Below are 72,089 nucleotides of genomic sequence, written 5' to 3' on the forward strand. Positions count from 1 at the left end.
ATATCTAACCCATACTAACACCTCATGTCTCCAAGCAAGCAACTCTCCCAGTGCTAGCTATAGTAGCTAGCTAAGAGGCAAGCTAAAAAGCTAGCTAACAGTGCTAAGAGGCTACATGTATCCCAGAATTTTAAATACACACTGGACAGAGACTGAGGACAACTATTCAGCAAAATATAATGTGAAGAGAAAAGTCTAATGGACAGACTTAACTCAATGTAAACTATTGGGCCATATTCTGTCTTCTATAGGTATGAATCTGAGAGTAGTCCTTTGGATGAGATGTCTAACTGTGGTCCTGACTCTCTTTGATCCTTAAAGGTCCCATAGAACTTGAAAAGCACTTCAAGAGCAGAGGTGTTAACCCTTGTTATCTTTTTAACCACAGATCATAGAAACATGCCGTTTTCACATATGTAGACACTGGTTTGGTGCTCGAGATAATGGCGGAGTTGCCCTTTAAAAGATGATGATTAAAATGATTAAAAGACAAAAAAGCGATTGTGATTGTGTTGAATTGTGTTTGGGAAATAAAGATAGACATGATTTTAAAAAGGTAGTGGTAATATTTCATTCAGTACATAAATGTGCAGGCGGCTTAACTCACGCTATCCCGCAGCTCAGCTTACCAATACTCGGGGGAAGTTGTGCCAAGAGACCACTTTTTTTTGGAAAAGCTATGTTTTCAAAACATAAATGTTTACAGGAATTATGAGTATTTCCAGGGCTACACAACATCCTGAAATATATGTAGATATCTTTGTTATAAATAATACTATGTTTTCCTTGATGGAGTGATGCTGAATGTAAAAAATGGCTCAACTTACCCCACTCTCCCCTACAACCATCATTCCAGTAAAACTCTCCCCTAGGTTGTTGTTGTAAATGAGAACATTTTCTCGATCAACTCATCAACTTAAACAAATGTTACCTTTTCAAACAGAAATCTTCAATTTCGTATCATAACCAGGTCAACTCTTGTTAGTGTTTTTTTTGTAATTTGCCGCAAGGCTTTTTTGGCCATTGACTCTTTATCATCGACTGCACGGACAAAGATATTCAGAGTGAGAGAAGCATTCAAATTGATTATGCAGAGACAAATGCTGTGTGATGCCTATTAGGGAAAGTATGGCAACCCTGGATAAATATGGCCATTGGCTGGCTTGGGAAGCTTTGAGTGCAAAAACCCAGACACATTTCTACGCTCCCTTTTATTCCCAAATAATTTCACTGTTTAATAATTAATTTGAGGAACTTCACCGAGAAGAAAAATAAGTGCAAGGCATGGTTTGTTTTCGTTCGCCTCGGGGCACATTTTCATTGTCGTGTTGTGTTGTTATCATTCGGGCTCTTTCTCTTGGGGTACCACTATCTCATTGTTTTCATATTTTTTGGAGTGCATGTTTTGGGAGGAAGGTGGTGGTTGGAGGGGGGATAGGGTGCATATATATTGGAATGTTTTTTAATTGGACTGGGGTGAAACTTTTGCACGGGGAATACTAGTTTTGAAATGAAATATCACATAGGAATGCGCTAAAGACTGAGGGATATTTCTGTTCTTACAAATGCTATGGGAAGTTATAGCAGAACCACTTGTCTCAGAGCATTGATCATCTAGACGGGCAACACAATGCAAATTAAGAGATTGAAATGAATGGACTGTGAATTTGGCTAGATTTAGATCTACCTAAAATATATCTAACAATGCATCAACATTGGCACAAAATTCAATGAGAAACTGAAAGCTAACACCGTTGCACCCACCCTCCTCAAATTTCCTAGAGGTTTTGAATAAAATGTCAAGTTTTATTTGTCACATGCACAAGTACAGTGAAATGCGTAATTTGCGAGCCCTTCCCAACAATGCAGTATTCAATATCAAAATAGTATAACTAGAAAAAATAAATAAGAAAGGAAGAAAGAAAGAAAGAAAGAAAGAAAGAAAGAAAGAAAGAAAGAAAGAAAGAAAGAAAGAAAGAAAGAAAGAAAGAAAGAAAGAAAGAAAGAAAGAAAGAAAGAAAGAAAGAAAGAAAGAAAGAAAGAAAAAAAATACAGGAGAGTGTAAGCTATATACAGGGTCAGTGCCAGTACCAAATGTACAGTGTGCAGGGATACTAGAGAAGTTGAGGTAGATATGTACATGTAGGCAGGGATTAGGAGAAAGTGACTGGTAACAGAATAAATAATAATAATAATAATAATAATATTAATAATAATAATAATAATAATAATCAATATAGCAGGGCTGAAAAGTGACTGGTACCTGGAATATATAAACACTATGGTAAAATACTAATGGTTAATATCAACATGTAAACAGGAGTAATAATGACCAGTAGCAGGATAAATAGATAGATGCTAATGCGAAATAGGATAAATACATAGATACTAATGATAAATACAAATATACTAAATAGATAGATAGATACAAATAGTCCCATAGATTTTGAATGCGGTTTCTCCCGAGCATTCGGATCAGTCTATATGGGTTACACCACTATACTAGAATGATGGATGAGCTTGGGTAGCCACGTTTCGGGGAACGTGGTGGTGATTCCCTAAACGGTTTTCCGTCTTGGGCTTAGCCTCACTACGCCTCCCTAGGGGAGCCTGCCTGCGCAAGCTGCCACTACTGTAGACTCTGCATGTAAAAATAACATTATAGCCTTCAAGTTCTATCCACAGCTGTCGCACTTCAGAATGGCTATTTCTGTACATATTTGATCAGTGTCTTATAGTCCCACTTGGTATTAGATAGAATGTCACAGCTCCACACACCTGTGGGGAAAACAACCTGTGTTTACCTAGGTTACCCCATTGGCTCACAGCAAAAACTTGACCTTTTTCAAATGCAATTTTCTTGTTGTCTGCTTGTTTTAGTCAGTTAGCTACAAAACTAGATTTTAAGAAAAGTACAATATGTCTAAATATTACTTTTCAACATTGCCTGTGTTAATACGTGTTAAATAAAAAAGAGATAACAAAAAAATTCAAATTCAAAATAATTCAAGAGCAGCAGTAAAATAACAGGAGCGAGGCTATATACATTTACATTTACATTTTAGTCATTTAGCAGACGCTCTTATCCAGAGCGACTTACAGGAGCAATTAGGGTTAAGTGCCTTGCTCAAGGGCACATTAACGTCATTTAGCAGACGCTCTTAGCCAGAGCGACTCACAAATTGGTGCGTTCACCCTATAGCCAGTGGGATAACCACTTTACAATTGGGGGGGGGGGGGGGTAGAAGGATTCCTTTATCCTATCCCAGGTATTCCTTAAAGAGGTGGGGTTTCAAATGTCTCCGGAAGGTGGTGAGTGACTCCGCTGTCCTGGCGTCGTGAGGGAGCTTGTTCCACCATTGGGGTGCCAGAGCAGCGAACAGTTTTGACTGGGCTGAGCGGGAACTATGCTTCCGCAGAGGAAGGGGAGCCAGCAGGCCAGAGGTGGATGAGCGCAATGCCCTCGTTTGGGTGTAGGGACTGATCAGAGCCTGAAGGTACAGAGGTGCCGTTCCCCTCACTGCTACATAGGCAAGCACCATGGTCTTGTAGCGGATGCGAGCTTCAACTGGAAGCCAGTGGAGTGTGCGGAGGAGGGGGGTGACGTGAGAGAACTTGGGAAGGTTGAACACCAGACGGGCTGCGGCATTCTGGATGAGTTGTAGGGGTTTAATGGCACAGGCAGGGAGGCCAGCCAACAGCGAGTTGCAGTAGTCCAGACGGGAGATGACAAGTGCCTGGATTAGGACCTGTGCCGCTTCCTGTGTAAGGCAGGGTCGTACTCTCCGAATGTTGTAGAGCATGAACCTGCAGGAGCGGGTCACCGCCTTGATGATGGGTGTTGTCCAGGGTCACGCCTAGGCTCTTCGCACTCTGGGAGGAGGACACAGCGGAGTTGTCAACCGTGATGGCGAGATCATGGAACGGGCAGTCCTTCCCCGGGAGGAAGAGCAGCTCCGTCTTGCCAGGGTTCAGCTTGAGGTGGTGATCCGTCATCCATACTGATATGTCTGCCAGACATGCAGAGATGCGATTCGCCACCTGGTTATCAGAAGGGGGAAAGGAGAAGATTAGTTGTGTATCGTCAGCGTAGCAATGATAGGAGAGACCATGTGAGGATATGACAGAGCCAAGTGACTTGGTGTATAGGGAGAAAAGGAGAGGGCCTAGAACTGAGCCTTGGGGGACACCAGTGGTGAGAGCACGTGGTGCGGAGACAGCTTCTTGCCACGCCACTTGGTAGGAGCGACCGGTCAGGTAGGACGCAATCCAGTAGTGAGCCGCGCCGGAGATGCCCAGCTCGGAGAGGGTGGAGAGGAGGATCTGATGGTTCACAGTATCAAAGGCAGCAGACAGGTCTAGAAGGACAAGAGCAGAGGAGAGAGAGTTAGCTTTAGCAGTGCGGAGAGTCTCCGTGACACAGAGAAGAGCAGTCTCAGTTGAATGACCAGTCCTGAAACCTGATTGGTTTGGATCAAGAAGGTCATTCTGAGAGAGATAGCAAGAGAGTTGGCTAAAGACGGCACGCTCAATAGTTTTGGAAAGAAAAGAAAGAAGGGATACTGGTCTGTAGTTGTTGACATCAGTGGGGTCGAGTGTTGGTTTTTTGAGAAGGGGAGCAACTCTCGCTCTCTTGAAGACGGAAGGGACATGGCCAGCGGTCAAGGATGAGTTGATCAGCGAGGTGAGGTAGGGGAGAAGGTCACCGGAGATGGTCTGGAGAAGGGAGGAGGAGATGGGGTCAAGCGGGCAGGTTGTTGGGCGGCCTGCAGTCACAAGTCGCAGGATTTTATCTGGAGAGAGAGGGGAGAAAGAAGTCAAAGCATAGGGTAGGGCAGTGTGAGCAGGACCAGCAGTGTCATTAGACTTAACAAACGAGGATCGGATGTCGTCAACCTTCTTTTCAAAGTGGTTGACGAAGTCATCCACAGAGAGAGAGGAGGGGGGGGGGGGGGGGGGGGGGGGAGGATTCAGGAGGGAGGAAAATGTGGCAAAGAGCTTCCTAGGGTTAGAGGCAGATGCTTGGAATTTAGAGTGGTAGAAGGTGGCCTTAGCAGCAGAAACAGATGAAGAAAATGTAGAGAGGAGGGAGTGAAAAGATGCCAGGTCGGCAGGGAGTTTAGTTTTCTTCCATTTCCGCTCCGCTGCCCGGAGCTCTGTTCTGTGAGCTCGCAGTGAGTCATCAAGCCACGGAGCTGGAGGGGAGGACCGAGCCGGCCGGGAGGATAGGGGACACAGAGAGTCAAAGGATGCAGAAAGGGAGGAGAGGAGGGTTGAGGAGGCAGAATCAGGAGATTGGAGGGAGAAGGATTGAGCAGAGGGAAGAGATGATAGGATGGAAGAGGAGAGAGTAGTGGGAGAGAGAGAGCGAAGGTTGCGGCGGCGCATTACCATCTGTGTAGGGGCAGAGTGAGTAGTGTGGGAGGAGAGCGAGAGAGAAAAGGAAACAAAGTAGTGGTCGGAGACATGGAGGGGAGTTGCAGTGAGATTAGTAGAGGAGCAGCATCTAGTGAAGATGAGGTCAAGCGTATTGCCTGCCTTGTGAGTAGGGGGGGACGGTGAGAGGGTGAGGTCAAAAGAGGAGAGGAGTGGAAAGAAGGAGGCAGAGAGAAATGAGTCAAATGTGGACATAGGGAGGTCGAAATCCCCCAAAACTGTGAGGGGTGAGCCATCCTCAGGAAAGGAACTTATCAAGGCGTCAAGCTCATTGATGAACTCTCCAAGGGAACCTGGAGGGCGATAGATGACAAGGATATTAAGCTTAAATGGGCTAGTGACTGTGACAGCATGGAATTCAAATGAGGAGATAGACAGATGGGTTAGGGTAAAAATTGAGAATGTCCACTTGGGAGAGATGAGGATTCCTGTACCACCACCCCTCTGACCAGATGCTCTCGGGGTATGCGAGAACACATGGTCAGACGAGGAGAGAGCAGTAGGAGTAGCAGTGTTTTCAGTGGTGATCCATGTTTCCGTCAGCGCCAGGAAGTCGAGGGACTGGAGGTTGGCATAGGCTGGGATGAAGTCAGCTTTGTTGGCAGCAGAACGGCAGTTCCAGAGGCTGCCTGCGACCTGGAACTCCAGGTGAGGGGTGCGTGCAGGGACCACCAGGTTAGAGAGGCAGCAGCCGCGCGGTGTGGTGCGTTTGTGTAGCCTGTGCAGAGAGGAGAGAACAGGGATAGGCAGAGGCATAGTTGACAGGCTGTAGCAAATGGCTACAAAAATGCAGAGGAGATCGGAATGAAATGAGCTAAGCATCTGGGAGAGGAGAGAGCAGGGCCTCCCTCACCAAAAACTTCTACCTCAGAAACTAAAATTGTTTCACTGAACCACCCGAACAAAAACTCTCCCAACTTCCACCTTTAGAAATCAGAATTGTTGTGAACCACAGCGGTTCAATGTTTAAAGGAATAGACTCAACCCACTTTATTCAGCTAGCTAACTATGACACCATAGCTAACTAGCATGCTAGCATCCAATAACACACAGTTTAACACACAGTTTAGCACCAACACTTGGTCACAACAAACCACCAATAGTGTGTTAACTAGCTAACTAGCATGCTAGCATCCAGTAACACACAGTTTAGCACAAACACTTGGTCACAACAAACCACCAATAGTGTGATAACACACTAAACAGATCATTCGTGTCTGTGTCAAGTTCCTTTCATGACGCAGCAATGATTAAACGTTGGCTAGCTAGGACAAGTATATTGTATTTAGCTACTACAGTACAGTTAGCTGGACTGTTTAGTGTCAATGTGCGGGGGCACAGGTTAGTTGAGGTAATTGAGGTATGTACATGTAGGTAGAGTTAAAGTGACTGATAATAAACAGAGAGTAGCAGCAGCGTAAAAGAGGGGGTGGGTGAGTAGGGGTGGGTGGGGTGGAATGCAAATAGTCCGGGAAGCCATTTGATTAGCTGTTCAGGAGTCTTATGGCTTGGGGGTAGAAGCTGTTAAGAAGCCTTTTGGACCTAGACTTTGCGCTCCGGTACCGCTTGCCGTGCGGTAGCAGAGAGAACAGTATGACTAGGGTGGCTGGAGTCTTTGACAATTTTTTGGGCCTTCCTCTGACACTGCCTGGTATAGAGGTCCTGGATGGCAGGACTAGGAATGCCACCTCTGGATTAGCGTTTTCCTGTTTGCTTATGGCCTTATACAGCTCATTGAGTGCGGTCTTAGTGCCAGCATCGGTTTGTGGTGGTAAATAGACGGCTATGAAAAATATAGATGGAAACTCTTGTTAAATAGTGTGGTCTACAGCTTATCATGAGATACTCTACCTCAGGCGAGCAAAACCTCGAGACTTCCTTAATACTAGATTTCGTGCACCAGCTGTTGTTTACAAATATACACAGACCGCCAGCCCTTGTCTTACCGGAGGCAGCTGTTCTATCTTGCCGATGCAGCGTACATCCCGCCAGCTGTATGTTATCCATGTCGTCGTTCAGCCACGACTCGGTGAAACATAAGATATTACAGTTTTTAATATCCCGTTGGTAGGACATCCATGATCGTAGTTCTATTTTGTTATCCAATGATTGTACGTTGGCTAATAGGACTGATGGTAGAGGAAGATTACCCACTCGCCGTCAGATCTTTACAAGGCACCCCGACCTACGTCCCCGATATCTCTTCTGTTTCACATGCAAATGACAGGGATTTGGGCCTTGTCGGGTGTCTGAAGAAAATCCTTCGCGTCCGTCTCGTTAAAGAAAAATGATTTGTCAAGTACGTGGTGAGTAATCGCTGTCCTGATATCCAGAAGCTCTTTTTGGTCATAAAAGACGGTAGCAGAAACATTATGTACAAAATAAGTTACAAATAACGCGAAAAAACACACACAATAGCACAATTGGTTAGGAGCCCATAAAACGGCAGCCATCTCCTCCGGCACCATTCGTAATGAGTGGCGTTACAAATGGACTCTACTAAACAAGTTAAATGTCTTACTTGGGATTACATTTTTTCAACACACATATTTACACGTAGCCTAGTTGGACACCGGGTCCCCACATTTCTCACTCTCCCACGCGGAATAGCCTGGGCTAATAGCTACAAGGCTATTCTCGCAGGCTCTATTTCCATACGTGGGAGCATTGCGAACCATAGGTCAGGTTTTTTACCAGGTTCCATGTACATTGAACCACACAGCAGCTTTTCGGCATGTTTTGTTAATATTGTATAACAAAAAAATGTATGACTATGTTGGCACTTTTACAATGGGGGTCAATAGTAAAATGTTTTGTTTCCCCAATTTGCGGGTGTGGCCGAGGGGAGTTCCTTATTATTATGTGAATATCGACTCAGAGAATGTAATTTCTAAGCTCTGTGGATATGTATGTACTGTAAAATTTGAGTGAGTGGTTATGAGGTATAGGATGTATCCTATGGGGAGAAGACAGTGGTTGTTTGGTGCAATGGAGCCAATGGTATTTTCGCAAAAGTGCAACCAATCCCATCTGACATTCCAGACGAGCTCGATCAAATGCCCAGGTTTTTGAAAGAAAACAAATACTACTTGAAGCCGGGCAGACTCAATAAAACATTTCAAAGCATTTGAAAGAAAACAAATTCTATTTGAACCGATGTCTGCAGTGGACTGCACTCCTGTCTGCGCCCCTTAACACAGCCCAGATTTACAGTTTAGGTCTGACACTCAGGGTGAAGCTCAGTCTCTCGTCAGGGCGTTTGTATCACGGCTAGACCCAGATACTAGGTCTGTGTGTTGTAGTGAGCCACACGCTAGGCCTGTGTGTTGTAGTGAGCCTCACGCTAGGCCTGTGTGTTGTAGTGAGCCACACGCTAGGCCTGTGTGTTGTAGTGAGCCACACGCTAGGCCTGTGTGTTTTAGTGAGCCGCACTTCTAGTGCTCCTATACCTGCCAGCTGTCATTGAGCTGCCTGGGATTGAATAGGTCCCATGGGGCACTCTGGTGCGCTGCCTGTTCCATTTCAGATGGCGACTTGAATGCCTTTAGCTACTATACTGTCTGGGAATGTATTCAAACTTTAGCTACAATGAACACTGTGGGGAGGAACAGAAAGTGGCACAAAAGCCAGTCTAAAGCAGTTGTATTATTAGATTCTGAGAGCGCTGAACCACCTCTAACACACAGCAAATTGGCCAGTGTTACCTAGTGTTGATTTTTCAGTGTAACATTTCTAGTGTTGATTCAGGTGTTAAATTAACTCTGTACGTGTGAAATTAACACTCATTGGTGTAAAATAACCCCAGTGTTTGTGTTAATAACCACTGTTGAGTGTGAGAGTCTAATTGTTTCCGTTTAACTCTGTGGAGAGTAAAACATTCCCATCAAAACTACACCCATCATTATAATTTTTCCCAACATGCTCTACTGCAGGTAGATTTTTTTATTTTTTATTATATGTGGTTTTGCATGTACATTGATTAATTGAATAATGTTATGCTACACAAAGATAAATAACAATCATTTTCCCCCAAAATTATCCAATCAGTTAGATTTATTGCACCGTTACTGAAATGGTTATTCCAGTTGAAATGGTTTAGCTAGTCTCCTTTCTCAATGTTTTATGTAGCTGTTCTTGTTTATTAGCTGTTCTGTATTATGTGATTTTTAAAGTTTTGTGTGGACCCCAGGAAGAGCAGTGGCTGATATACCACATGTTTATAACCCTGACAATCATTCTGAATGCAGGTTGCGGGTGAATGAAAATTCCAATTGTTGGATATCTTAACTCTGGCTGGATTCCAATAGGACTTACACATTACTTTGCAAGCCAGCATAATGTGACTTGTGGCCTGTAAACAATGAGTTTCAGGCCACTGTATTATAGTAAAACTAGGCCTCGCAATAAGGCCTTATGAGATACAGTATGTAATGTATTGTCATAAAGAGTTTAATTTTAACAATATTATTTGCCTAGGAACTCAGTTGGTGAAGGCCTATGGTTATGTTAATTAAAGTTTGAGCATGTCTGCTGCCAGTTTGTAAATGCTTACATAAGAGCATGTGACAATAAATAGTTGTACATAATATCGTAACGTCCTTAACACAAAACTGTGTGACGTTGTCAAGAGATACGGACCTCTTGACGTAATGGTTAAAAATACTGTATGAGATGTTATTGCATAACACCATTGGCGCAAACTATATAGAAATACTATATGAGGTGCTATTGCATAACACTAAAAGTGTTAATTCCGTAACACTTACAAAGTGCAACAGCGTCAGCACTAAGCACAGTGTTGATTTAACACTGAAAAGTGTGGACCGATATACACACTGGCCCAGGGGTAAATTTAAGACAGTCAATGTTGTTTCAACACAGGAGAATTTGCTGTGCAGCCAAAATCTACAACCAGCTATTATAAGGAAAACATCACTCTACCAGCTTACTATCAAGGTAATTTTGACAATTCACTAATAGAAACCAGGGAAGGCCGACGTCAAGGGAAAATGCATTTATAAAAATGTTTAGTGAGGTATGTCACTCAAATTTGAAAACCAACTGATCTTTTACAATAACAACCTGGTTCAAGTGCAAATTATGTTCCCATATTCACATCTATGAGAAAGTGTGGTGGTGTTTTACCTTCACATAACTGTGTACAGAGTTACTAAAGAGCACCGTGGCTTAACATATGAACACTTACTGTAATATAAGATATTTCAGATTTCTAACTGTAGGGAGATTTCAGAATAGTTGCATATGACAAAGTGTGAGGTGCGTCTCCAATGGTACCCTATTCCCTATATATTGCACTACTTTTGACCAGGGCCCATAGGGAAAGTAATGCACTATATAGGGAATATGGTTCTATTTGGGACACACCTGAATCTTGTTTGTTCTACTGAGAACAACCCGTTGAGGCCTAACATGGAGTTGAAATAGGGGACTTTACTCAAGGCTTATCACTCCAGGTGAGGAGTTCCAGTGTTTTGGATTTCAAGGGGTATTTGTCCTCCTCTGTCTCAGAGAAAAGCCTTAGAGTAGTATCGGTAAGCTTCTCCATTCAGATAATCACTCTCTTTGGAGCAGGTTGTATATAGTTCAGCTATGCATGAAGTGTTTCCCCTATTGTTCCACAGCGAGAGCGAGGCTGACGGTGTGAAAAGCCATAGATACGCGTATCCAGGTATTTTTCACGTTTGGAGAGCAAAATGCTGGATCTAAAGCTGTATTCTGGTGCTGCTAGCAACCTTGACAAGAACCGAAAGGCTTCTCCCAAATCTTTGTCTATGAGAAGTTGTACAGGCTCTGCTCTGTCTTTGTTTTCATGGGGCTTTGGTGAGAAGAAGAACCTAAGCGTACGGCTCATTGTCTGTCTGGGTTGGTTATCCTACTTTGTACTTCACCCTCTTTTAAGTTACACATATAGTATATCAATATTTTACCTTTTCTTGCTTCTGAACTAAAGTAGTTCAGACCTTTACTTTTTTAATCCAGCTATGACTGCTATCAAAAGGTGTACGCCGTCTCTACATATCACATATTAAACAGATTATAAAGACAATAGCGGATTATGCAATTTTAATGCAGCTTTCGCTACAAGATCTGCATAGTTCGGTATCTAAGATAGTGTTGTTAGTAGTTTAAAGTAATTTATTTCAAGGTCAACTGAGTTCTTATATATTATGCATCATTATACACTTTATATAATTCACCTTAAAAAAAAAAGCCATACAGAATAAGAATAACCAACTATTCGAAATTACTGTAATGCTTGTTGTTTGTCATTACCAGTAGTGTTGCACGGTTCACCAGTACCACGGTAATATCACTGTACCAAAACTTCATGATACTTATGAGTCCAACATTTAAGAATACTGTAGTGCGTTTCACATGATACTACCACATTTTTCGGCCCTACCAATCTAAAGAACTACTGTAGCTGTCGCCTGTTATAACATGTTTATAAAGTCAGTTTTGTTTATAAATGATGCTTAATTTAAGCAACAGCAACTAGTCTCTTGTGTGCGCCAGTCCAATAATGTCCACTTCACTTTCACCGCATCTCACGTGTGGGAGTTGTGATCAGCCAGCTGCATCCCCTTCCAGCCATTACTCACCTGTTTCCATCCGTCCGCTCTTCCTGCGCATCCATTTTTCCATCAGTTTATAAAATATATTTAGCTGTGATAGTGAGCGGGGATGCAGACCCTGATGAGTCTTCTGTTGTTAGATGTGTAACCCTCTCACCAGGCTCGAATTTGACTCTAACGATATTACCTTACTTAGAATATCTGAACAGCATGGGATATTAAGTGAGAAGGACATCTCCAATAAGAATCCCTATTGTAAACTCGCTAGGGTGATGACAACTAGGGTATTAACTTCAGATAAAATGATTATAGATTTTGTTATTATTATAAGGATATGCTTTCCCATGCATTAAATGGAACTGAAACAGTAAATGACTCCACCAATGTGACAGATATAAGGTTCAAGATCTATATTATCACATTTTCAATGTACCATAATAAAAATAAATAAAAATAATAAACCCCAATGATTTTTCCACAACCCCATGTACATTTGTAGTTAATCACTACTCGTAGATATTTCCTCAGCAAAGTATAGCAGTTCCGAGCAGGTGTCCTCACAAGATCCACAGCAAACACAGCTATCAATGCAGCCAGTACTCCGTAGATGCAACAGACATCCCGTGGAAACCCGAACTCGTTGATCGTCCACAAGCAATTCTCTCCAGGTCTCGCACAATGCTAGGCTAACTTCAAGGATGTCGAAAGTCTCCACAATGCGAAGGCAGCTTCAGTCTCCACTAGGTCTTTCTTAACAAAATAATAATAATCTCTTGTAAAAATAAAATCAGGTTTCTCTGAAAAACTCTGTATGTACGTTTTTGTTCTCTCTTTATCGTCTCCTTTACTTGTTTTTCTTCACCAACACTGATAACGTCTCTCCTCTCTTTCCTTTTCACCCTCTCCCTCTACTTTTTCCCAGGCCTCCTTTTAACCAGTCAACTCTCCCAATTGCCACAACTTAACAAGCTGCATTAACAACATTACAAATCAGGAGCAATTCGATCACCTTTTAAATCTAATACCAATTAATGATAACAAATAAACTCTATACTTGGTTTTAGCAAGGGTTATACACATGTACATTTGATATATTGGAGCAGCACCTGTTATAACCAAGAGCACAGGCCAGTCTGAGTAGATTTTGCAATGGCATGTTTGCTGTCACGCAGCCTCTGACTGACAGAGAGGAAAAATGGAGCTCAGGCATGTTTACAGCATTACAGAAAAGAAAACGGTGTGTCTAGTCCAAACAGTACCAGAGCTACCTTTTTCTCTCCTGCACGATTTCGCACACATTTTATATAATTTCACAAACCTTGTCCCGGGTTGTTTTAAACTAATCCTAAATATTGCTTTGATAACAAACAACATTGTTCAGTCATGTTACCTAATTAGCTAACAACCTGCTCACTTCCGAGTGGCGCAGTGGTCTAAGGCACTGCATCTCAGTGCTAGAGGCGTCACTACAGACCCTGGTTCGATTCCAGGCTGTATCACAATCCGGCCGTGATTGGGCGGCGCACAATTGGCCCAGCGTTGTCTGGGTTTGGCCGGGGTAGGCCATCATTATAAATAAGAATTTGTTCTTATTTGCCTAGTTAAATAAAGGATAAATAAAAACAGTAGGTATAGGCAAATTTGATTGGCACAGGAAGAAAGCAAAAGGGTCTACTACTCATGAGATCTGCTTCAAAGGTGGGATTCATATAGGCCTAATGTAAGGCCAAACTACACTGAACAAAAATATAAATGCAACAATTTCAAAGATTTTAATGAGTTACAGTTCATATATGGAAATCAGTCAATTGATATAAATAAATTAGGCCCTAATCTATGGATTTCACATGAATGGGAAAACAGATATCCATCTGTTGGTCACAGATACCTTTACAAAAAAGGTAGGGGCGTGGATCACAAAACCAATCAGTATCTGGTATGACCAACATTTGCGTAATGGATCGCGACACATCTCATTCGCATAGGGTTGATCAGGCTTTTGATTGTGGCCTGTGGAATGTTGTCCCACTCCTCTTCAATGGCTGTGCGAAGTTGCTGGATATTGGCGGAAACTGGAACACGCTGTCTTACATGTCGATCCAGAGCATTCAAATTACCATTGATAAAATGCAATTGTGTTCGTTGTCCGTAGCTTTTGCCTGCCCACACCGTAACTCCACCGCCACCATGGGGCACTCTGTTCACAATGTTGACATCATCAAACCGCTCGCCCACACAATGCCATACTCGCTGCCATCTGCCTGGTACAGTTGAAACCTGGGATTCATCTGTGAAGAGCACACTTCTCCAGCGTGCCAGTGGCCTTCGAAGGTGAGCATTTGCCCACTGAAGTTGGTTATGATGCCAAACTGCATTCAGGTCAAGACCCTGGTGAGGACTATGAGCACGCAGATGAGCTTCCCTGAGACAGTTTCTGACTGTTTGTGCAGAAATTCTTCAATTGTGCAAACTCACAGTTTCATCAGCTGTCCGGGTGGCTGGTCTCAGACGATCCCGCAGGTGAAGAAGCTGGATGTGGAGGTCCTGGGCTGGCGTGGTTACATGTGGTCTGCGGTTGTGAGGCCGGTTGGACGTACTGCCAAATTCTCTAAAACGATGTTGGAGGCAGCTTATGGTAGAGAAATGAACATTCATTTATTTGGCAACAGCTCTGGTGGACATTCCTGCAGTCAGCATGCCAATTGCAGTCCTTGTATTGTCCTCAGTACAAGCTGCACCTGTGTAAGGATCATGCTGTTTAATCAGCTTCTTGATATAACACACCTGTCAGGTAGATGGATTATCTTGGCAAAGGAGAAATTCTCACTAACAGGGATGTAAACTAATTTGTGCACTGTTTGGTGCCTAACGTTTTAAAGTTGGGAGCATTGTGTGTGTGTGTTTGTGAGAGAGGGAGACAAAAAGAGTGTGTGTGGGAGGGAGAGTGTGTGTGTGTCTGTGTGTTAACTGATGAGTAACCAAGGTTTCATGCAGTGTTTTCTCTTGTTGCCACAATGACATGCAGATCATTATGCATCTATATTTCCTCCTCATGTTCCTCCAGCCAAATCACATGTAGGCCTTCGCAGATATGAGCAAATCAGCCATTCTATGCAGTATCCTATTAGGCCTATACTGTGAAAAGTGTGAAGTTAATTAAATATGTGTCATATTGAGTAGAAGTGTGAATATCAGTGACAGGATTTTTGTGTAGGGCATACTGTACTCATAGCATTTAGAAAATGAGATCCAGAGTTCGGGAGAGGGGACGTACAGGATGCTAGGCCACTGACATTTTCCCTCAAGGTATAGCCCATATGGTTAGTAATAACACTAATTACCAATATGCACAAGGGCCACTGTTATGGGTGGGCCTTAGGGGGAAAATATAGAAATATTGATAATTTATTTGACGGAGACGCAAGCTGACAGAAAGACGCATCAATCTCAGATAAAAGCGTGCGAGCGAGCGAAACAACGCCACTCTGTCTCAGTATTTGTAGACCATGTATCTGATGCTGTCTGGTCAAAAATACTATGTCATACTATTTATGGCCAGACAGCATCCGATGCATGGGCTGTTTCGCTCGCTCTGATGCTTTCTCCAGTGAGATAGGCCTAGTTTCAGCAGAGAGGACTAGGCGAAGCAAGAGGCATCACTCTCGCCAAAATCTGTCCAGAATAAGCCCAATGCGTTTCTATGGGCATAATATGCAGACCTAAGCTTGTCGCCTGCCTTCCCGCCTTTGGGACAATGACTCCCACTGTTAGGTCGGAGACATGAGCATCTAGTCATTATACACTGAAACATTATTAACACCTGCTCTTTCCATGACATACTGTATACTGACCAGGTGAATCCAGGTGAACGGTATGATCCCTTATGGATGTCAGTGTAGATGAAGGGGAGGAGACAGGTTAAAGAAGGATTTTTAAGCCTTGAGACAACTGAGACATGGTTGTTTATGTGTGAATGGGCAAGTCAAAAGATTTAAGTGCCTTTGAACGGGATTGGTAGTAGGTGCCAGGCGCACTGGTTTGTGTAAAGAACTGCAACACTGCTGGGTTTTTCACGCTTAACACTTTCCCGTGTGAATCAAGAATGGTCCACCACCCAAAGGACATCCGGCCAACTGGATACAACTGTGGGAAGCATTGGAGTCAACATGCCAGCATCCATGTGGAATGCTTTCGGCACCTTGTAGAGTCTATGCCCCAATGAATTGAGGCTGTACTGAAGGCAAAGTGTGTGTGTGGGGGGGGGGGGGGGGGGGGGGTGTTGTACAGATCTCTAGTTTCAGCCACAAGCGAATTAGAAAATAAAGTTGCCGAGTGCACAGTGCACTGTTCGGATGCTGGCTTCCCTAAAGTAAGATGATGTTTTGCCAAAATTATATAATTATTCCTGTCTAAAGAAAATAATTCAAAATACTTCACCACAAAGCATTACTTAGCCACAGAAGATCATTAGCTTCTTTCAATTATTTTGCTGTGGATTGTTTCAAATCACAAGTACATAGGCCTATGTCTATTTGGGAAGCCCACAAATTGGGCAGCACACGTGGCAATAGGCGTATCTGATTATTGAGTTGCGGCTGTCAGTGAAAAGCATCTAAAATATGTGTGAAGAGACTGAGTTTACATGCACACTAATAGTGCCATCAAGTAGCCTGATTTCAGGATTATTTGGGTAATCGTTCTTCTTGCAAAGCATGTAAAGGTTTTAACTGAACTATCACATTTTACATTTTCGTCATTTAGCAGACGCTCTTATCCAAAGCGACTTACAAATTGGTGCATTCACCTTATGATAGCCAGTGGGACAACCACTTTACAACAAACATTTTATTTTATTTTTTGGGGGGTGAAAGATAGAAGGATCACTTTATCCTATCCCAGGTATTCCTTAAAGAGGTGGGGTTTCAAGTGTCTCCGGAAGGTGGTGAGTGACTCCACTGTCCTGGCGTCGTGAGGGACCTTGTTCCACTATTGGGGTGCCAGAGCAGCGAACAGTTTTGACTGGGCTGAGCGGGAACTGTGCTTCCGCAGAGGTAGGGGGTCCAGCAGGCCAGAGGTGGATGAACGCAATGCCCTCGTTTGGGTGTAGGAACTGATCAGAGCCTGAAGGTACGGAGGTGCCGTTCCCCTCACAGCTCCGTAGGCAAACACCATGGTCTTGTAGCAGATGCGAGCTTCAACTGGAAGCCAGTGGAGTGTGCGGAGGAGCGGGATGACGTGAGAGAACTTGGGAAGGTTGAACACCAGACGGGCTGCGGCGTTCTGGATGAGTTGTAGTGGTTTAATTGCACAGGCAGGGAGCCCAGCCAACAGCGAGTTGCAGTAATCCAGACGGGAGATGACAAGTGCCTGGATTAGGACCTGTGCCGCTTCCTGTGTAAGGCAGGGTCGTACTCTGCGAATGTTGTAGAGCATGAACCTGCAGGATCGGGTCACCGCCTTGATGTTAGCGGAGAACGACAGGGTGTTGTCCAGGGTCACGCCAAGGCTCTTTGCACTCCGGGAGGAGGACACAACGAAGTTGTCAACCGTGATGGCGAGATCATGGAACGGGCAGTCCTTCCCCGGGAGGAAGGGCAGCTCCGTCTTGCCGAGGTTCAGCTTGAGGTGGTGATCCGTCATCCACACTGATATGTCTGCCAGACATGCAGAGATGCGATTCGCCACCTGGTTATCAGAAGGGGGAAAGGAGAAGATTAATTGTGTGTCGTCTGCATAGCAATGATAGGAGAGGCCATGTGAGGATATGACAGAGCCAAGTGACGTGGTGTATAGCGAGAATAGGAGAGGGCCTAGAACTGAGCCCCGGGGGACACCAGTGGTGAGAGCACGTGGTGCGGAGACAGATTCTCGCCATGCCACCTGGTAGGAGCGACCTGTCAGGTTGGACGCAATCCAAGAGTGAGTGGAAAGAAGGAGGAAGAGAGAAATGAGTCAAAGGTAGACGTAGGGAGGTTAAAGTCACCCAGAACTGTTATTGTGTGCATGTAACCGTGCTCACGGTGTCAAGTGTAATATAAAATGTTGAGACAAGAAGAAGCGGAGGGGTGTGTGGTGAAGATGTGGCACATCTCTCTGCAGAATGCATGCACTCAGCTCTCCAGAATGCACTCAGCTATCTCCCGCAAATTCTAACGCATTCATTGTGTGAATTGTTTGCCCTTTGATTGTTTATTTTGATCAATTCCCCATTACATATGTCACCAGTAGGCCTAGTAAATGTACCATTAATCCCTGTCATTTGGTTACATTAATTTCTGTTAATGCATGTATTAATAAGTTAATCAGCGCCGGAAGAAGATGGCTGCCGTTTTACAGCCCTCTAACCAATTGTACTATTATGTGTGTTTTTCCGCGTTATTTGTAATTTATTTTGTACATAATGTTTCTGCCATCGTCTCTTATAACCAAAGAGAGCTTCTGGATATCAGGACAGCGATTACTCACCTCGCGTTGGACGAAGACTTTTTCTTCAACGAGGCGTTCGCGAAGGATATTCTACAGACTCCCGACAAGGCCCAGATCCCCGTCATTCGCGTGAGGAAGAGACGGAGATATCGCGGACGCAGATCCGGGTGCCTTGTAAGGATCCGACGGCGAACGAGTAAACTGCCTCTCCCATCAATCCTATTAGCCAACGTTCAAGCTTTTGAGAATAAAATGGACGATTTAAGATTACGGTTATCCTACCAACGGGACATTAAAAACTGTAATATCTTATGTTTCACGGAGTCGTGGCTGAACGACAACAATGACAACATTCAGCTAGCAGGCTATACGCTACATCGGCAGGACAGAACGTCTAACTCGGGTAAGACGAGGGGTGGCGGTCTCTGTATATTTGTAAACAACAGCTGGTGCACAAAATCTAATACTAAGGAAGTCTCGAGGTTTTGCTCGCCTGAGGTAGAGTATCTTATGATAAGCTGTAGACCACACTATTTACCAAGAGAGTTTTCATCTATATTTTTCATAGCTGTCTATTTACCACCACAAACCAATGCTGGCATTAAGATTGCACTGAATGAGTTGTACAAGGCCATTAATCAACAGGAAAATGCTCATCCAGATGCAGCGCTCCTAGTAGCCGGGGACTTTAATGCAGGGAAACTTAAATCCGTTCTACCTCATTTCTACCAGCATGTTAAATGTGCAACCAGAGGGGAAAAAACTCTAGACCACCTTTACTCCACACACAGAGACGCATACAAAGCTCTCCCTCGCCCTCCATTTGGCAAATCTGACCATAACTCTATCCTCCTGATTCCTGCTTATAAGCAAAAACTGAAGCAGGAAGCACCAGTGATTCGGCTAATAAAAAAGTGGTCAGATGACGCAGATGCTAAGCTACAGGACTGTTTTGCTAGCACAGACTGGAACATGTTCCGGGATTCTTCAGACAGCATTGAGGAGTACACCACATCAGTCACTGGCTTCATCAATAAGTGCACCGATGATGTCGTCCCCACAGTGACCGTACGTACATACCCCAACCAGAAGCCATGGATTACAGGAAACATCCGCACTGAGCTAAAGGGTAGAGCTGCCGCTTTCAAGGAACGGGACGCTAACCCGGACGCTTATAAGAAATCCCGCTATGACCTCCGACGAACCATCAAACAGGCAAAGAGTCAATACAGGTCTAAGATTGAATCATACTACACTGGCTCTGACGCTCGTCGGATGTGGCAGGGCTTGAAAACTATTACAGACTACAAAGGGAAGCACAGCCGCGAGCTGCCCAGTGACACAAGCCTACCAGACGAGCTAAACCACTTCTATGCTCGCTTCGAGGCAAGCAACACTGAAGCATGCATGAGAGCACCAGCTGTTCCGGACGACTATGTGATCACGCTCTCCGTAGCCGATGTGAGTAAGACTTTTAAGCAGGTCAACATTCACAAGGCCGCAGGGCCAGACGGATTACCAGGACGTGTACTCCGAGCATGTGCTGACCAACTGGCAAGTGTCTTCACTGACATTTTCAACATGTCCCTGACTGAGTCTGTAATACCAACATGTTTCAAGCAGACCACCATAGTCCCCGTGCCCAAGAACTCTAAGATAACCTGCCTAAATGACTACCGACCCGTAGCACTGACGTCTGTAGCCATGAAGTGCTTTGAAAGACTGGTCATGGCTCACATCAACAGCATAATCCCAGAAACCCTAGACCCACTCCAATTTGCATACCGCCCCAACAGATCCACAGATGATGCAATCTCTATCGCACTCCACACTGCCCTTTCCCACCTGGACAAGAGGAACACCTACGTGAGAATGCTATTCATTGACTACAGCTCAGCATTCAACACCATAGTGCCCTCTAAGCTCATCACTAAGCTAAGGATCCTGGGACTAAACACCTCCCTCTGCAACTGGATCCTGGACTTCCTGACGGGCCGCCCCCAGGTGGTAAGGGTAGGTAACAACACATCTGCCACACTGATCCTCAACACGGGGGCCCCTCAGGGGTGCGTGCTCAGTCCCCTCCTGTACTCTCTGTTCACCCATGACTGCATGGCCAGGCACGACTCCAACACCATCATTAAGTTTGCCGACGACACAACAGTGGTAGGCCTGATCACCGACAACGATGAGACAGCCTATAGGGAGGAGGTCAGAGATCTGGCCGTGTGGTGCCAGGACAACAACCTCTCCCTCAACGTGACCAAGACAAAGGAGATGATTGTGGACTACAGGAAAAAAAAGAGGTCTGAGCACGCCCCCATTCTCATCGACGGGGCTGTAGTGGAACAGGTTGAGAGCTTCAAGTTCCTTGGTGTCCACATCACCAACGAACTATCATGGTCCAAACACACCAAGACAGTCGTGAAGAGGGCACGACAAAGCCTATTCCCCCTCAGGAGACTAAAAAGATTTGGCATGGGTCCTCAGATCCTCAAAAAATTCTACAGCTGCACCATCGAGAGCATCCTGACTGGTTGCATCACCGCCTGGTATGGCAACTGCTTGGCCTCTGACCGCAAGGCACTACAGAGGGTAGTGCGTACGGCCCAGTACATCACTGGAGCAAAGCTCCCTGCCATCCAGGACCTCTATACCAGGCGGTGTCAGAGGAAGGCCCTCAAAATTGTCAAAGACTCCAGCCACCCTAGTCATAGACTGTTCTCTCTGCTACCGCACGGCAAGCGGTACCGGAGTGCCAAGTCTAGGTCCAAAAGACTTCTCAACAGCTTCTACCCCCAAGCCATAAGACTCCTGAACAGCTAATCATGGCTACCCGGACTATTTGCACTGCCCCCCCACCCCACCCTTTTTACGCTGCTGCTACTCTGTTAAGTATTTATGGATAGTCACTTTAACTCTACCCACATGTACATATTACCTCAACTACCTCAACTAGCCGGTGCCCCCGCACATTGACTATGCAACGGTACCCCCCTGTATATATAGCCTCCCTACTGTCACTTTATTTTACTGTATATATAGCCTCCCTACTGTCACTTTATTTTACTGTATATATAGCCTCCCTACTGTCACTTTATTTTACTTCTGCTCTTTTTTTCTCAACACTTTTTTTGTTGTTGTTTTATTCTTACTTTTTTGTTTAAAATAAATGCACTGTTGGTTAAGGGCTGTAAGTAAGCATTTCACTGTAATGTCTGCACCTGTTGTATTCGGCGCATGTGACCAATAGAATTTGATTTGATTTGATTTGATTTAATTACAGTAATATATCGTTCTCATTCTAGGAGTTCACAACCTGCTACACTTGTGAGAAACAAGTTTTGGTTTATTTCATAACCATGATTTGACTATTTTTTCATTTTCTTTTGTTTGGAGTGCACCATGTGCGCAATATGCATGTGTCTGGTTTCTCTGTCCTGATAACGTTGAGGGAGCGTGCGCGCCTGAGCACGCATAGAAGTAGGCCTACCTGGCTTGCTGCATGGAAATGTAGGAAAATGCCCATTTGGGGATGACTGATTTCTGATTGTCTTAACTCACCAGCACTAATAAGCTTGACAGTAATTTTTTCTTCACCTCACACAGCAAGTCAACAATGTCAGTTTTTTTAAACATCCATTGCGAATAATAATAGTACTTGACAAATCTTTCCGCACTTGATAATCACCAAGCCTCAGTGTGAAAGAGCAAAATATCATGATCTGATGATCCCATATATCCAGTGGAAACGTCTTAAGAAAAAGTTGTCTGTCCCGAGCTCATTGGTGTGGGAAACTCTGAGCGCCCCGAATAGGCTAATTGATATAATGTTGCAAGTTCGCTAGCAACAGCTTCTGGCAGGAGCCTGTTCATTGATTTGATACAATGTTGCACTTCACTAGCGATAGCACAAGTCAAGACAGATAGCAAGGGAGGCAGACAGGCATAGTAGAGAGATGAATGTAATTGAAATAACCTGCATTTTCATCAGGATATTTTCTTCTGTTTTTATTTGTCTGCTTTAGGCCTATGTACTTTACTTAGTTGACGATGGAAGTTTTAAGCCTACTGCTGCATTGAGTTCCATACGCTAATTTTTTTAGCTGCCAATGGATCACGGTGTATCAATGTGTCCATATGACAGAGGCGGATGCTCTCTTTTGACTTTTAGATTTTTATCATTTTAATTCAGATTTGTATGATTAACCACGTGAAAATGATTTTGAGAAACGAAAACATTATTATTGAAATCAAACTGTTCCACGAAAATTTGCATATAAAAATTATCATAACTGTCAAGCAGATCGGTATAAATAATAGGATAAATTGTAAGCTTCCCTAAACTTGAAACCATGGGCGCAACTTTGGTTTTAGAATTTGGGGGGACATAATTGATTAGTTATTTTTTATATCCAGTTGGATAAACACTCCAAACAGCCTACCCGACTGCTCGGAGGCGTCCACATGGTCCAAAGGCACACCGTTACCTCGTTTTGCATCACATTCCAATGATAAAACTGGGGGGGACAAAAATGCAATTTCAGTGAAAGTTGCGCCCCTGCTTGAAACTAATGAGCCGCCTATGGTCTTTACTATAACACCCATTTCAAAAATGTGTGCATGCACATAGGTCCCATGTAAAGAATGGGTCCGCCTATGGATATCAAATGCCCGTCCAACTGATTCGTTCTGGCGCCAGCCCTGCTACAAGAGCTTCCAAGTGGCACAGCACAATACAATACTTTTTACACAGAGACACATAGACAAAGACACACACACAACAATACATAAAAAAACCCAGATGAAACAAAGATGGATAATAAGATCACATAAAATGTTTACACGTGCCTTATCACACTCACAGTTTCTTCCCACTCACTTCAAACAGCCCTACATTTTTCCCTTCAAAATTTTGACAAGCTGTTAGATTCACTAAGTGTCAAAACAAATCTGCAGCAGGCAACATATCCAGGAGATGCCACTTTGTATCTAAACAAGCTATTGATCTCAAGAGGAGCCTGCCAGTACCAATTGATTATCTCTATTAGGCGAGGGGGTCTAGGGCTGAGTCCCAATGGTCCCCTATTCCCTACATAGTGCACTACTTTTGACCAGGGCCCAAAAGTAGTGCACTATGTAGGTCATTGGGTGCCATTTGGGGCGCAAACCTAGCTGTAGCATGGTGAAAGGTTTAAGAATTAGCCCTATATATTATTAAGTGCACTGAAGTAGTGTTTTCTCCTCCCCTTCTCCTGCTCACTCCTCGCTTGATGGAGTAGGACACCTTAAAGGACACAGCAGTTGAACACATCCACTTGCCACCATCATTATGTGCTCTGTCTTGAATTTCAAGCACACTACGCTAGGTCTGATAACAGAATCATGTTGAATTATGTAAAGGATATATGCAGTTGTGTATTGGTTGTCTATATACTGTAGGTGACTAAAGCAGAAATTAGTCCTACTTTAAGTACTGACATTATAGTACAGTATGGTACAACTGTATTGTGAGCAGGGTCTGTATGTTTCGCATGAGACTGAATATTTGGATAACAAATTAGGACCATTCATCTTGCATCACATCTTTGGCTACTATACATTTCATTGTATGCTCTGCATATTCCAATTCCTTAACACAATTCACCTCCTCTCCTACGCTTTACAACCGTTCCACTCCTACTATCGGATGCTCAAAAATATATTTGCATAATTGTTAATATACCTTACAGCACTGAATTAAAATAAAAAATTCTAAATGCAAACAGTCGAGCTGAGAGGAGGACTGACTCGGTACTCTGAGGCCCCGGGAAACTCCAGCAATACAAAAGCCATGTGGATGAAAAATGGGAGACCATTTGCATAGCGCTGCAACTGACTTCAAGGACAGCCGCAAGGTATTGTGTGGGCTTATTGGCCTACAAAACTGCTACTCGTGAACCTAAAGTATTATTCCATTATGGGAGCCTGATAAGCGTCCTCTGTTTAGTCCAGTTTAGCGGCTTTTTAAAAGTTGCTCTATGTGCTAACATGTGCTAACAACACAGGGGTCAAATCATTAGCTAGCTGGCTTTGACTTTGTCAGCATAAAACAAAGTGGTTGGATGAATAGTCGAAAAGTGTGAGAGTAACAAACCCGGGGCCTTGTTTTGTATATCACAGCCGTCAGTGTTATTTCCTGACTTTTGTACTTCCATGTTGCTCTGTTGCCATGGAGCTACAGTGTCTTCAGAAAGTATTCACACCCCTTGACTTTTTCCATATTTGGTTATATTACAATGTGGGATTAAAATGGATTTGTCCTTTTTTGTCAACAATCTACACAAAATAATCTGTCAATTCTGACTTTCAATTCTAACAATTCTAACATTTGTAAAAAATATTAATGAAAATAAAACACTAATATATCTAGATTACATAAGTATTCAAACCCCTGAGACAATACATGTTAGAATCACCTTTGGCAGCAATTACAGCTGTGAGTCTTTCTGGATAAGTCTTTAAGAGCTTTCAACACCTGGATTGTGCAACATTTGCCGATAACTATTTTCAAAATTCTTCAAGCTCTGTCAAATTGGTTGTTGATCATTGTTAGACAACCATTTTCAGGTCTTGCCATAGATTTTCAAGTAGATTTAAGTAAAAACTGTAACTCGGCCACTCAGGAACATTCACTGTCTTCTTGGTAAGCAACTCCAGTGTAGATTTGGCCTTGTGTTTTAGGTTATTGTCCTGCTAAAAAGTGAATTCCTCTCCCAGTGTCTGGTGGAAAGCAGACTGAACCAGGTTTTCCTCTAGGAATTTGCCTGTGCTTAGCTCCTTCTTGTTCCTTTTTTATCCTGAACAACTCCCCAGTCTTTAACAATTACAAGAATACATACTTTGTAGTGTCTGGGTGTATTAATACACCATCCAAAGTGTAATTAATAACTTTACCATGCTCAAAGGGATATTTAGTGTATTTTTTATGTTTACCCATCTACCAATAGGTGCCCTTCTTTGCAAGGCACTGGAAAACCTCCATGGACTTTATGGTTTAATCGTTGTTTGAAATTCACTGCTCGATTGAGGGACCTTACAGATAATTGTATGTGTGGCGTACAGAGATAAGGTAGTTATAAAAAAATAATGTTAAACACTATTATTGCACACAGAGTGAGTCCGTGCAACTTATTAGGTGACTTGTTAAGCAAATGTACAGTGGGGAAAAAAAGTAGTTAGTCAGCCACCAATTGTGCAAGTTCTCCCACTTAAAAAGATGAGAGAGGCCTGTAGTTTTCATCATAGGTACACGTCAACAATGACAGACAAATTGAGAATTTTTTTTCTCCAGAAAATCACATTTTAGGATTTTTTATGAATTTATTTGCAAATTATGGTGGAAAATAAGTATTTGGTCAATAACAAACAAGCAAGATTTCTGGCTCTCACAGACCTGTAACTTCTTCTTTAAGAGGCTCCTCTGTCCTCCACTCGTTACCTGTATTAATGGCACCTGTTTGAACTTGTTATCAGTATAAAAGACACCTGTCCACAACCTCAAACAGTCACACTCCAAACTCCACTATGGCCAAGACCAAAGAGCTGTCAAAGGACACCAGAAACAAAATTGTAGACCTGCACCAGGCTGGGAAGACTGAATCTGCAACAGGTAAGCAGCTTGGTTTGAAGAAATCAACTGTGGGAGCAATTATTAGGAAATGGAAGACATACAAGACCACTGATAATCTCCCTCGACCTGGGGCTCCACGCAAGATCTCACCCCGTGGGGTCAAAATGATCACAAGAACGGTGAGCAAAAATCCCAGAACCACACGGGGGGACCTAGTGAATGACCTGCAGAGAGCTGGGACCAAAGTAACAAAGCCTACCATCAGTAACACACTACGCCGCCAGGGACTCAAATCCTGCAGTGCAAGACGTGTCCCCCTGCTTAAGCCAGTACATGTCCAGGCCCGTCTGAAGTTTGCTAGAGTGCATTTGGATGATCCAGAAGAGGATTGGGAGAATGTCATATGGTCAGATGAAACCAAAATAGAACTTTTTGGTAAAAACTCAACTCGTCGTGTTTGGAGGACAAAGAATGCTGAGTTGCATCCAAAGAACACCATACCTACTGTGAAGCATGGGGGTGGAAACATCATGCTTTGGGGCTGTTTTTCTGCAAAGGGACCAGGACGACTGATCCGTGTAAAGGAAAGAATGAATGGGGCCATGTATCGTGAGATTTTGAGTGAAAACCTCCTTCCATCAGCAAGGGCATTGAAGATGAAACGTGGCTGGGTCTTTCAGCATGACAATGATCCCAAACACACCGCCCGGGCAACGAAGGAGTGTCTTCGTAAGAAGCATTTCAAGGTCCTGGAGTGGCCTAGCCAGTCTCCAGATCTCAACCCCATAGAAAATCTTTGGAGGGAGTTGAAAGTCCGTGTTGCCCAGCGACAGCCCCAAAACATCACTGCTCTAGAGGAGATCTGCATGGAGGAATGGGCCAAAATACCAGCAACAGTGTGTGAAAACCTTGTGAAGACTTACAGAAAACATTTGACCTGTGTCATTGCCAACAAAGGGTATATAACAAAGTATTGAGAAACTTTTGTTATTGACCAAATACTTATTTTCCACCATAATTTGCAAATAAATTCATTAAAAATCCTACAATGTGATTTTCAGGATTTTTTTTCCTCATTTTGTCTGTCATAGTTGACGTGTACCTATGATGAAAATTACAGGCCTCTCTCATCTTTTTAAGTGGGAGAACTTGCACAATTGGTGGCTGACTAAATACTTTTTTCCCCCACTGTATACTCCTGAACTGATTTAGGCTTGCATAACAAAGGGGTTGAATACTTATTGACTCAAGACCTTCCACTTTGAAATAATGGGGTATTGTACATAGGCCAGTGACAAAAAATCTCAATTTAATCAATTTTAAATTCAGGCTGTAACACAACATAATGTGGAAAAAGTGAAGGGGTGTGACTACTTTCTGAAGGCACCATGTCCCATTAATTTTTTGTCTGTCTCCAAAAACAATATTTTTCCCACAATACTGACACCGAGGCATCATTTCTCTGAAGACGTTCCAAGGACATTAATTTGCTGGTGCCTTCAGGAAAAAAAAGTATTACTTTTTGCACTATAATAACACAGCACATCTACTACACACAGCTCGGCTACATTTCCTCTGTATCATCATATGTGATATGTGCAGCAGCACTTCAGAGCGGGGTTAGGTGGGAACAAATGAGGTACAGTAGGCTGCGTCACTGACGACAAACACGTTTTGATGAAGACATAAAGAAGAACTGGCTTGAATTATTGAAATATTGAAATTGTCCACATTACCATGATTCATGTTCCCATTTATAAGATTTATAAACATTGGGTGACGGATGACATTAAAGCCGACGTAGAACTTGTAATATGGATGAGAATTCAGTAGAGAATGGCACTATTGATATATTGTGTAAGACAGATATAAGCCGGGAGGTTATTATGTTTGCATTCCAAATGGCACCCTATTCCCTACATAGTGCACCACTTTTGACAAGAATCCTATGGGCCCTGGTCAAAAATAGTGCACTATATAGGGAATAGGGTGCCATTTGGGACAGCCTACATGTTTATTGAATACATAATCCATGAAGCATCCCAGTGATATTTTTCTTCTAGACAAAAGACAAAAGGCTATTGGAACATGAGAAAATTAGAGAAGCCAATAATTGCAATCAAACTATGAATGCTTTGAGTATTTTCCGATGATGACACATGAGGCCTGGGTGCACTTTAATCACAATCTGTTATTAACAAATCCATGGTCTGTTCGATTATTATAATAATTAGTGATGGGGGAAAACATTTATACAGTTACATATCGGGATATCATTTTTTATGATATATCGTATCACATCGCTTTGACAATATTGCAATATTATTTTTGCACTAAAACAGCATTTTTCCTTCATACCTTGTTCTCCATCTTCTTTTTAAATAGGGAGGCAATTTGTCTGCAGCAGACATATGGTGAGCAGTATGTTTGGAACATTGAATCGCAATAAAATCACAATATCGAATCGCAATACATATAGAATCGTGAGAATCGCAATACATATCGTATCGGCACCAAAGTATCGTGATAATGTTGTATAGCGAGGTCCCTGGCAATTTCCAGCCCTAATGATAATGACAGAAATAAAGTGTAAAGGTCCCCATGTACAAAGTAGCCCACTTGTCACTCGGATGGTAGTCATTCTATTGTTTTTCCTGTTTATGATTCATGATTGACAAGTTCTGTCTGCTTATGCTGTATGTGATCAAAAATAACTGGTTGTAAATGTCTTAAATAACTTTGATTATGAATGACATGTTCTTAACCACAGGACTCAACTTGACATGCCGGCAAAGAGTGTCATTTATATTCCCATGGAGGGTTGGGTTAAACACAGAAAACATGAAAAAACAATGTGCAATTTTTTGTGTGTGTTCCAAATGGATGAATATAGTGTGTGAATGAATGCATCACAAACATCATTGCACAACAAATTGTTGAATCTTCCGGTTGAGAAAAATGGCATGGCTGCACTTCAAAACACTCCAAAATTAAAAGTGGGCAATGTCTCTGTACATGGCCCACTATCTCTGTACATGGCCCAATATCTCTGTACATGGCCCAATTGTACTGCAGGCATACACAACTGTTAGCCAACTTTCACCCATTTCCAAAAAGGCAAACATCATTGCGAAAAGTGTTGCTTTTTCAGCATAAAAGGACAAGGACTTGAAAATGAGAAAAGTCTGCTTTCAGCACCACTAGGGAGGGTATAAGAGTCAAACTGAAAGGTTTCACTAAAACCACATATATTTTTTTATGTGTTTTCAAGTGGGGAACATGTATTGGAAATAATGACAAAACATGCATTGACAATTGGATAACATTGGAAAAAAGAGAAGAGACTTCTCTTGAATGCCGGCTGAGTGCACACTCCAAGACGAAAAGTGGGCAGGATCATCGTACATGCATAAATGGCTGGCCTTAGACCTGTCAGTAGAGATCCTAAAATGTCACTCTGCTGGGTTCATGTGATATAGCCAAAAAGCATCTAGCAGTTCTTGCATGGCTAGAGTGCCGGAGAGAGAAGGAGGGAGAGAGAGACAGAGAGGGCGAGAGAGAGTGGGCGGGGAGGGAGTGAGAGAAAGGCAGGGGATGAGAGAGAAAAGAGAGAGGGAGAGAGATGGTCCTACAGACGGACAGGCAGACAGAGAGAGAGGGAGAGATAGAGAAAGAGAATGAGAGACCGATACAGAATAAAGAGAGAGACAGATGGACGGACAGATGGACGGAGAGGAGGACTCCCTCTACCTCCCTTCAGTGCCCTGTATGAGAAGGGCAGGTGAGAGGACCCCACTGATATGGTTGTCGCTGAACATCGCCCCCGTAGAGATACACCACTCTATGGCCGTCCTCCTGCCTGACCCTGTGTCCTTCCACTGACTCTACCCAGGGGGCCTGTGTCCCATATGTCACCCTTATTCACTATAGAGGTCAAAAGTAGTGTACTACATAGGGAATAGAGTGCTAGGGTGCCATTGGTGATGGACACAGTGATCCTCGGGCGGGGCCCATTCACTTCGAATAGCCAACATTGTTCTATCCCCCTACATCCGCCTACAACATACATGTCCCTAACCTACACTAAAACTATTTCCATTCATGACGACATTTCAGCTGTTCTATAAAGCAGAATCCTGAATGCAGTACAGTGATGTTTTGGTCCCCTACTTTTATTTTATTTCCCAATATCTCGCCTGATAGTCCGGTTGTCTGAGTCAAATTAGACAGAGAGAGAAAAAGAGAGACAGAGAGAGAGAGAGATAAAAAAATAAAGAAACCTAAAAAATCTCAAATCTAAAACAAACTGTCAACCTGGCAGTTGTCCATAAAGAGGAGGGGAAACGCGTTCCCACATCCCATGAATTTTAGATCATCTCCTAACCCGCCACTCTCTCCCTCTCCCTCTCTCTTGCCTTTCTCCCTCACTCTCTCTGTGCATTGGGGCATTCAGCCGCCTCGCTTAATTTGGAGTAGAGACAACTGTTATGTGTCTAAGTGATGTGTTAAAACATAAATAAAATAAGTAAATGAGTTTGCGCCAGAACACAGGGAACGATATTACGTAATCCCTGGCAACTGGAAGAACCGGGAATGATAAAAGTTTTAACACTTTAACGTTGAGGTAATGTTGAGAGAAACTGACAGTTGATTACGCCACAACAATATCCAGTTCCTCTTGGATTCTGTGGGTTTTGGCAAGGGGAGCCGTTGAACTGAGCTGAGGCAGAAACCAAACATCAGATTTTCTCTATCTTTTCGACCTCATGCACAAGGCAAGTCAGCTATGAGAAAATTTAACAGGACTGCATTACCTAACCAGCCAGCCAGCCAGCCAGCCAGCCAACCGAACCCAGATTTGGATCAGGGGGTTATGGAGAAAGACTTTGTAGCAGACGGCATAGTTCCCGTGAGTTGGTTGATAGGATGTTAGTAAATGAAAAAGAGAAGCATTCTTATTCAGTTTCAACACAAAAGGGGACTGTGTCTAACTTATCAAACTCACATGTATTTATTTTTCTGTTGAGTCACAATATAAAATACACAGTGGTAATTTCACCATACAGATTTGTCACATACAGTGCCTTCGGAAAGTATTCAGACCCCTTGACTTCTTCCACATTTTGTTACGTTACAGCCTTATTCTAAAATGGATCAAATTAAATAAAAATCCTCATCAATCTACACACAATACCCCAATAATGAAAAAGAGAAAGAAAAGAGAGAAAAAAAGAGAAATACCTTATTTACATAAGTATTCAGACCCTTTGCTATGAGACTCGAAATTGAGCTCAGGTGCATCTTGTTTCCATTGATCATCCTTGAGATGTTTCTACAACTTGATTGGAGTCCACTTGTGGTAAATTCAATTGATTAGATATGATTTGGAAAGGCACATAACTGTCTATATAAGGTCCCACAGTTGACAGTGCATGTCAGAGCAAAAACCAAGCCATGAGGTTGAAGGAATTGTCCGTAGAGCTCCGAGAAAGGATTGTGTCGAGGCACAGATATGGGAAGGGTACCAAAAAAATTTATGCAGCATTGAAGGTCCCCAAGAACACAGTGGCCTCCATCATTCATAAATGGAAGAAGTTTGGAACCACCAAGACTCTTCCTAGAGCTGGCCGCCCGGCCAAACTGAGCAATCGGGGGAGAAGGGCCTTGGTCAGAGAGGTGACCAAGAACCCGATGGTCACTCTGACAGAGCTTCAGAGTTCCAATGTGGAGATGTGAGAACCTTACAGAAGGACAATCATCTCCGCAGCACTCCACCAATCAGGCCTTTATGGTGGAGTGGCCAGACGGAAGCAATTCCTTAGTAAAAGGCACGACAGAAACTTGAAGTTTGCCAAATCAAATCGAATTGACATAAGAATTATTTACAAACATTTACATAAGTATTCAGACCCTTTGCTATGAGACTTTGCTATGCCCCTAAAGGACACTCAGACCATGAGAAACAAGATTCTCTGGTCTGATGAAACGAAGATTGAACTCTTTGGCCTGAATGCCAAGCATCACGTCTGGAGGAAACCTGGCACCATCCTTACGGTGAAGTATGGTGGTGGCAGCATCATGCTGTGGGGATGTTTTTCAGTGGCAGGGAGACCACTCAGGATTGAGGGAAAGATGAGCGGATCAAAGGACAGAGAGATCCTTGATGAAAACCTGCTCCAGAGCGTTCAGGACTGGGGCGAAGGTTCACCTTCCAACAGGACAACGACTCTAAGCACACAGCCAAGCCAATGCAGGTGTGGCTTTTGAACAAGTCTCTGAATGTCATTGAGTGGCCCAGCCAGAGCCTGGACTTGAACCCGATTGAACATCTCTGGAGAAACCTGAAAATAGCTGTGCAGCGACGCTCCCCATCCAACCTGACAGAGCTTGAGAGGATCTGCAGAGAAGAATGGGAGAAACTCCCCAAATATAAGTATGCCAAGCGTCATAACCAAGAAGACTTGAGGCTGTAATCGCTGCCAAAGGTGCTTCAACAAAGTACTGAGTAAAGGGTCTGAATTCTTATGTAAATGTGATATTTTTTTATTTCGATAAATTAGCTAAAATTTCGAAAAACCTGTTTTCGCTTTAACATTATGGGATAGTTTGTGTAGATTGATGATTATTTGTTTTTTTAATCAATTTTAGAATAAGGCTGTAACGTAACAAAACACGGAAAAAGTCAAGGTGTCTGAATACTTTCCGAATGCACTGTAACATCCAATGCTATATACAGACATAAATATTGCAGAAAGTATTATTTAACGCTCAAACTTCTAGTCAGCGTTATGCGATTTTACAATTCTAATAACTCTGCCATTGTGATCATAGAAATAATACAAACAACTGCTCCTTGGTGAGCGCCGTATACTGCCCGTTCTACAGTAGCCAAGCTATTTCCTGGAGTGCAACCTAGATGGATGCTGAATTGTCCATGAACAGTGTCATTGTAAAGCCCAGATAGGAGGCCCTAGCTGCCATCCTCTTTAACTAAACACAACCCAGTCAGTGACAGACACAATGTACCGCAGATGCTAACAAAGTACCTTCATTATGCCTAAAGTCAGAGTAGCAACCAGGCTTAGCGGCATTGCCTTACAGCATTGCATTACCCCCAGCAGCCGTAGTACATAAAAGTACATAAATGCGAATCAATAATGAATTATTTATTTATCTATTTAGCAAAATGCTGTCAGTCAGATGTTCGGCAGTATACATTATGCAGATTTGATCCAACGCTGTTGGGGGGGAACTAATGCGTACCGTCAGCCGCCGTGATATCTATATATTTGTTGACGTTTTCATTTAGAGGAGAAGAGGGGGGAGAAAATGGCTGCAGCTTTTGCTTCATGAGGTGACAGCTGTGATTTCCTTGGGGGCTTTGTTGCACTTTTAATAATTGTAAAAAACACACTGCCACACGACGGGGTGAGGTGAGATGGTAGTGGCGGACAGCCTTCAAACGCAGAATTGGTTTTCCTCTAGTATTTTTAAATAAAAACTTTTAAAAAGGAGTGGATAAAGGAGAAGGATTCAGGTACAGTAGCTTTAGTACCAACCAACGAGGCGAATCACTCGCCAATTGTAAATGCAAAGGTAATTTAGAAAAGGTTAATAACATTTGGAATAAGCCACGGCCGACGCTATTAAAATGAACACAGTTATTCATATTCAAGGAGCTAGAGGTAAAGAAATGACTGTGGGGAGTGTCGGCTGCACTGGCATAGGGTGTAGTTGCACTGATGTAGAGGGGAAGGGCCATCCTTTAATTCATTCAAATGAATGGAAGCTACTGTCCCCCCGCTACCCTCCTCTGGGGGTGTGGACCCTCGTAATTAAACATTTACAGGGGAAGGAGTCTGGGTAAGTTGCTAGCTCGCATGAGCGGAAAGTACAATTACGCAACCTGATTGGCAGAGAGATTGAATACGTGATAGAGTGAATGTGACTTGATATGACAGGCCATCTTCGGTGTAGACTGTAAAGCTGTTCTTGTGTCTCAGCACAGTCACACAAACACACAGACACTTCATACTGTACCATGTCACATACTGTACAGTCAGCCACCACACCAGTGCCTAGCTTGTACAAACACCAACACACATAGCGACAATGTCTGAGTCCAAGAAAATTCGTCATTTTGCCAATGACATCCAAATTCTCTCCTTTTAGTAGTGCTCAGATATTTTCCTTTCACATGGCCCTTTACAGCAACTATGGTGGATGCGTAACCAGGCCAGCGTGGCTCAGTAGTGTGAACAGGGTATATCTTGTTTACACAACAGTTGGAACACCCCAGTGAGCCCAGAGCTTCTCAGAAATGACTAATTTGAGCGCTTGTCAATCAAATGTTTTCTGTCAGCAGCACAGAACAGCACTCACACACACAGCAGGTTTCCCTAGAATGCATACGTACAGCACTGCAGCTACTGTACCATCAACTACAGCAAATGGCTTACTGTAGATTACGTGACGCGGCTTGCACACTGTCAACATAGTCACAGTAACTCTATTTACAGTAGTCAGAAGGTGATAACTACTCTGTCTGTTTAGCCATACAAACTGAACGTATGTTAGCTATTGAACCTGTTACTAGTCATTGGACTCAGGCGAGCTCACGTCAACACGTGCACGGGAGGAAAACGAACGCATTGATCTGTAGTATAGATTTATGATGGGGTTGAGTGATTGACCAGTGCTGAGAATGCATTAGGTAAGGCATTACGCGGTGAGTAATGCGATACACAGTTAACGTTTCATCACGGAACCGCGGTGGTGACACATTAGGTCAGTGTGCTCTCATTTGGCTCAATGGAACTCAAAATTGTAGTTCCTTTGAGCCAAATGAGAGCACACTGACAATGCGTCGACCAGCAAATCTGACAGGATTGGTTGACGTAGCGGCTCAATTGACCTGTGATTACAATTGGCCCTTGTTTCGACAACCTTAAACAATCAATGTCACAAATTATACACACTCGTCCACCATCCAATAGCAAATGTAAACCACCACTACCAATTCTGCTCTCCTTAACAGGAAACACAGTTCATTTAACTGTGTACCATTCAGATAGAAATACAATAATGTAGAACAAACATGCCTATCTGACATGTCTTTATTTAGGCCTCCTGTAGCTCAGTTGGTAGAGCATGGTGCTTGCAACGCCAGGGTTGTGGGTTCGATTCCCACGGGGGGCCAGTATGAAAAATTTATGCACTCAATAACTGTAAGTCGCTCTGGATAAGAGCGTCTGCTAAATGACTAAAATGTAAATATATACTGTATAACAGAGTGAAAAGGGTAATAGTCAAGATGTGTGTTTGTTCATCAAAGGAACAACTAGCATGTATGCTAATAATAAAAGCTTAACGATTAGTCCTCATTTTACCACAATGGCAGATTTATTACTACCATTCTAGCATGTTCATGTTCTGGTTCAAGAGGTAGCCCTTTACACATCGTACCCGTATACGGGTTGAAAATGGCAGATTTGGGCACTAATAAGCAGCTAAATTGGAACGTAGTAACAGTAACATGCGCTGTATGGGTTTTGACTGACAGCTGTTCTGAACTTGAGCACCGAGCACGACAATAAGTTGTCCCCATCCCTCCCGGTAATGTGGCAACTTTTGCCAAAAAAATGTCTGAGTGAGGGAAATGTTGTAAATTAAGATGACTCTATGTATTTTGAAAGATGAGACATTGAGGATTATAATAAATCCCGCTTTGATGTCATACAAGCAGGCCAAATGTGCACTTCACATCTCCAAATCATAAAACTCATGTCATATACAATGTCAATGTTTATGATCACTATGTTTGATGTACATATACAAGACTACATGTTGTCATACCCTGGGTTGTTCTGAACAGAATGAGCCTGTTTTTATTTTGCTGAAAATTCGCTGCAGCACACACACCTGAATCACCTTATTTGGGGAGGACGGGCTCATGGTAACGGCTGGAGCGGAATAGGTGGAATGGTATCAAATACATCAAACACATGGTTTCCATGTGTTTGATACCATTCCATTCGCGCCATTCCAGCCATTATTATGAGCCGTCCTCCCCTCAGCAGCCACCACTGACCTGAATACACTAACGACTCCTTTCTATGCGCACCATAATTACTATCTGTTTCTCTGAATTGCCTTGTGATAGCCTAACACTGTATATTGTATTTTATAACTTAGCTAGTCATGTTGGCAATAGACCAAGCTTTCAAATCATGCCCCCCTGACCCAAATTGCAATTTATAACAGACTGTTTTTGCATCGCATAAACAACAACAGTAATTGTGTGATGGTGGGGACGCAGGGTTGTGTTCCAAACGAAACAACTTCAAGTGTGCTTGCTCTAGTTCCTCAACGGCACAGCTAGGAGAGAAAGTACCTTATAGTTAAAACCTCTTCTTTGAGTCATAAAAGTGCATTGGAATTGCTCAGGAACTGTGCAGAGTTTGGAGAGGTGTGTGGCCACTTGGAGATACCAGTAAGTCCTCTCACTCAAACCCTTGTAATTTTTTGGTCTTATGTTGCATCTACCCCACATTTTCCAGGAATAGTATTATCATGTTACTGAATGTATCCAGATAATTTTAAGATTTTGTTATCAACAAATGCGGCAAAATATACAGTAAATGTAAAATGCACATAAAATCAACAGTGTAATGTTTGGAATCAGTCTTGTGTCAGGTGAACTGTTGTGTCCTCACCTTTCGTCTAATAATTTTACAATTATCTCCAAACTGTTCCCTTTCAATTGCTACCATGGTTATGCATGTGCTTTTCATTTTTCTTCTGTAAGAAACATTTCAATGTAGCCCTATCCATATAGGCCAATTCTCATGAATGTAAAGGGTTAAGTTCCGACCATCTGAGTTAGTTGGTAATTCGCTTAGGCTTTTTCCCCCAACACAGAGAAATGGAAGTATGGCAAAAGCTATTTCGAGAGCCACTGTCTGTGTGCTATGCCGAGTTTGGGAAACCCTGCTCTAACTCACTGGGCCATTGGAACCACATGTCAACAAGCTACTACTCATGCTGAAGTAAAGCTACACTTATGAACGTTACCTTGCTCTTGCATCGCACATTCAGTACATAGACACATGTTTGTGTATGCTAATCAAAAGAACAACTAACATGCATGCTAATGAAAAAACTCAGACAAACAAGACTTATTTCACCACAATTGACAATTAATTTGAACTAGTCCAGAATGACCATGTCCTGCTTCAAGACTTAAGTAAAGTTAGTTAAGAGTGGGTAATTCCTTCAGGCCTTTTCCACCATATCGCAGCAAAATGGATTCTGTTTTTGTCTCTATATTTATAAAATGCGTCCACAGAGGTTGCTCAGCAAGGAGATTAATACCGGCGCCACAGTCAAAGCCAAGGCACAAATCCAATAAAGCATTGCAAATATAAATAAATATTTAAATGCAGAAGAAATATGCAAGAGTAATACAGAGGAAAAGCAAAATGTTTCACATTTCCTCTGTGTGCAATGTGCTGCCTTGAATTCCCCTAACCACAAAGGTGCAGGTTTCATGGTACTGTAGAGCAATGAGACTGAAAGTTATGTTAACTTTGCTACAGAGATAATATACAAAGTTTTTATTATACTGGTGTTTTTATGTTCTATACATATAGTTCTACACTGGATAAAACACATTATATCGTAAGTTGTCAAAACACAGGTCATTGGGGAACTATTTGACTGTAATAGATATGTTACCTTTCCAACATGGAGTGGGAGTGATTCTCTTCAGAGAAGTGGTGTTTTTATATTCTGAAAACACACATTTACATTGGTAAGACACTTTCAAGTGTGAACACAGGTTATTGTAGAGATATGAGATTGTAAAGGTTATGTGAACTTATCTACCGACAGTGGGAGCGATTATGTTCCGAGAAGTGCTGTTTTTATACTCTATAAACACGTTTACACTCAGTAGAACACTTTAAAGGGTATCTTGTGAGAGCAGATAGGTGGTCGGAACATTTTAAACCCACATAACAACACTCTCTGGCCTCTTCAAATGATGGTCCGGTGAGGCAATCAATGCGCTCGTGGAGGACTTTATGACATCACATTGAGCCCTGTTCATACAAAATATGAACAACTCAATACATTAATCAAATAATCTGTCTGTAAACAATTGTTGGAAAAATTACTTGTGTCCTGCACAAAGGAGATGTCCTAACCGACTTGCCAAAACTATAGTTTGTTAACAAGAAATGTGTGGAGTGGTTGAAATACGAGTTTTAATGACTCCAACCTAAGTGTATGTAAACTTCCAACTTCAACTGTATAAGACATATCTATGTCCTGGAAAGTTTGCTGTTACTTACAACAGTCATGCTAATCACATTAGCGCACGTTAGCTCAACCGTCCCGTAAACGGGACACCGATCCCGTAGAGGTTAATCAATTAGTTTCTTAAGAGCTGTAAATTAGCCTCATTAGCCATTATTTTTATTACCTTACATGAGATCATTTGTGATTACTTTGGGGGGGAAATGAAGAAGTAGAGTTACTCTTTAAATGACCATTTCAGAGGGTAAAATGCATCCCTGTACCATTCTCGAAGGCAAAAGGCGTACAACCAACCTTTTGAAATGAATTTAAAAATACTCTTTACCATGCTGGGAGGGACCCCGGCACAGCGAGGGAGTAGAATAAACATGAAAGTGCTCTTAATTTGTTTTAACCTCCTCCATACGCGTGTCTTAAATATGTCAATGTCATCAATATTGAATTGGGACCCTGCATCGAACGCCTGAGCGGCATCAGAAAAAAATAACAAGAGATAACATATCAAGAAATAATTTCAACGCTCTAAATTAGTAATGTCATTTTCGCATACATCAATGTTAATTCAACGCGATTGGCAATTTATGCACATTCTAATGAATTAGGATTTTTTATCATCTTTGTTCGTCTGTGGAGGTGGTAACCTCTTAGTTTGTACTCGGGCAAAGCGCTAACAAGCCTCCCCTCAGTCAGTGTCAACCCATCACAAGCCGACACTCTGCAAAGCCTCTGGATTCTTTTTTAAAAGAAGAAGAAAAAACATGTTTTTATGACTCTATTTGTTATACGGTCTTATTTGGTTACCTTGTCTCTGTTGTCGGTAGCCATGTTTCATTCCCTTTGTTTTCATGGAGCACGGTCATATTTTACGCAAGAGCCCCCAGGTTGGGGAGATAGAGCTTGTTGCCATGAGCAGTAAAGCAAACTCGCACATAAAGTGCAAGCACACACACGCGCACACACACGCACACACAAACAAACACAAGAGACCTTTGTTGCGAGAGTGTATGCAATAGTATAGCAAAAATTTTAATTGAGACCAATAGTTGTGGTGTAGAGAAAGACATTTACTTAATACTACTTTTGATCATAAGATTTTGCATTTGAAGTTATTGTTACACACACTCTCTTTTTAAAAGTAATATATTCCTACAGTTTGTCATGAACACAATTAGACCGGATACATCTCTGTCAGTCACACACACAGTGGGGACCCGCCATTCAGGGCAGGTGGAGCAGTGCCTGTTTTGCATGTTATTTTGGCATTAAAACATGTCACATATCAGTTTGCAAACAATGTCAAATAAAAATAATAACATTAATTTAGTTACTAAAGCCGCATACAAACATGGTCTCTTTTTTGCTTTCTTGAGTAAGGCAGCTCCAAAATGCAGGTGTTTCAGTCCAGCTCAGTGCTTTCTGTGGTGGTGGGGCAGCCAGCGGAAAATACGGAGCATAGGGGTTGGTAATGTTCTCTAGTTGCTCCGTGATTGGCTCAGTGTTCTGTCACTCATGGCGACACTACGTCACCGCCAAATCTAAGGGTAGAGCTATAAAATTCTAGCCCCTTGGGTGCTGCCATAGAGTTACATTAGAAGTGCCCATCCAAGAAGGCTCAAGGTCTGTCACGACTTCCTCCGAGGCTGCCTCCTCTCCTTGTTCGGGCAGGCTTCAGCGTTTGTCGTCACTGGCCTTCTAGCCACTGCCGCTCCTCATCTCATCATTCCATTTGTTTTGTCTTGTTTATTACACACACCTGGTTCATATCCCGTCATCAGTACCTGTATAAGTGTTCCCTCTGCCCCCTTGTCTTTGTATGTGATTGTTCATTGAGAGGTTACATAGCTCGGTGGAGCTAGATTTGTATTGTGTATCGCCGGGATATTCACCCGTGTACCTTTTCTTCCCCAGTGCGCCGTTTACTGCACTGGTGTATATTACGCATTGCTGCGTACCTCTGTTTATTTGAATAAACCATTTATTCCGTGATTTCCCCTCAACCGCTACAGAATCACACACCCGAACAACATGGAGTCAGCAGGAACTGGGAATATGTCTGGAGTCGTGGAGCGGGTTATTAGGAAATGGAAGACATACAAGACCACTGATAATCTCCCTCGATCTGGGGCTCCACGCAAAATCTCACCCCGTGGGGTCAAAATGATCACAAGAACCCCAGAACCACACGGGGGGACCTAGTGAATGACCTGCAGAGAGCTGGGACCAAAGTAACAAAGCCTACCATCAGTAACACACTACGCCGCCAGGGACTCAAATCCTGCAGTGCGAGACGTGTCCCCCTGCTTAAGCCAATACATGTCCAGCCCGTCTGAAGTTTGCTAGAGTGCATTTGGATGATCCAGAAGAGGATTGGGAGAATGTCATATGGTCAGATGAAACCAAAATATAACTTTTTGGTAAAAACTTAACTCGTCGTGTTTGGAGGACAAAGAATGCTGAGTTGCATCCAAAGAACACCATACCTACTGTGAAGCATGGGGGTGGAAACATCATGCTTTGGGGCTGTTTTTCTGCAAAGGGACCAGGACGACTGATCCGTGTAAAGGAAAGAATGAATGGGGCCATGTATTGTGAGATTTTGAGTGAAAACCTCCTTCCATCAGCAATGGCATTGAAGATGAAACGTGGCTGGGTCTTTCAGCATGACAATGATCCCAAACACACCGCCCGGGCAACGAAGGAGTGGCTTCATAAGAAGCATTTCAAGGTCCTGGAGTGGCCTAGCCAGTCTCCAGATCTCAACCTCATAGAAAATCTTTGGAGGGAGTTGAAAGTCCGTGTTGCCCAACGACAGCCCCAAAATATCACTGCTCTAGAGGAGATCTGCATGGAGGAATGGGCCAAAATACCAGCAACAGTGTGTGAAAACCTTGTGAAGACTTACAGAAAACGTTTGACCTGTGTCATTGCCAACAAAGGGTATATAACAAAGTATTGAGAAACTTTTGTTATTGACCAAATACTTATTTTCCACCATAATTTGCAAATAAATTCATAAAAAATCCTACAATGTGATTTTCTCATTTTGTCTGTCATAGTTGACGTGTACCTATGATGAAAATTACAGGCCTCTCTCATCTTTTTAAGTGGGAGAACTTGCACAATTGGTGGCTGACTAAATACTTTTTTTCCCCACTGTATGTTTTTTAAAAAGGCAGTAAATGAGGCTGAATGAACTGTTTCGCTGCCAGACAAGGCTCCGCTGATAGCCAGATGCAGTAGTGGTAAGGTGTTGGGACTGCTGTTGGGACTCTGCTGTTGGGACAGCTTTATGTAGGCCCTAACAGTATGTGGGCACTGTTTGTCACGGTTATATAGTGCAATTCATGTATTGTTTAGTGTTGTGTAGTGGCTTTGCTGGCATGCATCCCCCAATGTTTTGTTTTGTTTGCCCCACAAGATTTACATGCTAAAATCACCACTGCACACACACACACACCTCCAGAGTTGACTCTCCTGACATCATACACTGTCCTGCTAAGGTTATTGACCCTGATAACCTAATGGTCTCCATCTCCTTCTCTGGGAGTCAAAGGAAATTCTGTAGTGTCTATCCATTCTGACACATCCTCACCACTTTAGCTCTGAAGCTGACAATAACTTCCACTGTAAAGACATGCGTTTCACTTTCACTGCTGTGCGAAAGCTTCAAACTATATATATATATATCTTCTCTGAATTAATTCTGTGCACAGTGTTATGACGAAATTAATGTTCTCCACGTGGGATAATGAAGTTGACTGAAACTGAAATTAAATTAACTGAGGTGAGTCTTGCTTTAATGATAAGGCCGAAAAGTTAACAATGGAACTATGGGAAGCCATTACATGTCAGCATGCCTTGGTTTAAAAAAAAGTTTAGGTGTTTTTTATAACGAACACACACTTGCTAGGCTTAATTAGCTAGGGCCATTCTAAAGTTAGATTATGTTAGGTATACGATTAACCTGAAGAAAATACAAAAATACGTTTAGGGGATTCTAGCATATGTGACATGTCACAGTGGCCACCGCGGTCAAATGACGACTTCAGAGTGTTAATTGGATGTATAAGCAAAACAGTACATCGTCAACATGGTATCTCTACCAAATGAGACAATGCAAAACGTCTCCCCTCGCCCACACAACTTCCACCAACGTGTGACTGTCCTTATTTGGACATGTATCCCCTTCCAAAATGGTAAGGCAGTAGGGTGGCTGTTTCCGCTTTTAGATTTGTAACTCGCCGGGACAGTATCAAAACACGTCGCAGTGAATCACGACTCGCAGGCCAAGCAATTTTCCTTTCTTCCAATCTCGGCCCTATCTTTTCCCCAGAGGCATTCTTCACTCTCTCTCGCGTTCTCTGAGACCACTTCCTGTGAGAGATACCAACGCCACGCTGGCTGCCCGCCTGCTCCCCAGAGTCCTATTACCCACAATCCCCCGGGTGCTCGCTGTGTCCCCTGGAAACGGGGAGAAAGGGAGATGTGAGTTACTGGAATGCAAGTGACTGGGGATGGTGAGAAAGCAAGATGGAGCCAGTGTGATGTAACGAATACACCATGATGCATAAACCCAGAAAAAAGAGGAGAAGCGTATTTTAAAATAGATTGAACCATAAAGTGCTCCTACGTCACTTGCTCTCCTTTGCCGAGCTAATGATTCACATCTGAGTTTCTTTCAAAACCAACACTGCTCTGACAATCTCCTCGATTCTTTTCATCTAGGTTTTTTCTTGTGTTGCCAAATTTCTAAACATATAGCCTCATTTGCGTCATTGAGCTAAATATGTCACTCCAAAGTGCATTACAGACTACTGAAGCATTTTGTGTTCATTATCAACCCACAACTTCACCTTTAAATATAAATATGAATCTTTAAATATAAATGCTGCCTGGTGGTTACAACAACAACAGCTTCCTGAAGTGAAGCAGAGCTTGTGATGCTGTCTTGTCATTGGCTCACCTCGCTGATCCAGACAAGTGACACACACACACACCCTCGATTGAACACATTTTTGAGTGGAGCTAACGTCGACTGACTGAAGGGAAGATGTGAGTGAGAGAGAGAGAGAGAGAGAGAGAGAGAGAGAGAGAGAGAGAGAGAGAGAGAGAGAGAGAGAGAGAGAGAGAGAGAGAGAGAGAGAGAGAGAGAGCGAGAGAGAGAGAGAGAGAGAGAGAGAAAGGGAATGAGGGAATGAGAGAGAGAGCGATAGAGGTCGACACAGAGGGCGAGAGCGGAAGAGAGAGTGGTGGAGAGAAAGTGGGAGAGAAAGTGAGAGAAGAGTGCATGAGGGAGGGAGGAATGGAGGGAGAGAAAAAGAGATCCAATTGAACATGAGTTCAACAAGTTCACTGTTAAAAAACTGAGTTTGCGTCAGTTTGGCCTACACACACAGCCGAAGGTGAGGTCTCTTCAGTTCACTCTACCGTATCCCTACGCATCTCTTCCTGCCTCCTCCTTGCCTCTGCCTGACTCCAATGTCATCTATACTATACAACCTGCCAACCCTCCAACTCCACCTATCACAACTTATTAAGCCCAATTAGCAAAGAGCGCAGAGGTGAGCCAACGACTACTGGGGACTGGAGCGCGGACAAGCGAGCGGTCACATTATAATGTGTGTAAGCAGAAAGTAAGGTCATGGCCAAACTTAAGTGGCCAGAGTGTGCAGACAGTGTGCAAACTGGCCCTCCTGATTGGAGAGGCTAACTGGTATTAACACAGCATGGTTGGCTTTGTGCCTGGATGCCCATAGTGAATGGTACATGATATTGGGTTAGGGAGGATTGCCAAAAGCTGTTGGAATTAGTACTAGTGGTCCCAGCCAAGGTAATTGGTATTGGTAATGCTTTGACTGGTGGAAATTGGAAAGTGTGTGTATGTGTGTGTATTTGTGTGGACAAGTTTGTGTGTGTGTGTGTGGTATGTGTGTGTGTGGACAAGTTTGTGTGTGTGGGTGTTTATGCACGTGGGCATACCGTGGGGAGAAGAAGTATTTGATACACTGCCGATTTTGCAGGTTTTCCTACTTACAAAGCATGTAGAGGTCTGTAATTTTATCATAGGTACACTTCAACTGTGAGAGACGGAATCTAAAACAAAAATCCAGAAAATCACATTGTATGATTTTTAAGTAATTAATTTGCATTTTATTGCATGACATAAGTATTTGATCACCTACCAACCAGTAAGAATTCCGGCTCTCACAGACCTGTTAGTTTTTCTTTAAGAAGCCATCCTGTTCTCCACTCATTACCTGTATTAACTGCACCTGTTTGAACTCGTTACCTGTATAAAAGACACCTGTCCACACACTCAATCAAACAGACTCAAACAGATGGAGGAATGGGCCAAAATATCAGCAACAGTGTGTGAAAACCTTGTGAAGACTTACAGAAAACGTTTGACCTGTGTCATTGCCAACAAAGGGTATATAACAAAGTATTGAGAAACTTTTGTTATGGACCAAATACTTATTTTCCACCATAATTTGCAAATAAATTCATTAAAAATCCTACAATGTGATCTTCTGGAAAAAAAATCTAATTTTGTCTGTCATAGTTGACGTGTACCTATGATGAAAATTACAGGCCTGTCTCATCTTTTTAAGTGGGAGTACTTGCACAATTGGTGGCTGACTAAATACTTTTTTCCCCCACTGTATGTTTGCGCATTTTTGCATGCCTATGTGTGTTTGTGCGTGTGTGTCTTTCTCTACATCAACGGGGGAACATCGTTAACAATGTGCCATTTTGGGGGGGCACCACTGGGATAGAGAAGAAGGAGGGGGGCTGGGTCTGTGTCACAAATGGCACACTAATACCTACGTATATAGTGCATTACCTTTGACCAGAAGTACCAAAATGTGTACCAAAAGTAATGCACTATAGGTTACCATTTGAGACGCATTGCGGGTATTGGAGTAAACTATTCAAACCTCGTAAGTTCCACAACTGTCAGTGATATAGTCACTTTCTGGAGTACTTTGTAGTTCATTGACACATTCGGTGCCATTTTCAAATCAAATCAAATCACATTTTATTGGCCACATGCGCCGAATACAACAGGTGTAGACATTACAGTGAAATGCTTACTTACAGCCCTTAACCAACAATGCATTTATTTTTTAATAAAAAAAGTAAAATAAAACAACAAAAAAGTGTTGAGAAAAAATAGCAGAAGTAAAATAAAATAACAGTAGGGAGGCTATATATACAGGGGGGTACCAGTGCAGAGTCAATGTGCGGGGGCACCGGCTAGTTGAGGTAGTTGAGGTAATATGTACATGTGGGTAGAGTTAAAGTGACTATGCATAAATAATTAACAGAGTAGCAGCAGCGCAGTGCAAATAGTTTGGGTAGCCATGATTAGCTGTTCAGGAGTCTTATGGCTTGGGGGTAGAAGCTGTTGAGAAGTCTTTTGGACCTAGACTTGGCACTCCGGTACCGCTTGCTGTGCGGTAGCAGAGAGGACAGTCTATGAGTAGGGTGGCTGGAGTCTTTGACAATTTTGAGGGCCTTCCTCAGACACCGCCTGATATAGAGGTCCTGGATGGCAGGAAGCTTGGCCCCAGTGATGTACTGGGCCGTACGCACTACCCTCTGTAGTGCCTTGCAGTCGGAGGCTGAGCATTGCCATACCAGGCGGTGATGCAACCAGTCAGGATGCTCTCGATGGTGCAGCTGTATAATTTTTTGAGGATCTGAGGACCCATGCCAAATCTTTTCAGTCTCCTGAGGGGGAATAGGCTTTGTCGTGCCCTCTTCACGACTGTCTTGGTGTGTTTGGACCATGATAGTTCGTTGGTGATGTGGACACCAAGGAACTTGAAGCTCTCAACCTGTTCCACTACAGCCCCGTCGATGAGAATGGGGGCGTGCTCAGTCCTCTTTTTTTCCCTGTAGTCCACAATCATCTCCTTTGTCTTGGTCACGTTGAGGGAGAGGTTGTTATCCTGGCACCACACGGCCAGGTCTTTGACCTCCTCCCTATAGGCTGTCTCATCGTTGTCGGTGATCAGGCCTACCACTGTTGTGTCATCTGCAAACTTAATGATGGTGTTGGAATTGTGCCTGGCCATGCAGTCATGGGTGAACAGGGAGTACAGGAGGGAATGAGCACGCCCCCCTGAGGGGCACCCGTGTTGAGGATCAGTGTGGCAGATGTGTTGTTACCTACCCTTACCACCTGGGGGCGGCACGTCAGGAAGTCCAGGATCCAGTTGCAGAGGGAGGTGTTTAGTCCCAGGATCCTTAGCATAGTGATGAGCTTTGAGGGCACTATGGTGTTGAATGCTGAGCTGTAGTCAATGAATAGCATTCTCATGTAGGTGTTCCTCTTGTCCAGGTGGGAAAGGGCAGTGTGGAGTGCAATAGAGATTGCATCATCTGTGGATCTGTTGGGGCGGTATGCAAATTGCAGTGTGTCTAGGGTTTCTGGGATAATGGTGTTGATGTGAGACATATGACTAGCCTTTCAAAGCACTTCATGGCCACAGACGGCAGTGCGGTAGTCATTTAGGCAGGTTATCTTAGTGTCCTTGGGCACGGGGACTATGGTGGTCTGCTTGAAACATGTTGGTATTACAGACTCAATCAGGGACATGTTGAAAATGTCAGTGAAGACACTTGCCAGTTGGTCAGCACATGCTCGGAGTATACGTCCTGGTAATTCATCTGGCCCTGCGGCCTTGTGAATGTTGACCTGCTTAAAAGTCTTACTCACATCGGCTATGGAGAGCGTGATCACATAGTCATCCGGAACAGCTGGTGCTCTCATGCATGCTTCAGTGTTGCTTGCCTCGAAGCGAGCATAGAAGTGGTTTAGCTCGTCTGGAAGTCTTGTGTCACTGGGCAGCTCGCGGCTGTGCTTCCCTTTGTAGTCTGTAATAGTTTTCAAGCCCTGCCACATCCGACGAGCGTCAGAGCCGGTGTAGTACGATTCAATCTTAGTCCTGTACTGACTTTCCCTGTTTGATGGTTCGTCGGAGTGCATAGCGGGATTTCTTATAAGCATCCGGGTTAGAGTCCCGCTCCTTGAAAGCGGCAGCTCTACCCTTTAGTTCAGTGCGGATGTTACCTGTAATCCATGGCTTCTGGTTGGGGTATGTACATACGGTCACTGTGGGGACGACGTCATCGATGCACTTATTGATGAAGCCAGTGACTGATGTGGTGTACTCCTCAATGCTATCTGAAGAATCCCGGAACATGTTCCAGTCTGTGCTAGCAAAACAGTCCTGTAATTTAGCATCTGCGTCATCTGACCACTTTTTTTATTAACCGAGTCACTGGTGCTTCCTGCTTTAGTTTTTGCTTATAAGCAGGAATCAGGAGAATAGAGTTATGGTCAGATTTGTCAAATGGAGGGTGAGGGAGAGCTTTGTATGCGTCTCTGTGTGTGGAGTAAAGGTGGTCTAGAGTTTTTTTTCCTCTGGTTGCACATTTAACATGCTGGTAGAAATTAGGTAGAACTGATTTAAGTTTCCCTGCATTAAAGTCCCCGGCCAGTAGGAGCGCTGCCTCTGGATGAGCGTTTTCCTGTTCACTTATGGCCTTATACAGCTCATTCAGTGCAATGTTAATGCCAGCATTGGTTTGTGGTGGTAAATAGACAGCTTTGAAAAATATAGATGAAAACTCTCTTGGTAAATTGTGGGGTCTACAGCTTATCATAAGATACTCTACCTCAGGCGAGCAAAACCTTGAGACTTCCTTAGTATTTGATTTTGTGCACTAGCTGTTTTCACAAATATACACAGATCTCCACCCCTTGTCTTACCGGAGTCAGCCGTTCTATCCTGCCGATGTGGCGTATAGCCCGCTAGCTGTATGTTGTCCATGTCGTCGTTGTCACGCCCTGACTCTGGGGACTCGTATTTGTTGAGTCAGGGTGTGTATTTTCTGTGTTGTGTTTGGCTATGTTGATTTTCTATGTGTAGTATCTAGATCGTGTAGATCTATGTTGGCCGGTGTGGTTCCCAATCAGAGGCAGCTGTAGCTCATTGTCTCTGATTGGGGACCATACTTAGGTAGCCATTTGGCACTAGTTAGTTGTGGGATCTTGTTCCGTGTAAGGTATGTTGTTTGTGTGCTACCTTGGACTTCACAGATCGTTTGTTTATTGTTTTGTCGTTGAGTGTTTATGCGTTAATAAACATGTATGCAAATCACGCTGCGCCTTGGTCCGTCCCGTCTATAAACGATCGTGACAGTCGTTCAGCCACGACTCGGTGAAACATAATATACACTGCTCAAAAAAATAAAGGGAACACTTAAACAACACAATGTAACTCCAAGTCAATCACACTTCTGTGAAATCAAACTGTCCACTTAGGAAGCAACACTGATTGACAATACATTTCACATGCTGTTGTGCAAATGGAATAGACAACAGGTGGAAATTATAGGCAATTAGCAAGACACCCCCAACAAAGGACTGGTTTTGCAGTTGGTGACCACAGACCACTTCTCAGTTCCTATGCTTGCTGGCTGATGTTTTGGTCACTTTTGAATGCTGGCGGTGCTTTCACTCTAGTGGTAGCATGAGACGGAGTCTACAACCCACACAAGTGGCTCAGGTAGTGCAGCTCGTCCAGGATGGCACATCAATGCGAGCTGTGGCAAGAAGGTTTGCTGTGTCTGTCAGAGTAGTGTCCAGAGCATGGAGGCGCTACCAGGAGACAGGCCAGTACATCAGGAGACGTGCAGGAGGCCGTAGGAGGGCAACAACCCAGCAGCAGGACCGCTACCTCCGCCTTTGTGCAAGGAGGAGCAGGAGGAGCACTGCCAGAGCCCTGCAAAATGACCTCCAGTGGGCCACAAATGTGCATGTGTCTGCTCAAACGGTCAGAAACAGACTCCATGATGGTGGTATGAGGGCCCGACGTCCACAGGTTGGGGTTGTGCTTACAGCCCAACACCGTGCAGGACGTTTGGCATTTGCCAGAGAACACCAAGATTGGCAAATTCGCCACTGGCGCCCTGTGCTCTTCACAGATGAAAGCAGGTTCACACTGAGCACGTGACAGACGTGACAGAGTCTGGAGACGCCGTGGAGAACGTTCTGCTGCCTGCAACATCCTCCAGCATGACCGGTTTGGCGGTGGGTCAGTCATGGTGTGGGGTGGCATTTCTTTGGGGGGCCGCACAGCCCTCCATGTGCTCGCCAGAGGTAGCCTGACTGCCATTAGGTACCGAGATGAGATCCTCAGACCCCTTGTGAGACCATATGCTGGTGCGGTTGGCCCTGGGTTCCTCCTAATGCAAGACAATGCTAGACCTCATGTGGCTGGAGTGTGTCAGCAGTTCCTGCAAGAGGAAGGCATTGATGCTATGGACTGGCCCGCCCGTTCCCCAGACCTGAATCCAATTGAGCACATCTGGGACATCATGTCTCGCTCCATTCACCAACGCCACGTTGCACCACAGACTGTCCAGGAGTTGGCGGATGCTTTAGTCCAGGTCTGGGAGGAGATCCCTCAGGAGACCATCCGCCACTTCATCAGGAGCATGCCCAGGCGTTGTAGGGAGGTCATACAGGCACGTGGAGGCCACACATACTACTTAGCCTCATTTTGACTTGTTTTAAGGACATTACATCAAAGTTGGATCAGCCTGTCGTGTGTTTTTCCACTTTAATTTTGAGGGTGACTCCAAATCCAGACCTCCATGGGTTGATAAATTTGATTTCCATTGATAATTTTTGTGTGATTTTGTTGTCAGCACATTCAACTATGTAAAGAAAAAAGTATTTAATAAGATTATTTCATTCATTCAGATCTAGGATGTGTTGTTTAAGTGTTCCCTTTATTTTTTTGAGCAGTGTATTACAGTTTTTAATGTCCCGTTGGTAGGATAACCGTAATCTTAGGTCATCTAATTTATTTTCAAATGATTGAACAGTGGCTAATAGGATTGATGGAAGCGGCAGTTTATTCGCTCGCCGTCGGATCCTTACAAGGCACCCCGACCTACGTCCACGATATCTCAGTCTCTTTCTCATGCGAATGACGGGGATTTGGGCCTTGTCAGGTGTCTGTAGTATATCCTTCGCATCCGACTTGTTGAAGAAAAAATCTTTGTCCAATACGAGGTGAGTAATCGCTGTCCTGATATCAAGAAGCTCTTTTTGGTTATAAGAAACATTATGTACAGAATACATTACAAATAACGCGGAAAAACACACATAATAGTACAATTGGTTAGAGGGCTGTAAAACGGCAGCCGTCTTCTCCGGCGCCAATCTATGCCATTTTGGGGGCCACCGCTGGGATAGAGGAGGAAGTGGAGGAGTCTTGGCCTTGAAGTTCAAACCTTGCGCTGATACAGTATTTAGCTCCACAGTGTACCACATAGAAATAGCGCTTTGCTGTCTTCCACTTGTTAGGTTGCGTCCCAAATGGCACCCTATTCCCTACATAGCACAATACTTTTGACCACAGCCCATAGGGCTCTGGTCACTATAAACAGAATTGGGTGCCATTTGGGAAACATTCTTATACTATAGTTTTGCACACGTACTGTCAGTTATTGATATGCAGGGTAACATGCTGTAGTCATGTACATACAGTGTAACGGGCGTCCGAGTGGCGCAGCGGTCTAAGGCACTGCATCTCAGTGCTTGAGGCGTCACTACAGACCTCCTGGTTCGATTCCAGGCTGTATCACAACCGGCCATGATTGGGAGTCCCATAGGGCGGTGCACAATTGGCCCAGCGTCGTCCGGGTTTGGCCGGTGTAGGCCGTTATTGTAAATAAGAATTTGTTCTTAACTGACTTGCCTAGTTAAATAAAGGTAAAAACAAAAAAATAAAATAAAAAATAATAGCATGACACGTAGATATAGCTCCAGGCCAAAGGTATACACTGACTATACAAAACATTAAGAACAGTTCCAATCATTCCATGAATCTTGTTCTGAAGGCAGCTCTGCAGAGCACTAGCTGGCACAGCCACAAAGTAATATAATCTGATTATAAATCTAACCTTAACCACACAGATAACCCTAATGCCTGACCCTAACCTTAAATTAAGACCAGAAAGCTACTTTTTTTCCCTTGAATATTTACAATATCATATTTTGACTTTGCAGTTGTCCTATCTAAGGGGAAATGGCTCAGTTCTGCCTCCAGGACAAGACTCATTACGATGAACTTCAACCTGCATCATTCCAGAGCCTGTAATCACAAAGCATCAGAGTAGGAGCTGAGAACTGAGAACCTAGAGACAAGGTGAGACAAGGTGAAATATGACTCTTTCTCTCTAGATGCAAGTTCTTGCTCACCAAAGGTCTCACCATCACAGTTTCAAACCTAGATGCTACTATTAGACATACACTGAGTGTACAAAACATTATGAACTCTCTTTCCATGACATAGACTGACTAGGTCAATCCAGGTGAAAGCTATGATCCCTTATTGATGTCACTTGTTAAATCCTCTTTAAATAATGATTTTTAAGCTTTGAGACAATGGAGACATGGATTGTGTATGTGTGACACTCAGAGGGTGAATGGGCAAGACAAAACGTGTAAGTGTCTTTGAACGGGGTACGGTAGTAGGTGCCAGGCTCAAGAACTGCAACGCTGCTGGATTTTTCACACTCTACAGTTTCCCGTGTGTATCAAGAATGGTCCACCACCCAAAGGGCATCCAGCCAACCTGACACAACTATGGGAAGCATTGGAGTCAACATAGGCCAGCATCCCTGTGGAATGCTTTCAACACCTTATAGAGTCCATGCCACAACAAATTGAGGGGGTGCAACTCAATATTAGAAAGGTGTTCCTTTATGTTTGGTACACTCAGTGTATATCTCTCTCCATCTCAATAAATTATTTTCATCTTTTGACCAAACTATTTTTCCCTCCCGTCTTCCCGGTCTCTGTCTCTTTCCGTTCTCCTTTTCCATTCTCTTTCAATTGTTAAGTTGGTAAAGGGGAGAGGTGAGGAAAAGAGAAATTGAAAAGAGATAAAATAGCAAAAGGGCGACTAGTACAATAAAAGACAATACACGATAAGAAAAGGCGAGAAAAGAAAAGAACAAATGAGAAGTGAAAAGAACAGAAGAAAGAGGAAGAGCAGAGAGGAGAGGAGAGTGGAGGAGAGTGGAGGAGAGTGCAGGAGAGGAGAGTGGAGGAGAGGAGAGTGGAGGAGAGGAGAGGCGAGGAAGAGGAAGCGGAGAGGAAGAGGAGAGGAAGAGGAAGCTGTAGAGGAAAGGAAAGGAAAGGAGAGAAGAGAAGAGAAGAGAAGAGAAGAGAAGAGAAGAGAAGAGAAGAGAAGAGAAGAGAAGAGAAGAGAAGAGAAGAGAAGAGAAGAGAAGAGAAGAGAAGAGAAGAGAAGAGAAGAGAAGAGAAGAGAAGAGAAGAGAAGAGAAGAGAAGAGAAGAGAAGAGAAGAGAAGAGAAGAGAAGAGGAGAGGAGAGGAGAGGAGAGGAAGAGGAAGCTGTAGAGGAAAGGAAAGGAAAGGAGAGAAGAGAAGAGAAGAGAAGAGAAGAGAAGAGAAGAGAAGAGAAGAGAAGAGAAGAGAAGAGAAGAGAAGAGAAGAGAAGAGAAGAGAAGAGAAGAGAAGAGAAGAGAAGAGAAGAGAAGAGAAGAGAAGAGAAGAGAAGAGAAGAGAAGAGAAGAGAAGAGAAGAGAAGAGAAGAGAAGAGAAGAGAAGAGAAGAGAAGAGAAGAGAAGAGGAGAGGAGAGGAGAGGAGAGGAGAGGAGAGGAGAGGAGAGCCTGTGAGTAATCTGTACGGTGAGCCTCTGAGGGCCTCTGCACGGTGCCCTCTCATGGAGAACATGGCTGATTGATTGGAGCGGGGGGAAACTTTGTCAGGTTGGCCATCATGAGTAGATCTCTTCCCTGATAATAAATTCCTCCCTTCTTTCCCCCCTCGGCAGGGGACTCGTGTCACACTGTTGCATTTTACTAATGATGATGCCGGGACTATTCCTGTTAATGCACATTCCAAATTCCATTCCCTGCTCTGTACATATCATCCCTGTGTCAGTACACCCTGACTGAGCTTGGATATGTTGGGGTGTGTGTGTCTGTGTGTGTCTGTGTGTGTCTGTGTGTGTGTATGTGTGTGTATGTGTGTGTGTGTGTGTGTGTGTGTGTGTGTGTGTGTGTGTGTGTGTGTGTGTGTGTGTGTGTGTGTGCGCGTGTGTGTCTGCAACCAAAAAGAAGAAGAAAATAAAAAGTGTATTAGTGTGAATTAGTGAAATTGCGAAAGAAAAAGTGTAATGGTGTGTGCCAGTGTGTGTGTGTGTGTTCAGTGTGTGTGTTCATCTCAGAGTGAGTGGGCAACCAGGCGTCCCAAATAACCCATCTCAGAGACTAAGCCTACTGTACATAACAGATGAGGGTCGGCGAGAGAGAACGGGGAAATTACTTTTATCGGCAAAGTGTCATGATTAATAGATTTTCTCAATTAAAGCTACAGACAATGGACAAGGAATGGCAGGTTGGCTGTTTCTCCTCCTAAACGGACCCATTTTCTCTTTCCTTCACAGGTCAGCACCACCAACTCATTAGAAGTCGCCAGGGCCGCCCAACGGGGGGCTACAAGACTGGAGGATTCTCTCTCTCTCTCTCTCTGTGTGTGTGTGTGTCTATGTCCCTCTCTTCCTCTCTCTCCCCCTCTGCCCATCTCTCCCTCTCTTCTTCCTCTCCGGCTCTGTCATTTGTCATGGCTGCAGCAGCTATACCAATGGCTCCACTGTGGCACTCGGCTGGTATTCTATCATGAGATCAGTCACCCATTGAAAATGGGCTCCGAGGGATGTTTGTCATCGGTGTGTTAGGAATCTGTGACACTTGTCATTGGTGGTTTAGCTATGACTTCGTACCCCTCTACCGCACACTCTGTGAGCTTATCTGTATAACCGCGAGGCATTAATGTAGAGAATCTAATTCGATGTAGAATAATGTTTTGTGCAAAAATTATGAATATTAGAGTAATTAATCCATTTGGCTCGGTGAGAAATGTTAATTAATTAGGGCTTTGGTTTAATTTATTCTTACTCGGCGCACCATTAAGCTCTCTCGATGTGAACCTCGGAGACGCGGGGCTTTCAGATGTGTAGACTTTTCCAACGCTTGTACACTATGGCACACTTCTCGTGAAGACTCACAAACACACACTCACACACATTCAAGCACACACATGCCACTGCTTCAGGGCAGTCATTTATTCCCCTTAGCTCTGTGTCACTATGCATTTTCGTAATGCACACGTATGATGCAAAGTTAATGACTTTGGTCCACAAACTGAGTCAATGAGTCACTTGTTTATAGCCCATTAATTGTCTGGCTCCAGACATAAAAAAAAAAAAAAAACGTACCATGTACAATATGACAAAGGCCTCCATGTAGAAGGACAGGCGTCTTTCAAGTCAAGGCGTATTTGGGAAATCATAAAAGACACACTGTCAGAGGAGCGCTGTGCAGAGGAGAGGGAGGATTCGATTAGGTTGTCATTTTGGGTTTTCGCTCGGTGGATGTGCTGCTGTTCACAGACAGACACAGACAGACTCTGAGGGATTGAATGAATGGAGTCTGGTTCTGTTGAAATCCGTGCATCACACTGAAGATGAGGACATTACATGGTACAGATTGTTCTTCGAATTCAAATTCAGATGACAAAAGCCTCGTTCTCTGTCTTTTTGTCTGTCTCATTCTGCTTGTCTCTCTGTCTCCATCTCTCGCCAACTACTTCTTTCCCTCCCCTACGCCTCTACCCCATTGTTCTCGCTCTCTCCCTGTCTCTCTCTCTCTTTCTATGTCGTGTCTCTCTTTGTCTCTCACTCCTTCCCCCTCTCCATATCCACTCTCTTCCTCTCCCTAGCTGTCAGAGGGGATTTACCGCGGTTCTCCACCGTGCCGCATGGCCTAGCAGCCTGTCGGCATGCTTTCACTCAGGTCCTCCTGGGCTTTGCCGGATGGCTCCCTCCTACCCTGTTAAGCAAGACCAGGATGCATGTAAAGCATCTGTCCTATGACTTGGCCTGTGTCTCTGTCTGTTCCCTGCCATGTTCTCATGGCTGGCTATGTTATGACCTGTGTCAGTGGTTTAACGCTCATGTACTGAAGAAGCATGGGTTACGCCCCAAATGGCACCCTTTTCCCTATGTAATGATCTACATGGGCCCTGGTCGAAAGTAGTGCACTAAAGACGGAATAGGGTGCCATTTGGGACACAACCATGGTGTTGAAGAGCATAGCTAGCTCAACCGGTTCACTTCCTATGAATATCCTCTTCATAATGCATTATAAACACATGTATAATGCCCTATGAGCTATGGATAAGGCACTATATGAACAATACACAACATAGGTGCTAATAACTGCTCATAAACATATAACTACACTCATTCCACCTTCCTACTATTAATCACTGAATAATGCCAATTGGCTTTTGAAGTAGAAGGCTTTTAAAAGTTCCCCTAAGAGCAATTTACTTTCCCTGCATCTCTTTTCACTCTACCTCACTATTCATCTGACTCCCCCTCTCTGCTCTCCTCTGCTCGTCTGTTCTTGCACTTAGCAATCGGATATGGTAAATAGCCACTAAACGTAAGTAAAATGCTTAGTCAGAACCAAAACAGCACTTTCAAAAAGCATAAATAAAGGTCATTTCAGGGCAAAAATCTGTCTGTTTTATACAGTAGCTAATGTATGGTGAGCTGTCTGGCGTAAAATGGCTGCTAAGAGAAACTGCTAAAAACAATGACATCTGTCGTATATTTATTTGTTCCCCATTAGCTGCAACAGCTACTCTTCCTGGGATCCACACAAAACACATTCCAAAACAATCATAGACAAAAAACAATACAGGCTGCTATTGTTTGGAAACGTTTTGCAGTTGGTCTTCTAGCAGAAATATGCTCTATGCAAACTCTGAGTATGCCTGAGAAAGAAGCTGCCTTTGGGTCCATTCCCTATGATCCTCTGATGGTCTTTAGGCTACATTATCTCTAGAGAGTGTTCTCCTCCTTACATGCTCATAGTGTGTGCAGCTGCCCTGTTTCTTCTTTTCAAAAGCTGTGACTTGCTGGTTTTCTTCCTCAGCCTTCCCGATCTCGCTTTGCACCATGCTCCGGCATTCCTTTGGGTCTAGATTCCTCCAGCTTGACACGCTCATGTCATAAGCTAGGGGAGCTGGTTTGAAGCGTCAATAAGAGGGTCTAGCTGGTGGCATTGGCTTCTGGCTTCTGGCGTTGTGTGCTGACAGAGACAACACTTCTGTAGCCAGGGACTTAGATGCAACCCACAAATAGGAACTTACATGGCTCCCAGTTCGGTTCTCCCCATGGCCACCGTTAAGCTTAATGGCCCTGGCTTTTAGCCGAATCAAACCAGTGAACATTGGCTGTTGAACCATAACCTCTGCCCAAATCTTAACCCGTAGAATGTACCTGTGGCGTTCCATGTAGCGTATACTCTGTAAACCATTGTATACCATATAGTTGAAGTATGTAGATTACACCCCTAGAGCAGATCAGTAACACATTTGAATGTACTGCATTTTCACTTCCATACTACCATAAAAACGACCATCCTCAGGCTGCATAGTTGTTGTCATAGTGAGTCTCTTAGTCTGATTGATGTTGAAAGAATCTGCTAGTTTTAGGCCTAAATAGCTATCAAATGTTATATAATTTCCTACATTTGAGAATCATGCCACCCAGTGAAGATATGGAGATGCAAATGGTTGCATCATTTCCGTGTATTTTTTTGCATTTGTTTTTCGAACTTCTGTAATTTTTTATTTCTTGAGTGCATCACCTTCAAGCATTCTATAATGTGCAGTTAGGGTACAAAAGACAGGCATACCTTAATACAAAGAGAAAACAACTTCATACTTACAAGATGAATCAGAGGAGGAAAATGATTTACATAACTATGACTGTGGTCTGACATCTGAAAGATCAGTTTGGATGAAGGATCGCTGCCATGGGGATGCGTTTTGGAAGGGCTTCCTACTCAATTACAGTGACAGTGACTGGATGGCAAACTTCCGGATGAGTAAATCTACATTTGAATACCTCGCATCCCAGCTTCGCCCCTACATTGAAAAGCAGAACACCAGATGGAGAAATGCCATTTGCTATAAGAAACGCACAGTCGTTGTGTTGTGGTGGCTCGCAACTACTTGTGAATACCGGACTGTGACAACTCTCTTTGGTATTGGCGCATCAACATTAAGTGGTCTAGTGCGCGAAGTCTGCAGGAAAGAAAATAATATTATTTACAAAACATACATCAAATTGACAATGTGTATGCAACTTGACAGAACCATAGCAAGATTCCAGAGAAGAGGCTTTACAATGTGTACCGGTGCTATAGATGGCACACACATACCAATTATTGCCCAACAGATTATTACAACAGAAAAGGATGGCACTCAATCGTACTCCAGGCAGTTGATCACCCATATTGGTAAGCAACTATTATTCACTTCATACACGACAAGCCAGTCAGAATGTTATAACTGATATTTTAACAAAAATAGACAATAAAGTATACATTTCAATCTATTGACATGATCAAAGAGTGGACTTGTAGCCTACCTGAAAATCACTCGGCCCTAAGCAGAACTAAGCCAGCTTACCTATTACTGTCACGCCCTGGCTCTGGGGACTCTAGTATGTTGAGCCAGGGTGTGAGTTTTCATGTGTGTTGGTTCTAGTTGGTGTATATCTATGTTGGCCAGGGTGGCTCCCAATCAGAGACGGCTGTAGCTCGTTGTCTCTGATTGGGAGTCATACTTAGGTAGCCGTTAGGCATTCATTCATTGTGGTTTCTTGTTCGTGTTGGTTTGTGTTTGACCATTGACTGTCACGTCATCGTTTTGTTGTTTTTGATCGTGTGATCATTATATAAATAAATATGTTCGCATTCAACGTTGCGCCTTGGTCCTCCTCTGTTCCCGACGAGCGTGACAGAAGAAACCACCAAGACTGGACCAAGCAGCGTGTCCAGGAGCCATCGCCAGGGAGATCTCTAGCAGATCTCCTTCGCCTCCTCGACTGGGTCAAGCCGGGTGAGGAAGAGAAGGGCTTGACATGGAGGCAGAAGGGCGAAAGGCTGGCGAGGGACATGGAGACCTGGTCCACGGGTAGGAGAGACGGCCAGAAATTTTTTAGGGGGGGGGCTAACGCCGTGGACGACGGGCCAGCAGGAGACCGCGGCAGAGCGGCCCAGCGGGTTGGCAGAGGAGGCCGCCAGGTTACGGGGGCCACTGGTCGAAGAGGGGATGGAAGGTGTAGAGGCACGGCGAGAGGTACTGGGGTGTGTTACCAGTCCGGTCCGGCCCATTCCAGATCCCTGCGTAGGACCAGTGGTGTGTGTCCCCAGTACGGTCCGGCCTGTTCCTGCTCCCCGCACCAGGCCAATGGTGCGCTTCGTCAGCCCGGCTCGGCCCGTTCCTGCTCCCCGCACCAAGTCAGTGGTGCGCTTCGTCAGCCCGGCTCGGCCCGTTCCTGCTCCCCGCACCAAGTCAGTGGTGCGCTTCGTCAGCCCGGCTCGGCCCGTTCCTGCTCCCCGCACCAAGTCAGTGGTGCGCTTCGTCAGCCCGGCTCGGCCCGTTCCTGCTCCCCGCACCAAGTCAGTGGTGCGCTTCGTCAGCCCGGCTCGGCCCGTTCCTGCTCCCCGCACCAAGTCAGTGGTGCGCTTCGTCAGCCCGGCTCGGCCCGTTCCTGCTCCCCGCACCAAGTCAGTGGTGCGCTTCGTCAGCCCGGCTCGGCCCGTTCCTGCTCCCCGCACCAAGTCAGTGGTGCGTTTCGTCAGCCCGGTTCGGCCCGCTCCTGCTCCCCGCACCAAGTCAGGGGTGCGTTTCGTCAGCCCGGCTCGGGCCGTTCCTGCTCCCCACACCAAGCCAGTGGTGTGCGTCGTCAGTCCGGCACAGCCCGTGCCTGTTCCACTGGTGCCTGGTTCAGCACGGGTCAGCTGCTTCACGCCGGAGCTAGAGCAATCCGCTCCACCAGTGTGCAGTCCAGCTCCGGTCAGCAGGGCCAGACCGGACCAGGGGTACTTTGGGGGGTTAGAGAGCGAGTGGGGATCATGCCCGGAGCCGGATCCGCCGCCAAGGCGGAGTACCCACCCGGTCCCTCCCCTGTGGTATTTGGTTGGCGCGGTCGGAGTCCGCGCCTTTAGGGGGGGGTACTGTCACGCCCTGGCTCTGGGGACTCTAGTATGTTGAGCCAGGGTGTGAGTTTTCATGTGTGTTGGTTCTAGTTGGTGTATATCTATGTTGGCCATGGTGGCTCCCAATCAGAGACGGCTGTAGCTCGTTGTCTCTGATTGGTCTTCTCACTAAATTGAACGGTTTGGCCTAAAAACTATTATGACCCCTCTGTGGAAAGATGAGACTCTCACGAACACGACGGTTTTGCTCTACGATACCCACAAGCGTCTTGGGACTCTTCTGAAGTCGGTACAGCCGATCTGCCAACTTCTATCTGTAGCGTCCTAACAATTTGGGCTAACACACTAATACCGATTTAACACAGATTTGCTTTAGAAGTCCACAGGCCTCACAAGACTCGTTTGAAGGTCCCAGTACCAGTTGAAAGAAAAAATGGAAGTATGTAAGGTTCAACACTTATCCTGGCTGCCACTGCTCTTGCTCAACAAAAAATGTCCTCTGTCACAACCTTTGGAGATATTTCAACAAAATTATTTTGTGGTAGGTTGCTCCCCTAGTTACCCCTTTACAGTTATGAAAGTGTTCCACCTGTCATTTAGGTTACCCCGTTACTTTAAAAAAACGCCCTTTTTCTAAAAACAACATTTCATGAAATAACTCAAAAAGTGTAAACTCTAGCCATTTATTTACTTTATAGTTTATTTGCCTAAGCATGACCTTCATCCACATAAAACGTTTTTCCCAAACGTAGCTTTTTTGTGTCAGCAATTAGACATTGTTCTTGGGGGGGTTAAATACATGATATTTCTTATATCGCTAAGATATGGATAGGACAGACACTTCACAACAAACTTCCTTTAGATTTTTTTGGGGGACTATCTGTAGTTCCATGTAGTGAATCTGTTATTCAATGCGTTTGTATGGGCAAATAGCACTAAGGCCAAATAACATTTTTCAGCAAATCATTTTGTTATATATTCTTTTGATACTTCATGGGGTCTTAAAATTCAAAATCAAATAGCTAAATTATCCTTGGTATGACCTTCCTGGGGTCATTTGGATGTGGAAATGGGTGGTGGAAGGAATTGGTGGTGGAATGGGTGGTGGCTGAGTGAAGTGGCCACATAGAAGGTGGTTGAAGTTGTGCTGGCTGTTGAAAGATTTTTCAACATGTTCGTCTGTATGGTGCCCATCTGTATTAGCCCTCCCTCTTTGAATTCTGTAAGTCGGTTCTTAGGTTTCCCTACCATGCTTTTTGTTCAGCATCCCACCTCAACTCCTCCTCGAAGAAGCGCCTCTCTGACTCCTCCAAGTGCGTTGTGACCATGGACGACACCTCCCTCACAGCAATCTGGAGCTTTTTCTTATTTCTGGGACCACCTGGGGAGAAAATAAATACATGAATTAGTGGTTTACAAGGCATAGAACATGGATAAAGAACATTCAACTTGGGTAAAAAAACTAACTGTTATCTAGAATTGGGATTTGATTCTTGCATGTAGGCTAGTGTCACAATCGTTTATGGAAGATACGGACCAAGGCGCAGCGTGATAAGCGTACATTTTATTTACGTACTGAACACGACACAAAACAACAAACAAACGAAACGTGAAGTCCTAGGTTACACAAAACAAACCTTAACGGAACAAGATCCCACACCAACTAGTGCCAAACAGGCTGCCTAAGTATGGTCCCCAATCAGAGACAACGAGCTACAGCTGCCTCTGATTGGGAACCACCCTGGCCAACATAGATCTACACGATCTAGAAAACACAACATAGAAAATATGACTTACAAACTCCACACCCTGGCTCAACATTTAAGAGTCCCCAGAGCCAGGGCGTGCCAGTACCCCCCCCCCCCCCCCCCCCAAAGGCGCGGACTGCGACCGCGCCACACAAACACAACAGGGTAGGGGCCGGGTGGGCATTCCGCCTCGGAGGTGGATCCGGCTCCGGGCGTGACCACCACTTTCTCTCCACCTCCCCGTTGAGCCCCTGGTCTGGTCTGGCACCGCTGACTGGAGCTGGACCCGACGACGGTGGATCGATCTGTACAGGCTCCGGACTGGAGCCGCTGGCCGGAGCTGGACTGGGCACCGGTGGAGCGGATTGCTCTGGCTCCGGAGTGGATCTGCTGACCGGTGCCGCGTGCCGGACTGGACACACGCACCACTGGCTTGGTGCGGGGAGCAGGAGCGGGCCGGACCGGGCTGACGACGCGCACCACTGGCTTGGTGCGGGGAGCAGGAACGGGCCGCACCGGGCTGACGACGCGCACCACTGGATTGGTGCGGGGAGCAGGAACGGGCCGGACCGGGCTGACGACGCGCACCACTGGCTTGGCTCGTTGTCTCTGATTGGGAGTCATACTTAGGTAGCCGTTAGGCATTCATTCATTGTGGTTTCTTGTTCGTGTTGGTTTGTGTTCGACCATTGACTGTCACGTCATCGTTTTGTTGTTTTTGATCGTGTGATCATTATATAAATAAATATGTTCGCATTCAACGCTGCGCCTTGGTCCTCCTCTGTTCCCGACGAGCGTGACAATTACCTGTTTTATATTGCTTCCCGTGTTGCTTTTGGAAATCACCGTTTGGTCCCCGTGGTCATCATTGGCGATCCAGCTTACCCACTGAAAAGGTGGTTTACCAAAGGACTCCCATCTAACACAGCGTCAGAATCGGAGAAGGACTTCAAACATAAGGTCAGCTCTGAACGTATGGTTGTGGAAAATAATTTTGACCGACTCCAAGGAACGAAGGAGGTTCGAACGACAGGAGGGACTTGAGCAGCCACAAGCTTATAACGCACATGACAACAACGCAACATAATCTGCAACAGACATTACAAAAGGCCTAATGGCATTGATGCCTCTGTGAGTCTGTGGTCAGTCACATGACAAGAGATGCCTGTAAATACAGATGCTGGACCAACTCCACCTACCCTCTGCCTGCACACACACTGTAATAGTTTCCCTTTAACCCCCTAAGGTTGATGTCCACGCCCCCATGGAATTTGAATAAGCATAATACAAAAATCCCCATAGAAATATGTCAGTTTAAACTAGAGATCTCTGTTTTTTTGCATTGGATACGGCTCAATTGTCACGATCGTTTATAGACGGGACGGACCAAGGCGCAGCGTGATATGCAGACATGTTTATTTATATTGAATAAACACCACGACAAAACAACAAATGAAACGAAACGTGAAGTCCAAGGCAGCACGACACAACATACCTTAACACGGAACAAGATCCCACAACCCACTAGTGCCAATAGGCTGCCTAAGTATGGTCCCCAATCAGAGACAACGAGCTACAGCTGCCTCTGATTGGGAACCACCCCGGCCAACATAGATCTACACATACTAGATCTAACATAGAAAATCAACATAGCAACACACAACACAGAAAATACACACCCTGACTCAACAAATACGAGTCCCTTGAGTCAGGGCGTGACATCAATCCACCAGATCTGCCAATGTCGCACTTCTGCATCTGCGGTGAAAGCTGACAGAGTGATGTTTGTCAGACCATGAGACATCCCGAAAATTGGTCTTCTCACTAAATCGAACGGTTTGGCCTAAAAACTATTATGACCCCTCTGTGGAAAGATGAGACTCTCACAAACACGACGGTTTTGCTCTACGATACCCACAAGCGTCTTGGGACTCTTCTGAAGTCGGTACAGCCGATCTGCCAAATCCTATCTGTAGCGTCCTAACATTTTGGGCTAACACACTAATACCGATTTAACACAGATTTGCTTTAGAAGCCCACAGGCCTCACAAGACTCGTTTGAAGGTCCCAGTACCAGTTGAAAGAAAAAATGGAAGTATGTAACGTTCAACACTTATCCTGGCTGCCACTGCTCTTGCTCAACAAAAAATGTCCTCTGTCACAACCTTTGGAGATATTTCAACAAAATGATTTTGTGGTAGGTTGCTCCCCTAGTTACCCCTTTACAGTTATGAAAGTGTTCCACCTGTCATTTAGGTTACCCCGTTACTTTAAAAAAACGCCCTTTTTCTAAAAACAACATTTCATGAAATAACTCAAAAAAGTGTAAACTCTAGCCATTTATTTACTTTATAGTTTATTTGCCTAAGCATGACCTTCATCCACATAAAAAGTTTTTCCCAAACGTAGCTTTTTTGTGTCAGCAATTAGACATTGTTCTTGGGGGGGTTAAATACATGATATTTCTTATATCGCTAAGATATGGATAGGACAGACACTTCACAACAAACTTCCTTTAGATTTTTTTGGGGGACTATCTGTAGTTCCATGTAGTGAATCTGTTATTCAATGCGTTTGTATGGGCAAATAGCACTAAGGCCAAATAACATTTTTCAGCAAATCATTTTGTTATATATTCTTTTGATACTTCATGGGGTCTTAAAATTCAAAATCAAATAGCTAAATTATCCTTGGTATGACCTTCCTGGGGTCATTTGGATGTGGAAATGGGTGGTGGAAGGAATGGGTGGTGGAATGGGTGGTGGCTGAGTGAAGTGGCCACATAGAAGGTGGTTGAAGTTGTGCTGGCTGTTGAAAGATTTTTCAACATGTTCGTCTGTATGGTGCCCATCTGTATTAGCCCTCCCTCTTTGAATTCTGTAAGTCGGTTCTTAGGTTTCCCTACCATGCTTTTTGTTCAGCATCCCACCTCAACTCCTCCTCGAAGAAGCGCCTCTCTGACTCCTCCAAGTGCGTTGTGACCATGGACGACACCTCCCTCACAGCAATCTGGAGCTTTTTCTTATTTCTGGGACCACCTGGGGAGAAAATAAATACATGAATTAGTGGTTTACAAGGCATAGAACATGGATAAAGAACATTCAACTTGGGTAAAAAAACTAACTGTTATCTAGAATTGGGATTTGATTCTTGCATGTAGGCTAGTGTCACAATCGTTTATGGAAGATACGGACCAAGGCGCAGCGTGATAAGCGTACATTTTATTTACGTACTGAACACGACACAAAACAACAAACAAACGAAACGTGAAGTCCTAGGTTACACAAAACAAACCTTAACGGAACAAGATCCCACACCAACTAGTGCCAAACAGGCTGCCTAAGTATGGTCCCCAATCAGAGACAACGAGCTACAGCTGCCTCTGATTGGGAACCACCCTGGCCAACATAGATCTACACGATCTAGAAAACACAACATAGAAAATATGACATAGAAACTCCACACCCTGGCTCAACATTTAAGAGTCCCCAGAGCCAGGGCGTGCCAGTACCCCCCCCCCCCCCCCCCCCCCCCCCCCCAAAGGCGCGGACTGCGACCGCGCCACACAAACACAACAGGGTAGGGGCCGGGTGGGCATTCCGCCTCGGAGGTGGATCCGGCTCCGGGCGTGACCACCACTTTCTCTCCACCTCCCCGTTGAGCCCCTGGTCTGGTCTGGCACCGCTGAATGGAGCTGGACCCGACGACGGTGGATCGATCTGTACAGGCTCCGGACTGGAGCCGCTGGCCGGAGCTGGACTGGGCACCGGTGGAGCGGATTGCTCTGGCTCCGGAGTGGATCCGCTGACCGGTGCCGCGTGCCGGACTGGACACACGCACCACTGGCTTGGTGCGGGGAGCAGGAGCGGGCCGGACCGGGCTGACGACGCGCACCACTGGCTTGGTGCGGGGAGCAGGAACGGGCCGCACCGGGCTGACGACGCGCACCACTGGATTGGTGCGGGGAGCAGGAACAGGCCGGACCGGGCTGACGACGCGCACCACTGGCTTGGTGCGTGGAGCCGGAACGGGCCGGACCGGGCTGACGACGCGCACCACTGGCTTGGTGCGGGGAGCAGGAACGGGCCGGACCGGGCTGACGACGCGCACCACTGGCTTGGTGCGGGGAGCCGGAACGGGCCGGAATGGGCTGATGACGCGCACCACTGGCTTGGTGCGGGGAGCAGGACCGGGCCGGACCGGGCTGACGACGCGCACCACTGGCTTGGTGCGGGGAGCAGGGACAGGCTGGACCGGGCTGGCGACGCGCACCACTGGCTTGGTGCGAGGGGCAGGAACAGACCGGGCTGGCGACGCGCACCACTGGCTTGGTGCGAGGGGCAGGAACAGGCCGGACCGGGCTGGCGATGCGCACCACTGGCTTGGTGCGGGGAGCAGGAACAGGCCGGGCTGGACTGGGATCACGTACCACTGGCTTGGTGCCGGGAGCCGGAACGGGCCGGGCCGGACTGTGGAGGCGGACTGAGGGTCTGGAGCGGAGAGCTGACACAACCCGTCCTGGCTGAATGCCTACTTCCACACAATACGTGTGAGGCATCAGCACAGGACGTACGGGGCTGTGCACTCGTACTGGCGCTACAGCACGTGGCACTGGCGCAGGATATATGGGACCGAGGAGGCGTACTGTAGTCCACGAGCGTTGAGCCGTCACACCCCGTCCTGGCTGAATGCCCATCTTTGCACGACACGTACGTGGTGCTAGCACAGGACGTACAGGACTGTGCCGATACACTCACGGCACAGTACGTGGCTCCGCATAACACGGAGCCTGCCCAGTCACACGCTTCCTAGCCTGAGTACGGGGAGTTGGCTCTGCTCTAACCCTAGGCTCCGCCAACCAACCTTTTAGCCCCCCCAAAATGTTTTATTGGGGCTGTCTCTCGGGCTTCCTCCTCGGCCGGTACCCTCTGCGTTGCCGCTGCTCCTCTCTATAGCGCGCCTCCACAGTCTCCTCCCAAGGACGGCGATCCATTCCGGCCTGAATCTCCTCCCAAGTCCAGGATCCCTTCCCATCCAGGATCTCCTCCCAGGTCCAGGCTGTCTGTTCCTGGACACGCTGCTTTGTCCTCTTTTGGTGGGATCTTCTGTCACGATCGTTTATGGAAGATACGGACCAAGGCGCAGCGTGATAAGCGTACATTTTATTTACGTACTGAACACGACACAAAACAACAAACAAACGAAACATGAAGTCCTAGGTTACACAAAACAAACCTTAACGGAACAAGATCCCACACCAACTAGTGCCAAACAGGCTGCCTAAGTATGGTCCCCAATCAGAGACAACGAGCTACAGCTGCCTCTGATTGGGAACCACCCTGGCCAACATAGATCTACACGATCTAGAAAACACAACATAGAAAATATGACATAGAAACTCCACACCCTGGCTCAACATTTAAGAGTCCCCAGAGCCAGGGCGTGACAGCTAGCCTACAGTGGCTTGCGAAAGTATTCACCCCCCTTGGCATTTTTCCTATTTTGTTGCCTTACAACCCGGAATTAAAATTGATTTTTTGGGGGTTTGTATCATTTGATTTACACAACATGCCTACCACTTTGAAGATGCAAAATATTTTTTCTTGTGAAACAAACAACAAAAAACAGAAAACAGAAAACTAACTATTCACCCCCCCAAAGTCAATACTTTGTAGAGCCACCTTTTGCAGCAATTACAGCTGCAAGACTCTTGGGGTTTGTCTCTATAAGCTTGAAACATCGAGCCACAGGGATGTTTGCCCATTCTTCAAGGCAAAACTGCTCCAGCTCCTTCAATTTGGATGGGTTCCACAGGTGTACAGCAATCTTTAAGTCATACCACAGATTCTCAATTGGATTGAGGTCTGGGCTTTGACTAGGCCATTCCAAGACATTTAAATGTTTCCCCTTAAACCACTCAAGTGTTGGTTTAGCAGTACGCTTAGGGTCATTGTCCTGCTGGAAGGTGAACCTCCGTCCCAGTCTCAAATCTCTGGAAGACTGAAACAGGTTTCCCTCAAGAATTTCCCTGTATTTAGCGCCATCCATCATTCCTTCAATTCTGACCAGTTTCTAAGTCCCTGCCGATGAAAAACATCCCCACAGCATGATGCTGCCACCACCATTCTTCACTGTGGGGATGGTGTTCTCAGGGTGATGAGAGGTGTTGGGTTTGCGCCAGACATTGCATTTTCCTTGATGGCCAAAAAGCTCAATTTTAGTCTCTTCTGACCAGAGTACCTTCTTCCATATGTTTTGGGAGTCTCCCACATGGCTTTTGGCGAACACCAAACGTGTTTGCTTATTTTTTTCTTTAAGCAATGGCTTGTTTCTGGCCACTCTTCTGTAAAGCCCAGCTCTGTGGAGTGTACGGCTTAAAGTGGTCCTATTGACAGATACTCCAATCTCCGCTGTGGAGCTTTGCAGCTCCTTCGGGGTTATCTTTGGTCTCTTTGTTGCCTCTCTGATTAAACCCCTCCATGCCTGGTCCATGAGTTTTGGTGGGCGGCCCTCTCTTTGCAGGTTTGTTGTGGTGCCATATTATTTCCATTTTAAAAAAAATGATTTAATGGTGCTCCATGGGATGTTCATAGTTTCGGACATTTTTTTATAACCCAACCCTGATCTGTACTTCTCCACAACTTTGTTCCTGACCTGTTTGGAGAGCTCCTTGTTCTTCATGGTGCCGCTTGCTTGGTGGTGCCCCTTGCTTAGTGGTGTTGCAGACTCCGGGGCCTTTCAGAACAGGTGTATATATACTGAGATCATGTGACAGATCATGTGACACTTAGATTGCACACAGGTGGAGTTTATTTAAATAATTATGTGACTTCTGAAGGTAATTGGTTGCACCAGATCTTATTTAGGGGCTTCATAGCAAAGGTGGTGAATACACATGCACGCACTGGTAATGTAGCATCCAGAAAAGGCATAGCTATCAAGCCCTGGATGATTAAAATTATGAAGTAGTAGCTAATAGTTATTTGATGGTTGCAAGTAATAGCTAGCTAGGTAGCTTTCATAGAAAGGACATTTTGCCTGTCATCATTTGTGAAGACAACATGGGATTTCCTAGCTAGTCTGGCTGATACCAAACCAAAGTGGGTCATGTCAGCCAGGCTAGGGATTGCATTTAACATCAACTTGAATTTAACGTCAACCTGGGATTCCCTGCATCGTCATGATAGAGATGGAGGGAATCTGCTGGGTGATAAGGGTAGTAGCTAGCTAGCTAGCTCCATTACATTTACATTCACATTTACATCATTTAGCAGACACTCTTATCCAGAGCGACTTACAAATGGGTGCATTCAATTAATGATAGCCAGTGGACAACCACCTTTTTTTTTTTTTTTTTTTTTTAATGGGGAGTGGGGGAAGAAGAATTACTTTATACTATTCCAGGTATTCCTTAAAGAGGTAGGGTTTCAAGTGTCTTTGGAAGGTGGTCAGTGACTCCGCTGTCCTGGCGTCGTGGGGGAGCTTGTGCCACCATTGGGGTGCCAGAGCAGCGAATAGCTTTGACTGGGCTGAGCGGGAACTGTGCTTCCGTAGAGGTAGGGGAGCTAGCAGGCCAGAGGTGGATGAACGTAGTGCCCTCGTTTGGGTGTAGGGTCTGATCAGAGCCTGAAGGTAAGGAGGTGCCGTTCCCCTCACAGCTCTGTAGGCAAGCACCATGGTCTTGTAATAGATGCGAGCCTCAACTGGAAGCCAGTGGAGTGTGTGGAGGAGTGGGGTGACATGAGAGAACTTGGGAAGGTTGAACACCAGATGAGCTGCAGCGTTCTGGATAAGTTGTAGGGGTTTAATGGCACAGGCAGTGAGACCAGCCAACAGCGAGTTGCAGTAATCCAGACGGGAGATGACAAGTGCCTGGATTAGGACCTGTGCCGCTTTCTGTGTAAGGTAGGGTCGTACTCTGCGAATGTTGTAGAGCTTGAACCTGCAGGATCGTTAAATGCAGGGGATCCTAAAGTAGGTTTACTTCATAAATGATGACAGAAAGAGTTTCCTTCCTTTAAAAGTTAGCTAGCTAGTTAGGTTAGATAGTTAACTAGCTAGGTATTCTTGTAACAGAGGAATGGTGTTTAGCTAGCTTAATAGGAAGGAAATTCCAGCTAGCTAACGTTAACTAACTTGATCCGGATTGCTGGGGAACTAACGTTAGCTGCTCCTTAACTCTCGATGATGGCCTTGCTTATGATATTGTGAATGTGAATGCTTCTAGTGAGGTGTCAACATCGTCTCCTTGTCCTTCCACATTAATTCCGGCTAGTCTTGCTCTGGCAGTGGCAGCAGGTTAGCCCCCATTAAATTGACTGGCTGAGCACTGACCTGGTGCCCTAAAATCTGACCAAAAAGATCGAAGTGGGCCATGTCCTTCCTGATCCAACCACTTGTATTATTATTGTCCCCAATGTTGTGATATGATATTTTCAGGGACTTGAGTTTTGAAATGATTTGGGCTTTTGTTCGGTTGATTCCTTGGTCTGCCAAAACCCATAGACCGCTGAGTCCCTGACGGTCCTGTCAATTTGGGCAGTTATTTCCTCATCTACCGCTAGATGAAGAAGAGTTATTTCACTCTTACTCCAGGTCACACGTCTATCATTCACCATTTTTATGTTTAGCCATTTTTTCATTGTAAGGTAGCAAGATGTGTTTTCTTTCTAAATGTCTTGGTAAGTATTAGTTATGGTATTTAACAAACATTAACATACTTTAGGAGAGAGTGGAGAGTGGCCTGCATGCAATTAGCAGGCAGGCAGCTCAAGATTAATTGATTGACCGTGATGGATGTGGAAATGGGTGGTAGAAATAAATGGGTGGTGGCTGAGTGAAGCAGCGGCCCTGGGGAGGTAAATACCCCCTGTACATAGAAGGGGGTTGAAGTTGTGCTGGCTGTTGAAAGATGTTTCAACATGTTCCCCAACTCTAGCACCATGTTCGTCTCTATGTTGCCCATCTGCATTAGCCTCTCCCTCTTTGAATTCTGTAAGTCAGTTGTTAGGTGTCTCTACCATGCTTTTTGTTCAGCTGCCCACCTCAACTCCTCCTCGAAGAAGCGCCTCTCTGACTCCTCCAAGTGCATTGTGACCATGGATGACACCTCCCTCACAGCCATCTGGAGCTTGTTCTTCTTTCTGGGACCACCTGGGGAGAAAATAAAGAAGTGGATTAGTGGTTTACAAGGCATAGAACATGGATAAAGAACATTAAACTGGGGTAAAAAAGAAAACAGTTAACAGCTAGAATTAATTGGGATTTGGTTCTTGCATGAAGGCTAGCCTATATGACAGCAATAGGCTAGCATCTAGAAAGGGCTTAGCTATCAAGCCCTGGGTGATTAAAATTATGGAGAAGTAGCTAATAGTTAGTTGATGGTTGCAAGTAGTAGCTAGCTAGGTAGCTTTAATATAAAGGTCATCATTTGTGAAGACAACATGGGATTCCCTAGCTAGTCTGGCTGATACCAAACCAAAGTGGGTCATGTAAGCCAGGTTAGGGATTCCATTTAACGTCAACCTACATTTAACGTCAACCTGGGATTCCCTGCATCGTCATGATAGAGATGGAGGGAATCTCCCGGCAGATAAGGGTAGTAGCTAGCTAGCTATCTCCATGACGTTAAATGTAAGGGATCCTAAATTAGGTTTACTTCATAAATGATGACAGACAGAATTTCCATCCTTTAAAAGTTAGCTAGCTAGTTAGGTTAGCTAGTTAACAGAGGAATGGTGTTCAGCTAGCTTAATAGGAAGGAAATTCCAGCTAGCTAACGTTAACTAACTTGATCCGGAGTACTGGGGAACTAACGTTAGCTGTTCCTTAACTCTCAATGATGGCCCTGCTTATGATGTTGTGAACAATACCTCTAGCGAGGTGTCAACATCGTCTCTGTGTCCTTCCACATTAATTACGGCTAGTATTGTTCTGGCAGTGGCAGCAGGTTAGCCCCCATTAAATTGACTGGCTGAGCACTGACCTGTGCCCCCAAATCTGACCGAACAGATCGAAGTGGGCCCTGGCCTTCCTCATCCAATCACTTGTATTATTGTTGTCCCCGATGTTGTGATATGATGTTTTCAGGGACTTGAGTTTTAAAATTTGATTTGGGCTTCCTCGGTCTGCCAAAAGCCTTTCCAGCTGCCCATAGACAGCTGCCCATAGACTGGTGGATGCCAGGTGCAGAAAGAGGCTAGAGGCTCATAATGTCTCTTATGCAGAGGCTGCAAGGCCGATTGGTGGAACTATTAGGCAGAATGATGGAGATAATAGGGTTACTCCTGGAATAAGTGGACCTACTGTAGGAGATGTTGCTTACAGTGCATTCAGAAAGTATTCAGACCCCTTCCCTTTTTCCACATTTTGTTATGTTACAGCCTTATTTTAAAATTGATTAAATTAAATATTTCAATCTACACACAATACCGCATAATGACGAAGTGAAAACAGGTTTTTAGAAATTTTGCTAATTTATATTAGTATTCAGACCCTTTGAGATGAGACTCGAAATTGAGCTCAGGTGCATCCGGTTTCCATTGATCATCCTTGAGATGTTTGTACAACTTGATTGGATCAACCAAGACTCTTCCTAGAGCTGGCCGCCCGGCCAAAGTTAACAAACGGGGGAGAAGCGCCTTGGTCAGGGAGGTGACCAAGAACTCGATGGTCACTCTGACAGAGCTCCAGAGTTCATCTGTGGAGATAGGAGAACCTTCCAGAAGGACAACCATCTCTGCAGCACTCCACCAATCAGGCCTTTATGTTAGAGTGAACAGTCGGAAGCCACTCCTCAGTAAAAGGCACATGACAA

This window comes from Coregonus lavaretus, assembly GCF_964263955.1.
Source record: "Coregonus lavaretus genome assembly, chromosome: 38".
Taxonomy (NCBI): Eukaryota; Metazoa; Chordata; class Actinopteri; order Salmoniformes; family Salmonidae; genus Coregonus; species Coregonus lavaretus.